Source organism: Heteronotia binoei, chromosome 15 (assembly GCF_032191835.1).
Source record: "Heteronotia binoei isolate CCM8104 ecotype False Entrance Well chromosome 15, APGP_CSIRO_Hbin_v1, whole genome shotgun sequence".
NCBI lineage: Eukaryota > Metazoa > Chordata > Lepidosauria > Squamata > Gekkonidae > Heteronotia > Heteronotia binoei.
The window spans coordinates 35,844,373-35,916,461 of NC_083237.1; the positions used below are offsets into that span (position 1 = coordinate 35,844,373).

Sequence of the window (72,089 nt, forward strand, 5' to 3'; positions counted from 1 at the left end):
TCCTGTCTTTCATTTAAGTCTTTTGCGAAGAGACCTGGGTGGTTCTTCTTGGCACCCTTGACCACCAGCTCCACAACCTATCCAGATTGGGAATCAGAGTCATCATGAAGTGCAAGAGATATTAGATTCAAAGATGAAGCATGGAGTGTTGTATTATTTGATTAAATGGAAACATTTCCCAGCCAGTGAAAATGAGTGGGTAGCTGAAAAAGATGTGTTAGCCCCTGATTTGGTAAATAAGTTTCATAGAGCGTTTTTTCAGAAGCCCCGAAGTTGATTTTTTTTGGGGGGGGGGGCAGTATGTCAAGCATGGTGAAATTCCATTGATAATTGATTGTGTTAAGGTCCTGCCTAAACCTGATCTGTGGAGTGTCATGGAGGATCCAACTTTGTTATCCTGTTATTCTTTCCCTTCCCCCCATCTTGCTTTATGGCTTGTAATTAGAAGTAGTGGGAACCGAAACCAAGTAATTAGCACCTTCACATACATTCTGCTAAGGGAATATGAGACATCTGGAGAAAGCAAGGACGAAGTCCTGATAACACTATGGGAACGTAGACATTTATGATAGTTTATGTGTGAATGCTACCCCGCAACCCCATCCCTTGGAATCCTTTTGAAGTAAGCCTTAAAAGTATTGTATCAATGTATCAGTTTCATTACTCTCAAGAACCTGCTATACCAAAGTATCGGTCTATCAATAAACGTAGTCTTTGTATCAACTTCAACTTGTCATTGAACCCGCATGCTTGACAATCTTTTCGTTGCTAAGTGTTTCAAAAGCATGTGTCACAAGGAATGTCATACCAGCAACAATAGCAGACCCTTCCCACTAAATGCATCATGAACTATACACAGCTGTGGGACAGAAGAAGTGTCTATTGGATAGCACTGGCTGGCCTGTCCTTAATCTATAACAGTTCACACGTTACTGATTCACACGTTACTGATTCACACTGGCTGGCCTGTCCTTAATCTATAACAGTTCACACGTTACTGATTCACACGTTACTGACACGTTAGCTGATTGCGGAAAATGGCGGCGGCGGCAGAGCTTGGGTGCTAGAGCTCCCTTAAAAAATCCCCAGAAACAGCTTAAAACAACTGGTTTGCACGTCCAAACATCAAGTGCAACCAACAAGACATCCCACCTGGAGCAGGAGAGACGGACGTGAGTGCCGGGGGTCCCGCGGAGCTGCCGGAGCTGCTGCCGGCTTGCGGGGCGAGACGAGGCCTGGGAGCGAGTACGGAGGAGGTTGAGACGCCGGGCTGGGCTGTGCTAGCCGCGCCGCCGGCCGGGTGAGGCCGGTCGGCGAGAGGAGCGGCCGACGGGCGGAGAGAGTGTGGAGAGCGGAGCGGAGCGGTGCGACTGGGACGCCCACGCCCAGTGCAGCCGGCGGTGCGCGGTGGACGAGCAGAGAGATCGAGTCGTGAGACCGGGCGAGGGAGTGTGCAGAGGCAGGCGAGCGACCAGAGACCTCGCAATCACGCGACGTGAACGCCGAGTGAGGGCGCGGCCGGGGCGACTGACAGTGGCGACGGGGGCTGCTACCGACGGAGGGAAGCCTGAGGTGGTGGCCCCGAGGCCATCAGCCACTTTAGCGGTTTGTGGGTCCTTGACTGGACTGGTCAATTTCCATAAGAAAACCTGTGGAGCCCTGAAGCGTGACTGGGAGGCACGGGGGGGCGGGGTTTACCTCTCTGGACCTGCCAGGTTGCGCTAGGGGTATTGGCCGAGAACTCATGGACCCTATTACACGCTACATTCCACCCGACTGCTGCCCTAGTGTAGCACATGTTGTGCTATAAACCTGATGCCTGCACTCATTCTCGCACTTTATCCATCTAGCACCTTAGCACTCACTCAAGCACTTTACCTACTTTACCTGCTCAGCACCTACCCAGCACTTAATACAGACCACTAATTGGAAACTTTTAGTATTAGTATTAATTAATTAATTGGATTTTTTAGTCGATTGATTAGTAAATTGAAGTTATTTATATATTTATTCTGGACTGTATAAATTGTTAAATTCTAGCTCATTAACTGGGAAGATTGTTTAGGGTATTATTTTGTTAGCGATGCTGGAATTGAAGTTATTGGGTTTCACTAATCAATTTGAAGGAGTATTGTGGGAGGGTCTTTTATATTAATTAATTAAATTGGGGAATAGGTAGTGGGTCTGTAACTGGGAGACCAGAGTGGCTGGTGGGGTGCGAATCAACTGTAGGTTGGGAGAATCCGGGGGGAGGTGGAGCTGCCCAGTACTAGTAAGATCACCTGGGCATAGGCACGGATGCTTGGCCCAGGGATTCCAGTGCTCTTGGGGAGGGGAAGTTATGACGGTGGGAATAGACAGAGGTGTAAGGGAAGGGGACGGAGACAATATGGTGCTCGGCTCCCTTCCAGTCTACTTCCCATCCCAACGGTGACAGGTAGTGGGGCCAAGAGGAATAGCCTGTCTCCGTCATTGGTGTTATGCAATGCCAGGTCCGTAAATAATGAGACCGCGACCCTTAGGGAGTTCCTGCTCCAGCAGGACGCGGACCTGGCTTGCGTGACCGAGACCTGGGTGCGAGATGGGGAGACAGTGGCTCTTTCCCAGATGACCCCCCCAGGTTACTCGGTCTTCCACCAATCACGGAATAGCGGGTGGGGGGGAGGGGTGGCATTATTCATACGGGAGGGTTACTCCTTCCGGGCTCTCCCGGGCCCAAAGATTGAGGGCACTGAATGTGCCGGTTTGGCGTGGGATGTCGGAGAGGGGTTGGCGATCTGGCTGGTGTACCGTCCGCCTAACGCACCGGCCAGCGCCTTACCATCCCTGATGGAGGCTGTGGCGAGCTGGGCGTTGGAGTACCCAGGGCTTATGGTCCTGGGTGATTTCAATGTCCATGCCGACGACTCGGCCTCCACTCAGGCGATGGACCTAGTGTCTTCCATGGCGACACTGGGACTCTCTCAATTTGTTACGACACCCACGCACCAGGCCGGGCACATGTTAGACCTGATCTTTGCGTCCGGGATTTCGGTGAACGATATCGCGGTAGAAGCGGTACCATGGTCGGATCACCTAGCCCTCAAGGCCCGTGTGGAGATGCCACCCCAACCCTGTATGGGCGGAGAGCCTATTTTGGCTCGCCCCCGGAGCCTGATGGACCCGGAATGGTTCCAAATGGCACTAGGGGATCCCTGGCCCCCTGGCGATTCCCTCGATGACCTGGTGGAGGCCTGGCAAGGCCGGCTAACCAGGGCCATCGACGAGATCGCACCTCGACGTCCTCTGCGCCCTCGCAGGAGGCTGGCTCCATGGTATACCCTGGAGCTACGCCGGCTGAAACAGGGGCTCAGAGGACTAGAGAGGCAGTGGCGGCATACTCGGGACGAAGCGACGAGAACATCTTATAGAACGTTTATGAAGTCTTATGAGATGGCAGTCAAGGCTGCAAAGAAAGATTACTTTGCAGCCAAGATTGCATCTGCAGATTCGCGCCCGGCACAATTATTTAGAATAATTGGAGATCTTACTACATTGCCTCAAGGCAAACCAAATGTTAGGGAATTAGAGATTGGCTGTGAGGCTTTTGCGAAATATTTTGCAGATAAAATCACGTCGCTCCGCCAAGACCTGCCTATCACATTGGATGCAGTACGGGAACTTGAGGCTCCGCGCCTGTCTTCGGGTTTGGAGTTGGGTCGGTTTGACCCGCTCAGCCTGGAGGAAGTCGATGGAATTCTCTCTGTTGCGCGCCCAACAACTTGCGATTTGGACCCTTGCCCCTCCTGGTTGATTAAAGCTTGCCAGAGGGAGCTTAGATGTCCTTTACGGGACATAATAAATAGATCCCTCTCGGAGGGGCGTTTTCCATCACCTCTGAAAGAGGCTTTGGTCCGCCCCCTCTTGAAAAAATGTACAGCAGATCCGGCCGAATTGGCAAATTACCGACCGGTTTCTAATTTACCGTTTTTAGGTAAAATTATTGAGAGGGCAGTAGCGCTGCAACTACAGGGTTTTCTAGATGACGCTTCCGTCCTAGACCCTTGCCAGTCCGGCTTTCGCCCGGGCCACGGGATGGAGACAGTGCTGGTCGCCTTGGCAGATGACCTCCAGCGGCAACTGGATCGAGGAGGCGTGGCGGTGCTGATGCTGTTAGACCTGTCGGCAGCGTTCGACACGGTCGACCACCGGCTACTGACCCGCCGCCTCGCCGACATAGGGGTCAGGGGGCTGGCCTTACAATGGCTTTCCTCCTTCCTCAAAGGTCGGGGACAAAGGGTGGCAATCGGGGGTGAGCTTTCCGAGAGGCGCACACTAGATTGTGGGGTGCCTCAGGGAGCAGTTCTCTCCCCGATGTTATTTAACATCTACATGCGCCCCCTTGCCCAGATTGCCCGGAGTTTTGGACTGGGTTGTCATCAATATGCGGATGACACCCAGCTCTATCTGCTAATGGATGGCCGGCCTGACTGCGTTCCAGTGAATTTAGACCGGGCACTGCAGGCCGTGGCAACTTGGCTTAGGCTGAGTGGGTTGAAGCTGAACCCGACGAAGACAGAGGTCCTTTGCGTGGGGCGCGGTGCTCTGGGAAGGGAAATACCTCTCCCGGTTTTTGACGGTGCGCCGCTGAAAGCGGCGGGCCGGGTCAGGAACCTGGGAGTCCTACTGGAGCCTTCACTATCAATGGAGGCCCAGGTAGCGGCCACTGCCAAGTCGGCATTCTTCCACCTGAGGCGGGCAAGGCAGTTGGCTCCTTTCCTGGAGCGCCGGGACCTGGCAACAGTGATCCATGCGACGGTCACCTCAAGACTAGACTACTGCAATGCCCTCTACATGGGGCTGCCTTTGTGTCGAAACCGGAAGCTGCAGCTAGTGCAGAACGCAGCGGCCAGGCTGTTATTGGGACTCCCGAAATGGGAGCATATACAGCCGGGGCTGCGTGAACTGCACTGGCTGCCAGTTACATACCGGGTCCGATACAAAGTGCTGGTTATCACCTTTAAAGCCCTATATGGCCGAGGACCTGCCTACCTGAGGGACCGTCTCTCCCCATATGAGCCCCAAAGAGCACTGAGGTCGGCAGGGAAGAACACGCTGACTATCCCTGGGCCAAAGGAGGCGAAATTACAGAGTACACGGGCACGGGCCTTCTCTGTTATAGCCCCGTGCCTTTGGAATCAACTTCCGGAGGAGGTACGGGCCCTGCGGAGTTTGGACCAATTCCGCAGGGCCTGTAAGACCATCCTTTTCAAGCAGGCGTTTGTAGAAGTTGATAGGATGGCTGTTTAATTACCAACGATTTATCTAGTGACCCCTGCCATAATACAAGTGTACAGATAACATCAGGAAGATCACCGCCGTTTAAACTATGGAATGATCCAGACATTTGGAACTGGTTTTAGATTGTTGTTTTAAATCAATGTATAACTTAAATGTTGTTTTAAATTACCTTATATTGTATATTTTATATTGTATAATTTTATCGAACTGTTGTCAGCCGCCCTGAGCCTGCCTAGGCGGGGAGGGCGGGATATAAATAAAATTTATTATTATTATTATTATTATTATTATACTGGTACACTCTATTCTTGAGAACAATCTGGAGGGTACAGTTCAGCTAGTTACAGGGTGTTCGTGAGATGCAAGCAGTGCCAGACTGCAAAGCCTTCTGGGGTAGAACCAGAGTCCATTTTACTTGAATATGGGCTTGAGCATTTTTAGAAAGTATATTAAAGAAGATGATATTGGATGAACATCCCACCCTATACTCTGAATCTCAGAGCTGTCACAATCTCCTTTACCTTCCCCCCCCACACACACACACAACAGACACCCTGTGAGGTAGGTGGGGCTGAGAGAGCTCTTACAGCAGCTGCCCTTTCAAGGACAACTCCTACAAAAGCTATGGCTGACCCAAGGCCATTCCAGGAGGTGAAAGTGGAGGAGTGGGGAATCAAGCCCGGTTTCCCCAAATAAGAGTCCACACACTTAACTACCTCACCAAACTGGCTCTCAATTTCTGTTGAGAGGAACAGAAATTCTTATGTCTCCACCTAAGCCAAATTTCTGCCAAAATTCTGCCACAGGAAGGCAGATGGAAAAGAGAAAAACCTAGCCTGAAAGAGACTGAGCAATCAAGGAAGCCATGTCCTTCCAGGGCTTTTTTTGAGCAGGAACACAGTTCCAGCTGGCTTGGTGTCAGGGGATGTTGCCTAATATTCAAATGAGTTCCTTCTGGGCTTTTTTTGTAGAAACAATGGTGACATCAAGGAGTGTGGCCTAATATGCAAATGAGTTCCTGCTGGGCTTTTTCTACAAAAAGGGGCCCCAATGACCTTCAGTATGAAAGACCTGAGCCAGGCTGTTAGTGATCAGATGTCTTGGAGGTCATTAATACATAGAATCACCATAAGTCAAAAATAACTTGATGGCACTTAACACACATACACAGGCAGAGCCCTTTTCCCAGCCCTCTTATCCTTTAATCTGAGATGCCGATCGACCTTAAGACCTTTTGCACCCAAAGTGAGTCCTCTGCCACAAGAGCATTGTGACCCCCACACTAATGAGGCTTGTGCCTCTAGGAACTCACCATAAGCCTGATCTCTTCTCATCAGTATCACTTCAACCATGTCTTTTCTTTTTACTCCTACAACTGTCTGTCTCCATGATACCTGAATGTTCACCTCTCCATAGACTTGCCAATCCCCAGGTCCCAGCGGGGTTTTTCTGCTTTCCCAAGATCCTTCCCACCCCCAGTCAGCTGTGTCTGTGTTACTTTGAAGAAGTTGGCAGCAACTCGTGAGTAGAGATGCCAATCCACGCTTCAGATTCACCAGAAACGGGGTGGGGGGGAGGGAAATGTCTGCTGAGCACTTCATTATTCCCTATGTGGAGATCGATTCTCATAGGGTATAATGGGGAATTGATCTGGAAGTTTCAGGGAATCTGGAAGCTACTTTTTGAGGTAGAGGTACCAAATTTCCAGTATAGTATCTAGTGCCTCTCCCCAAAGTACCCCCCAAGTTTCAAAACAATTGGAACAGGGGGTCCAATTCTATGAGCCCCAAAAGAAGGTGCCCCTGTCCTTCATTATTTCCTATGGAAGGAAGACATTTAAAAAGGTGTGCTGACCCTGTAAATGTGATGGCCAGAACTCCCTTGGAGTTCAATTATGCTTGTCACACCCTTGTTCCTGGCTCCAACTCCAAAGTCTCCTGGCTGCACCCCCAAAGTCCCCAGATATTTCTTGAATTGGACTTGGCAACCCTACCTCTCCATCTGGGGCCAAAATCCCTTCTAGTCTCAGGCAAGGTTGTCCGTCATCTTGCCTTCAGGTGCAAGGTCTGGAGTCAGCAGAGGCATGCTGCATTGTTGCCAGCATCTCACTGCCCTCCCCTGTCTATCTTTGGAAGCCTGCCCAGCTTGTGTCTGAGCCTGTCACACATGTTGCCTTCTCCTCACAGTGGGAGAGATTAGAACTGGCCAAAGCAGCCTCGGCTCCTGCAGGCACAGCCGTCAGGCTGGGTACATGGAAAGTCAGACCATTTCACAACTCTCGGTAGATCCGACGCACACAGTTTGGACTACGGCAGAAACAGACGAGCCAGCACAGAGGACAATGACACCTGGGCAGACGGATGCAATGGCCCTGGAGAGAGAAGGATCAGCAGGAGAGTGGGCAGTGGCTCTCTTTCCAAAGCAGCCTTCCGTTACATCACCGGCCCTGAAGGGCCTTCAAGACCAAGGTAAGGACTAGAGGAACACCTTTGTCTTGCAACAGAAATAAAGGGAACCTCTGCTGTTCCCCTGCCATGGCTTTCTGTGTCTGTCTGTCCAGACAAAGTATTCTGTTTTATATAATCAGTCGCGACTGATGTAGTTGCAAATGTTTCAGTTCCATGGAACTGTTTTGTGCGGCAGGGAGACCTCTGTGCAACTGAACAGATTGCACATTTTTGCTAAGAAAACGTATTCATAAAGTTTCAGCTGCATTGGTCTGCAGCTGAAGAGCAACACTTGCGTCCAGTAGCACTTTAAAGACCAACACGATTTCCAGGGTGCAAGTTCTTAAGAGTCAGAGCTTCCTTTGTCAGATACAGTACCTGATGAAGGGAGTGCTGATTTGTAAAAAAGCTTATAGCCTTGAAATCTTCTTGGTCTTTTAATGTGCTACTGGACTCAATAGCTCTGTAAATTATTCTAGGAATAATAATAGTTATTATTATAATTATTGTTATTATTACTGCCTTTCTCACTGAAGCAGGCTCAGGGTGCTTTACAACGAGGTAAAAGTAATTAGATAACGTTAAAGACAATAAAATAGATTAAAATATCAGACAATACAGGATTTCTGGCTCAATAAATAAGAATATTTTAAAATGTTCATATCTGTTTTCCATCTCTTCTTGAACAAAGGTAGGTTTAGGACATTTTTGCCTTTCCACACCAACATAAGAAGTAAATGTTGTGCAGTCAGCTGCTGATTATGTATACCTGGCTGCATTGCGATATATATATATATACATACACACACACCATAGTTCATGATTGCAACTGCACAAGTGAACAGATAATTAGACATGATCATGAGAATGCTCAAAGGCTGTCTCTGAAGTGATGTTCACGCTCCCATACATCTTACAAGTTGCATGATGTAATGGCCTTCAGGTTGTAATAATTAGACTAGGACTAGAGAGAGACAGGCTCAAATCCTCATCCTGCCATGAAACTAATTAAGTGACCTTGGGCCAGTCACTCTCTTTCAGGTTAACTTAACTCATGAGAGCTCCTCACAAGAAGGATAATAAATGAATAAACAATATAGTTATTTGTTTACTTTTTTGCCATTAAGTCACAGCTGCCTTATGGTGACCCCACAGGGTTTTCGAGGCAAGAGATGTTCAGAGGAGGTTTGCCATTGCCTGCCTCTGTGTCGTGACCCTGGGTTCCCATCCAAATACTAACCAGGGCCAAGCCTATATAGCTTCCAAGATTTGGGAAAAACAGGTTTTCCTGGCTATCTTGATCATTTATTGACTGACAGTCTGCCTTTCTTCCTAGGTCACAAAATTAGAAAACCAATGCAAGAAAGAAAAGCAGTACTGGATACAGTACACCATAAACAATGCAACACATTACAAAAAAATAGAGAACAATTCAGTACACACAAGATAATCATACAATAACAGTACAAAAACCTACAACCCTGTTCCCTTTATGAAGCTTCCTATTCTATTTACTACAGCCCTATCCCTTTATAAAAATACTTTTCTGAACAGTTCTGTTCCATACATAATGCATTTGTTTAAACCACTGGATTCTTAGGTTGCATAAGTAAAATGCAGCAGCTTGATCCTACGCATATCTGCTTGTAAGTTACGCAAAATTCAATAGCACTTACTTCCCCGTAAGTGTGCACAAGATTGCAAGCTTTGATACTCCAGAGTATGTACGTAATGGAAATGCAACATTTGGAGACCAGATAACTGATGACGTCTCTGTCATTGGTCCCTGACTATGATAGTAAAAGCTTGGCACTGCTACTTAAAAATCAGTTTAAGGTTCTGTTTAAAGTTCAAAACTGCTACTGGTCTTCTTCAAAATATCGCTACCTACAAACTGGTGGTTGATGTTGAGAGGAAAAGGGGGTGATTTAAAAACATGTATCCAAACTGAAAGCTGATGAATACCATGATAAATTTAAAGTCTGTTGATATAAAAGTGCTGCTCTCTGGGGTGGTTGACATTTTCAAGGCCATTTCAAACCTGTCTTTCTCACTTACCATTGTCTGTATTTCAGGAACACACACACGTTTCCCATATGTAAGTATCCCACATCCCTGACCTGGATGGCCCAGGCTAGCCTGATGTCAACAGATCTTGCAAGTTAAGCAGAGATGGCCCTAGTTAGTAGTTGAATGGGAGACCATCAAGAAAGTTCAGGGCTGGTACACTTGGGCAGGGAATGGCAAACTACCTCTGCTCATCTCTTGCCTTCCGAACCCTTTGGGTTCACCATAAGTTGGCTGCAACATGATGGCACTTTCCATGACCACAGATATCCCATTTTTAAAGTCAAGACTCAAACTGCAGAAATTTAAGTAATCCTCTGTGCAGTACTTATTTATTTCTCCCCACTACTGTTGTTTCTTCATTTCCAGCTTTTCTTTCTCCCCCCGCCTCCCAGCCCTGATCAAAGTTTAGATTGTAACGTCCTGGTGCAGGCACCTAGGCACTGAAGTCTGAAAACCATGTTATGCTCTGTAGAAGATGTCGTGCATCAACGATGCTATATAATTGGTGATATAAAACCTAATGGGTGAAACCATATCAAAATTCAGAGCAAGGGGATCGGCAGAGAGCCTGTATAAGAAAGTCTATCAACATTATTGAAAATGTACAACTTAACATCACTGATGATTGAGTAATCATCCATAAAGTTTCTGCAGCCCAAATGTTGTGAGTCTGTCACTAGGAAATGCACAATGTGTACTAAATACATACAGGAGCATGCTGTGCAATTTTTTTGGTGTGCTGGCATAAATCTGTGAAATATTCACCTGCAGTTATTTACCTGTAGTTTTTCCCATTCTGTACAGCACCTCTTAAGAAGCTCTTTAGTATTATCAAATATTTTTGCCTGCCATTCCCTTTGCATACTATTCTAGTTACTATTCTAGCACCCCATCCAGCCTTCCAATGTAGTTTAACTCAAAGCTTTGGTTTTCTTGTCAAAACATCCATATTTGATTTCATACTGAGCCACATTTGGCTGTAGAAATGCAGATTGCAGATCCCATTATAAAATAATAAAAACAAACTGATAATTTTAGTAAGGCTTTTCAAAAATATTATTTCAATACAAACATACAGTCAGTATACATACTCATGCATATACATGCACAAAACAAATTCCTGAATACTTTCACAAGAAATCATAATAAGCAAATGGGTATAACATATATTTTTTTCATTCAAAAAAAGGAAATAAAAGAATAATATCCAATATTTAATAAGTAAATCAGGTCCCATAAAGTTACCGCTACTAACCCTAGATAATAGTGCAATAAGTCAAATCTTGTTAAACCACTCACTGAGAGCTGGTGCTTCTGGCTTTTCCCAGTTTACTGCAATAACCATCCTTGCTGCTGTAAATAAACTTAGTACAAATTCCAAATATGAATCACCTATATCAGGGGTGGCCAACGGTAGCTCTCCAGATGTTTTTTGCCTACAACTTCCATCAGCCCCAGCCATTGGCCATGCTGGCTGGGGCTGATGGGAGTTGTAGGTAAAAAACATCTGGAGAGCTACCGTTGGCCACCCCTGACCTATATATATATCCTTTAAAAAAAAAACAGAATAATTCATTTTGGTTCAAAAAGTATTTTCCTACCTAGCGTTTTATTAACATAATTTATGACAGTCTTCTAAAATGTTTGAATCTTAGGACAAGACCAGAAAATATGGAACACATCAGCAGAGGAACCAGAGCTTATCCTCTGTTGTACTATTTATAAGAACTAATTCATGGGGAGTTAAGTTCCATTGAAGAAGTACTTTATATATGTTTTCTTCAGTTGACAGCAGTCTAGAAACAGATTTTTCCCAAAGCCAACTCCATTCACCTTCTGTGATTGTGATTTGCAAATCTTTCCCCAATTTTCTGGGATAATTCAATTGACTATTGTTCACATTAATTAGCCAAGAATACAATAAGGCAACCATGTTTTATTCAACTCTGATGTCATTTTAAATGCTGCTCTTATATTAATAACTGAACATTTTTGTTTATTGTTAGCACTTTCCCCCTCTCAATGGTGTGGTACTGTTTTAATCTCTTGCAGTTTTTGTACTACACACTCCTACTTGGCCCAGAGTAAACAAAAATGATTTAAATTAAAAACATCAGATAACAGAATAATAGTAGTAAGCATCTGCATAGGCAGGCAAAGGGCTAATTTTTCTCCCCTCTTGCAATCCCAGGAAGGACTTGTTTTTATTTTGCATACCTAGCAGAAATAAAAAATCAGAAAACAAATATCTCTAAGATTCTATGGAGAACTAAGCAGTATCTACTTTAAATGGCAGCTACAACAAGATATTTGACAAAGGATTGGATCAAACCAGCTTTCCTGCTGGTGACAGTGAAGGAAAGGGTCTCCTTTGACCACCAAAAAGACTTTACTGGGGATCATGGGACCTTCATTGATAAAATCAATAAGGAACAGAGGATGTGATAATGAAAAGAAAAGCAGGTCAGATTGTTCTCCAATTTTCCAAGGGGCAATCCCCATTTTTTGGTACTTTTCCTTGATGTTTACTGTTCTAGAATGTTTCCGTTTTGCTCCCTCCCTTCAAATAGAAGTGAAATCTTTAAGGAACAAATGATTGCCTCTTATCTTCCTTTCCGTGCACATGGGCACAAACTCTCAAGCTGCATTCACATGGAGGTCTTTTTCTGCCAGCGCTTCCAGATCCAAGCCTCCATAAGGCATCATGCTGTAAACATCCTGTTTCCAAGTTCTCCTCATCCTCAATATGGTTATTCCAAAGCTATTTCTGATATTTTTGGAGCAAATGCAGTCCAGCCATGTTAGGCCTATTATGCATTGGTGTTTTGCCTTGCTTTCACCGTGCATGTCCATTGAGTTTTCTTTTTCATTCTGCATTCTTTCCCCTCCCTTCAGTGCTATATTTGCTTTACTTTTGCTGTTTCCCCAAATTTTCTGATAGTGCTTTTGTACCATTTTCCCTTGCTTTGCTTCCATCAATCAATCAATCAATTTAACCAATTCAGTCAATGACCAGTACATTGCTTTGCTTCTAAACAAAAGGTATTTAAAAAACATACAGATTCCCTCAGATTTCCCCCTGTCCCTGCCCCTCATAGGCCATACTCCTGCACATAAGTTTTTTTTTACAAGTGGCATGAGTCTAGTGATATGAGACTAGTGAAAGTCTCAGATTGCTGTTTTAAAAAAGACTCCAGGCTGGGCTGCCCTTTCCTTTCTCCTGGTCTTAACTGGGTGGCAGGAGCAGCACAGAGCCATGTCTGTGGGGATCCATTGTTCCCCACAGGCACAGCAATCCTGGCAGGGCTGCCCTCTCCCATTGCCTGGTTCCAACTGGGCAGCAGGAGACGGCAACACAGAGCTGTACTTATGGGGATCCATTGGTTCCCTGCGGGCAAAGCAATCCTGGCAAGGCTGCCCTCTCCTGCCATCCACTTTAAACCAGGCAGTAAAAGAAGACAGCACAGAGCTGTGCTTGCAGGGGAACGATTGACTCCCCACAGGCACAGCAATACTAGCTGGACTCCCCTGCAGAATGAATAAACTGGAGGGGAAAAAAGAATGGTCCATACTACAGGCTGGTGGAATAGAGACTCCAGCAACATGTAATCAAGGATGGGTAGGTGGCAGGACTATGGAAGCCATCCAGGTAATGAAAATTAGGTACTACCAGTGTGTCCCTGTTTGGCTCCCCCCTCCCCCCCACCGTGAAAAGTTGGAAGGAATGTTTTGAGTGTGGAGTGATTGATCTAATAAGGCAAAGCTCCCATTGGTGCCCAGCAAAAAGGTTTGCCAGCCTTTACTTACCTTCACCTTACCTACCTATTTTCCCCTCTGTCTCTTTCCTTGTGTCCCCGGTGCCTTCTCTGCAGTAAGAAGCAAGAGAAGGCTTTCCTCCTGTCTCTAAAATGCAGAGTTGTGTAGAAGAAAACATCTGTGTTGTACTCATATCAGAAAGGGAAGGAGAGAATCATTTCTACAGCACAAAATACATTGATTTTATACCACTGTAACTTTCAGGGCTTCTCCAAAGACTCTAGGGAAGTGTAGTCTGGATAGATATTGACAGAGATCTTTTTATTCTCTCATCCAGTTGCTAGGATTTATTTGAAATAGGAAATGATTATTAAATCACTGGTGTCTCCTCCAAAGAGAAACAGACAGGAGAAACGAAGTGGAGTCTCTTCCCTTTTTCATTTTCTTGCTCATTTTCTTGTATATTTGTGTGTTTGTGCATGCATGTGCTATGCACTGGCAGCACCCTGGAAGTCATGCCAACCTACTGGGGGCCTAGAGGATATTCAGAGAGGCAGCTGAATAGAGCCTGCCCTTGTCCTCTTGATTGGGTTTTTCAAGGAAGTCTCCCATCCAAGTACTAACCACAATTGACCCTGCTTATCTTCTGAGATGTGATAACATTGGGCTTGCCTGGGCTACCCATATCAGGGCTTACCCCCAGTTTCTTGAGTCATTTCAAGAACAGAAGGGTAGAGAAATGAAAGTGATGATAGGAAACCTGTTAAGTGAGAGAGGACCACATTTAACCCAATAGCCATCATTCCCTACACTCTGCATTGTAGCATCCAGGAATTAGCTATATTTCCTTAAAGCATCCAGGGATCAATTCAGGATTTTTTTTCCAGGAGCAGCCTAGTTGTGGAAAAGAAACATTTAAATACTTGAGATGAATCATCAGGCAAAAGAAGCAAACAGCTGTTTGCAGTCCCACAAAGCTATTTGTGATGATGGGGATCTAACAGAAAGAAAGCACTGATAGGGCCCTAAACTGGATGAGTGAGTGGGAGATCTGTGATCTGTTGGTTCTAGTATTTGTAATGAACAATGGCTCATACAGGTAGGCCCAATTCTGTGTGAGATGGTGTCAGGGAGAAGATGGTTCAGCACTTCTACCCTTACTCCCCTCTATTAGTAGGTCAGGAATGGGCGGGGAGGCGACGTGAAGCACCTTCTGTCTTTTTCCATTTTTGAGCTAACAGCAATTTTTTGGGAGGTGGGGATGCAAGGGTGAACCCTTCTCTACTGCTCTACAGACCTGATCCAAATCAGGTCCCTCCACATCTGCAGTTTGCCTTTTGAAAAGGTTAAAAAAGTATGATTCTACAACATCCAGCTTCTTGCCTTTTAGGTCCCTAAATTGATAGATGAAAACTCAGAGAATATATGGCTCTGTGCTGCCTGATTTTATCTTCAAGCTATGCTCTGTGTACAAGATGACAACCGGTCATTTCTGAAAAGAGAGGGGCTGGGACTCATGCCTTGTTGTAACCTTCTCCCCGCAATCACTTGGAACATAACCAAAATTACTTTGAAAATGAGCAAAAGCTTGCATGTGGATAGAGGGTGATGGATTTAGAATGTAATCTTTTGCCTTCCTGAAGGTACCACTGAAAGGCAGAGAGGAACCAGGTGAAAAATAACCCAATTTCTCCCTGGGGGTATTTAGTCTTGGCAAGCCAAAAGGAAGAAGAACCAACCTTAGTACAAGAATCCATTAATAAGAGCAGCACGAGGAAGGAGAATCTTGTTGCTGTGGGTTGTTGTCAAAGCTAAATGGCTAATTGGTACCAGAGATGGATTAGACATATTCATAGAGGCTCAATCTATCAACACCTAGTCGCTATCATGGTTCAAAGGAGATTAAGCCCGTGCTTTGGCTTGGACAGCTGGAAGCCATGAGGGAACAAAAGCAGAATGGGATACCAACAGCAATGAGAGGCAATGCGTTTATCTTGGACCGTCTGGTCTGTGAAAAAATAGTGAAAGAGAGCTTTCAAATGACAAGGGTCTCTTATTCAGGCTTAAGTGTTCAGAACAAAAAATAAAATAACATTTGAAAAGTTATCACATGTTTGAGCAGATGGTAGCAGATGAGTTTAGTGTCCTTTGGAACAGAATAACAGAGAGAGAGAGAGACCAATATTCGCTGTGATTACAAGCAAACATTCTATTTCACACTCATTTGAACAAGAGATCAGATATTTCAAAGGATACAGGTTAGAAAAATGTATTCCCACTCAACAGGTTTGTAATATTCTCTTTCAGAATTCTTTCACAGTGTACCTTATGGGTGGCCTGATTTTTTTTTAAATTCTATTTTTATTTTTATTTAATTTTACAACATATTTAAAGTATCTATCACAGATATCAATTGATAATCCCACAGAACCCCAAATTGAAAACCAACTTTCCTAGGATCAATATTGCTTAAATATATTATCAGAGATTATTACAGCCAATATAATATTACCTCCTATTTAAAATCAATTTAACAAGGACTAGCCTTACACTTAATAATGTCAACACATAAATACTTAAACAAGAAATATGCCAAAGGGCTCAATATTTCTTTAAAATAATGCAAACATTTTGTAAAGAATTGTCTTCAACAGTCATAGCTGATCTCTATTCCTATTTATTAAAATTTTATCAGATTATAATAAAATTTATTTTGGGGTAGAATGTCCAGCTCGATTAAATAGTTAACAATTGGAAACCATAACTCTACAAAGGCTTCCCGTGGGAATATAATAATTGTGCATTGTAATTAGTTATTTCTCCAAGGATAAAGTAATCCCAATGTCTGGTTCTCCAGTTGTTTTTGATAGAGTAGACTGTGTTTTCCAGTGAGCTGCAAGGGTTAATGTCAAGCTCGACTGATTCTGACCAAAGACTGTTGGGTTCTTGGCCTGTCAAAACCAGGCCTGAGTAAAATCATGATGAACCAAATGCTGCTAGTTTATTACCCTGTAGTCGCCCGCCCCCTTTCCTTTATGACTGGTAGCTCTTGAGAACAAAGTAATCATCGCCTTCCCAGAGGGTCCCTGAGGGAGGAAGATTCACATAAGAATACAAGGCCAAAATGCTTGATAACTGCCCTGGGAAAGTATCTTTGTAGTTATGTGTGAATGTTCCCCTGCTTCCCCCTCCCCGTAGGAATCTCTTTGAAGTGTATCTTAAAAGTCTTGTATCAATGTATTGGTTTCATTCCTCTCAAGCCAAGGGCTTGAGCCACAGTAATGGTTTATCAATAAATGTAGTCTTAGTATCAATTTTGACTCATCATTGAATCCGTCTACTTGACATTTTGAGAGGAATCCTTTTGAAGATCAACCATCCTGGCCACTTTGTAACCTCATGGCTGAAAAGATTCCAGGAGGTGGTGAACTTCCTGATTTTGAAGAAGGGCTGTCCGTGCCGTGGCACGTCCTGGATGCCCATAGAGCAGCGGACTCTCCTCCACAGATCCAACAGCTCCTAGTTACCCCATGGCAGTGGCAGCCCCGGACTTCCACCAGTATGATGGATGAGGCCCCGGCCAGGAGGAAAGCCATCCTAACCCGTCACATGCGGTGGGTGAAGATGGCCAACGCGGAGGAGGCTAACCTGGGGCCAATGGAGCTAGAGGAAATTGACACCATCGTGGTTGTTCCGGTGCCCAATGAATGCCCTAATTCGGATGAGAAGGACCCGGAGGCACCAGCCCCAAAGGAGGAGGAGGACAAAATAGCCAAAGAGTTCTGAGCGATGGTCCGCAAGGAAGTGGAAGGCATAGTCAAGGGCCTGAAAGACGAGATGCAGGCCATGACCAACAGGTTGGCCGGGGAGATCACCAGAGAGATTTCTCAATCCTTAGGATTGCCAGGGTCCCACAACCTCCACCGGTCCGCCTGCCGCCGGCACCGGTCACCCCGGCTGCACCGCCTCTGGCTGGACCAGCACCCAGGCCAGCCGCCCCACCCCCGGCGCCAAGGGATGGGGGTCGGGGATGAGAGCTGGATGCCACGTTCGATGGGGACCCCAAGGAGGTGGAGTACTTCACGATCCAGGCAAACAGCTATATGCACTACTGGGGGAACACGTTCCTGGATGAATTCAGTTGAGTGGACTATTTGGAGTCGAAGCTGAAGGGGGCCGCCAAAAGATGGTACGTGAGTCTGTATGAGGCCATGAGCCTGGAACTGGACTATCTTGCAACGTTCCTTCAGGCTGTACTGGCTCAGTACGAAGACCCCCTCCAGGAGACCCAGGTGTTGGCGGCCCTGAGAGACATGCAGCAGGGGCCGAAATTCAGGGCCAATGCGGCGAAGATGAGAGGGTGGAGTGAGCTCATGAAAATCGAACACTTCGCCCGGGGCCTAAACATGAGCATATTAGATTGCGCCCTCACCCAGGCCCGACCCACTACATTGGTGGGTTGGATTCAGTTAGCGGGTGGGGTGAAGACCAATATGAAGCATGTGGCCATGCAGTGCCAGCAGCAGAGCGGAAAAGAGGGCCGAGATCTGAAAACCACCCCTAAGACAGAGGCGAAGAAAATGATGGGGGGAAAGACCGGGGGCCCATGTAAGAGCTTTCGGTGTGGAGATCTGGGTCATCTTGCGAGCAGCTGTCCCAACCCCCCGCGGGGCCCCCCGAGTGCACCCAAACAAAGCACCCCCGTCCCAAAGAAAACCCCGGGACACCCTAAGGATGCGGTGAAAGGCAGCGTAGCAACCATCGGGGAGTCGGACGAAGACGTGTTCCTGGCGGACGAACTGAGCGAGTTGGTGTGGATGGACGAGCCGTCAGGAAATGAGAATGACCTGCTCTGAGGGGTGCCAACCAGCAGGTCGCAGAGGAACCGGCACCAGTGAGGGTGAGCATGACTGGGTCGCTATATTTTGTGCCAGTGAAACTGTTGAACCCCAAACTTAAAAGGTTCATGCAAGTGAGGGTCCTGATTGACTCTGGGTGTAATCGGGAGCTAATTACCCCCAAACTAGTAGAGGCCCTGGGCCTGACCACCACAGCCCTCCCCTGCCCGATACAGTTCGAACAAATGGACGGATCAGTAATGCGGGGGGAACCCTGCACCCTAGAGACCCAATTCCTGCCAGTGCGGATCGAGGAACATTGGGACCAGGAGTCATTTGTAATCGCTCCCTCCTGCTCCTACCCGGTGGTGCTGGGAGTAGGGTGGCTGGCCAGGCATGAGCCTAGCATTCGGTGGGGGGACCAAACCATAAAGTTTGTGGACCCGCTATGCAAGATCCACCTATGAAGCTTAGAGTGGGGACCGAGACCCCCACCGTCGAAGGAGAAGGTGTGCCTGATGGTAGAGCAGGTCCCTGCAATCCCACGGCCCTATCGGGACCTCATGGGGGTGTTCAGTGAACAGGGCCCTGACGAGCTGCCACCCCACCGAAGTACTGACTGCACCATAGAATTAATACCCGGGCAATCCTTGCCGAAGGCCAAACTATATCCGATGGGATGGGTGGAAAAAACGGAACTGTGCAAATTCTTAGATCAGAACTTAAAGCGGGGCTTCAATAGGCTGGCGACAGCCCCTCACTCCACGCTGGTCCTGTTCAGGAAGAAGAAGGATGGCTCGCTTTGGCTTTGCATGGACTTTCACGGGATAAACGCGATTTCGACCTCTAACGCCTATCCCTCCCCCTCATCAAAGACTTATTAACACAGTGTCCGAGGGGAAAATATTTACAAAACTGGACTTGAGGGATGCGTACTTCAGGGTGCGCATAAAAGAGGGGGATGAGTAGAAAACGGCTTTTAACACTCCACTGGGACAGTTTGATTACTTGGTGATGCCGTTTGGGCTACAGGGAGACCTGGGGGTGATCATGAACTTTATAAATGATGTACTGGGAAAGTTTTTGTTCAAGGGGGTGGTGGTGTACCTGGATGACATCATTATTTATTTGCAAGATGAGAAATCCCATGTAAAATTGGTGTGAGAGGTATTGAGCACCCTGTTGAGACACAAACTGTATGCCAAATTGTCAAAATGCGAGTTCCATAAGACAGAACTAGACTACTTGGGATTTCGAGTGTCTGCGAAGGGGTTGGCAATGGACCCAGCAAAAGTGCAAGCCGTGTTAGATTGGGCTCCCCTGAGGACATGTAGACAGCTCCAATCATTCCTCGGGTTCGCAAATTTTTACAGAACCTTCATACCGGGGTTCGCCCAAATCATGCTCCCCCTCACTGAGTTGTTAAAGACTAAGGAGAAGGGCCCTGAAGCTAAATGGCCAGGGGCCCGCCTTAATTGGACACCAAAATGCCAGGTGGCATTTGACAAACTGAAGCGGCTGTTCACGAGTGAGCCGGTCCTAAGCCACCCTAATGAGCTCCGGCCCTTCGTTGTGCAATGCGACGCCTCAGATGTGGCCGTAGGAGACATTCTCATGCAGAAAGACAAGGAGGGGAGGTTGAGACCATGTGCCTATATCTCAAAAAAATTCTCTGCAGAGCAGAGGAACTGGTCGGTGTGGGATAAAGAAGCCTTTGCTGTGACTTTCGCTTTAAAAACTTGGAGGTCCTGGCTGGAGGGGGCTAAAGTGCCGTTTGAAATTTGGACCGACCATAAAAACCTCGAAGCACTCACTGGTAAAAGGAACTAAGTGAGAAACAAATCAGATGGGTGGGGTTTTTCTCCAAATTTGACTTCGTGTTAAAACACATCCCCGGCACTAAGAATTTTTTAGCCGATGCCCTATCTCGCCTGCCCCAACACAACAGCCAGAAGGAGGAGGTGGTAGATTCCCTAATTCCCCCCTCCCAGGTGGCCATGGTCGTAACCACCCGGTCCCAAACGAAACGCAAGCTGGAAGGGTGGGGGACGGAGAAAATGGTGTCAGAAACAGAAAAGGAAGGGGATGACAGGCCAGAGGAGGTCCAGAAAAAGGAGGATGGATTATGGTATAAAGGAGAAAAGCTGTACGTCCCCAAGAGCATGAGGGAAGAGGTGTTGCAGTTTTGCCATTCAAACAAACTGGCAGGGCATTTTGGGTACGTGAAAACATTCCACCTGATCAGTCGGCAGTTCTAGTGGCCATCCCTGAAAAAGGACATGTTGGAACTTATCTCCTCCTGCCCCATTTGTATAATGGCAAAACGAAGGGGGTGGGGAAACCTCCAGGGCTGCTCAAACTGATAGAAATGGCTGCTCGGCCTTGGTCAGTAGTCTCCATGGACTTCATTGTGGAACTACTGCCCTCTCATGGCAAAACCATGATATTGGTAGTAGTAGATACATTTTCTAAGCAAGCCCACTTCATTCCCTGCACTCAACTCCCCACTGCAAAGAAACTAGCCTATTTATTTTTCAATCACATGGTCAAACTCCACTCGTTCCCGGACAAGGTAATTAGTGACTGGGGCCCGCAGTTCATTGCCAACTTCTGGTGGGAATTTTGCAAATTAATGGGAATGGAGCAGGGTTTGAGTTCAGCCTACCACCCTCAGATGGACGGACAGACGGAACGCGTGAACGCCTTGTTAGAGCAATACCTAAGGTGCTACATCAATCACCAGCAATCCAATTGGGTGGACCTGCTCCCCTTTGCAGAGTATGGTTATAACAACAGCGTTCACAGCTCCACCAAGGTTTCCCCATTTCAAACTGTGAGTGGGTACGAGGGAAAACCAATCCCCTTGCTACCGGGAGGAGACACTACCAAAGAACCTAGCTCCTTTGAGCACTGGCGGGGCATCCTGAGTAAGAGCTGGAAAGAGCTGGAAAGAGATCCAGGAAAACCTAGAGGCGGCCAAGGAAACATACAAAAAACAATATGATAAATTCCATGTCCCCGCCTGGGACTTCAAGGTGGGGGATTCAGTATTCGTCTCCACCAAAAATCTGCCATTGAATCAACCTTCTAAAAAACTGGCGTACCGGTATCAGGGGCCTTTCAAGACCAAAAGGGTGATAAATAAAGTCACAGTGGAATTAGAACTACCAAAATGTTTAGTAAAGTACACCCTGTCTTTCATTGCAGTCTTCTTCGGAAAGACCCCAGTCCTTCTCCTTGGCACCCTCGGCCAGCAGCACCTCAACCTATCCAGACTGGGAATCAGAGTCATCATGAGGTGTAGTTCCATCTTGAGGGCATTTTAATGGATTAAAATTTAATATTAAATATTTTTTATGAGTAACCCAATGTATCCCAAATTTGTTGCCAGTCATCTTCTTTTATTCCAGGGGTGGCCAATGGTAGCTCTCCAGATGTTTTTGCCTACAACTCCCATCAGCCCCAGCCATCAGAGCTACCATTGACCACTCCATTTTATTCTGTTTTGTAGATCTATTTGCTAGTACTTTTGACTCATGGAGAGTTTCAGGGTATTTTTCCTTAGTAGCATTTTGTAAAGTTTAGATAGCAAACCCATTGTCGTTTAATCACTTTTTTTTGGGGGGGGGGGGTAAAATCTGTGAGAGGACATAGATTCTCACACACAAGAAAGGTGGAAGTTAACATGTCTCAGAACTGGAAATACCTGAATGATGGTATTGTATTCCCCAGCTTTCATTCCAACTGAGCCTTTTCTAACACTGCTTTCTTGTTTAGCAGATCCTTAATACATATGACTTTAGCATGACACCACCTGTCAAAAGCCTTTCGATCTGTCCCAGGGGAAACCAATGTTGATGTTAAAAGGTCAATAATAAAAAAATAGCCAAATTTTTCTCAACAGGCTCTTTATCATGCATTTAGCCCAGCTGTCCCGAAACATTCCTGTACTTCTGTTCTACAGAATAGTTGGGCGTGTCAGGTTAACACATCAACACAAACTTTAAAAAAGAGCTTTTTCTCACTGTTCTCATGGTGGGGGAGGGAAGGAGAATATCCTTATTTTTGTAAAATAATTTACTGACCAATGAGGCAGATGGCCACTGGCATTTTCTCCCAATGGTCCCAACATTTTCCCAAGTCCTTGTGCTCTTGAAGGCTGGAACCATAGCGTGTGAGATTCTGTCTCAGCAGGAGCTCTAATATCGCTGCGCAAGAGCAACCCAGCACCCAGCGCCCTGTCAACAAGGTTATCTCTGGGAAAAAGAGCAAATCCACCCCCCAGGAGCAAAAAAAAAAGAAGGCACCCTTTTCTCTCTCTCTGTTGAGTGATACTGCAGCTAATGCCCTATAGAGATCTGAACTACTTAATAAAATGCCAAGGCATCCATTTCTTGAAGAGAGAAAGTCAAGACAGGTGTGATTTCTAAAACCAGAGGAGCTGGACATTCAAGCTGCCAGAGGTCAGTCATTGCCTTAATCCCACTCTCTGTCTTAGATGTAAAAGGGGCTAGATATGGAAAGGGCTCTTGTCTTGATTGCTGTCCTGTACACCTAGGCTGCGTCTTTGGTGTACCCCAGGATCCCACAGGCTTGCAAACAGCAGTTCACTGGTGAACTTCTACAGAACTACAACACTATATTTCAGACAGATATGCAACTCCTCCTCCCCAAATGAGCTCAGGTGTAGTGTAGTACCACCGTAGGATAATGATTAGGGTGTCAGATGAGGATCTGGGAGACCCAGGTTCAGTTCCTCACTCTGCTAGGAAAACTAACTGAGTAACCTCAGGACAGTCACTTTTAAACGTATCTGCAAGGTATACATTTTCTTTTAAAGGTATCTGCAGTATTTGTTAGTTTTGCTATCCTTTGAGATGGGCATGGAAGATGTTTGTAGCCCCACTACAGAGACTGTCATTACTGAGAACTCATAGGATGCCAGGTGGGTTCTAACACATGCTTTAGCATTCAGCATCAATCTATCTCCTCCTCTAGGCCAGCCCCTCCAGACTATTGCTCCCAGTTTTCCACCCTGCTTCCCTAGGTAGGCTGTTCTTGCCCAGCCCACTCAAGAGTTACAAACTGGACACCAAATCTCCTTTTAACCCTAGTGGTACTCTGTGCCCTCCACTTGTGGTCCCAAAAGCCAGCCATCCTGCTCCAGTATGCTGGTGCTCTGCCTTGCCAGCCCCACAGGATTGACTCTGCCTGTTCCACTAAAAGGGTGACCTTCTCAGGTGCCAGCGTCTCTGCCTCCTGCTCCTCAGACCTCTGGAGGGGGGCCCTCTAAGAGGAAGAGGAGGAGAAGAGCTTTATATATATATACCCCACTTTTCACTACCCAGGGGAGTCTCAGAACAGCTTACAATCACCTTCCTTCCTCTCCACACCCTATGAGGCAGGTGGGGCTGAGAGAGCTTTGAGAGAACTATGACTGACCCAAGGTCACCCAGCTGGCTTCATGTGGAAGAGTAGGGAATCAAACCTGGTTCTCCAGATTAGAGTCTGCCACTCTTAACCAACTGGCACCATAGTGCAAGAAGCAAGCAAGAGGGAATACCTTGTGGTCTCTGTGTTAACAATGCTTGGAATAAGTGTAAGATGTTGAATATGTTAATAGAGTCAATAGGAGCTAAATTAGGTAATAGTGTTCTGAGAACATGACCTTTACCCAGGTCTCCGCTCATTTTGTTGCTAATTTTCTCTCTTTCTTGGCTGAAATTAAGTATTGTTGAAATACAAGAAGTTGTACATCCACTTTGGCCATAGCAAAATGGAGCTGAATAAATAGTACTGTGGTTTATCATGATGATGGGGATGATGATGCAGGAATTTAGAATCTAATGCAGGAATTCAGAATCTAAATGTTGAAGAGACTACAGAAGGGGAGATGACCAGAGGGTGAGACAAGGCAAACAGTGGATGATCAGGGCTTGAATTCAGCAGGAGCTCACAGGAACGCAGCTCCTGAACCGCCAGCCAGGGTCTGCATGCAGTGGGGAGTTCTCTTCCAGCAGCACACAGATCCCAGAGCATATGCAAATGAGATATGCTACTGAGCTCCTGTACCTTTTTTCCTACAGAATGACCCCTGTCAATGACTATTACCAAATGCAGCTGCCTGTGCTTTTGTTTAGTTTCAGTTGAAGACTTAGGAGTGACACCAAAAGCTAGGCAGAAAGGGCAAGTTTTGAAGAGAGAGGGGGTTTCTATAATGAACTCCAAATGGTTCTGCCTTCAGAAAAACTTCAAAAAATTCAGCTAGTATAGAAAGTAGAGGCTAAGCTATTAACAGGGACATGCTGTAGTGACTGCATTTCTTTGTGCTCAAGATCTCCACTGGATTCCAGGTTGTTTTCAGATTGCTGGTGCTGATATTTAAGACCCTAAAAGTGTAATTAAGCATGGGATGACAGACCATGTATGAAAGACCTCATCCATATGAACCTTATTGTCTTGAAATCATCATTCATTCAGCCTCTCTGCCTCTGAATATGGAAGGCCGATGACTACTGGAATTAAGTTCTTTTCTGTGGTGACATCACAATTATGGAACATTTGTGGATGTTCACATGGTTCTATCATTTCCCATCAAAGCAGCAGATGAAGTCTGTCCTCCATCTTCAACCTGTTGATGGCTCTTTCTCCCTTCTGGTGCTCAGTTGTTTTGGTTTTCTACTTTGTATAGTATATGGCAGATGGTGGTATGGTTTTGAATGCTGTTTTTAAATGCTGCTGCCAGTGTTATATGCTGCTAGTGCTTTTATATGGATTATGTTCTCTTTACTTTTTAGTTATCATGAGGGAAGAAAGGCAGCATACCCCTTTTAAAAAGAAACTAAGTAATAAATTTATTTTTTCTTTCTTTTAAAAAGGAAACTAATAAGTAATAATTATTATTGTTGAGTTGTCTTGAAAGCCTGTTGTGGACTGAAGGGTAGGACAGAAATTTAAATAAACAAATACACTACCAAACCTCTCTAGACTGAGAAAGAATAGGCGAAGACTACTCAGCAAGCTTCATGGGGATCTGAAGAGGAGGAGGAAGAGGAGAAGAAGAAGAGATTGGATTTATACCCTGCCCTTCACTACCCAAAGGAGTCTCAGAATGGCTTACAAATCTCCTTTCCCTTCCCCTCCCCACAACAGACACCCTGTGTGGTAGGTGTGCCTGAGAGAACCCTCCCAGAACTGCTCTTGAGCAGTTGACCCGAGGTCACATCAGCGGATGTATGTGGAAGAGTAGGGAATCAAACCCGGTTATCCCAGATAAGAGTCTGCCCATTTAATCACTACACCAAACTGACTCTCAACCCATGGGCTTTCCATAATGAAGCTCAGCTCTATAGTCAGTACATTACAACTGTTAAAAAGTGTCATAATGAGGAAGAATCAGAATTACTGTGAACTGAGGAACACTGAGCAATGTTTGTCCACTCGTCCCCTTAGAGTTAGTATGTATTCAATGCAGTATAGACTTCTATATCAAGCAACCTGCAATGCGAGCAGGGATTGGGCACAGAATGAGCTAAGGACTACAAATCACACTTGGTGTTTTCGGCTATGAATCATTGGTAATATTATCTGTTGCAGACATCCCTCATGCCTCAGAAGTTAACCCAACAATGAGGTTAAGTGGCTTATGCATCTCCTCAAAAGAAATACCCAAAATTTCTGAAGGTGCCTTGAGTTACTTATCCATTTATCTTGCTGAAAGCTTTCTCCCCACTTTTAAAAACTATGGCATCTTAGAAAGGACAATGAAGAAGGGAATGTTGCTGTGGATGGTAAGGCGGTGACTTCAGGGAGTGTTTTCAGTGCTATATACAGTTTCTTGGCTGTTGCTGAGTTAGCAGCAAATCCCTATGTTATGCCTGTCCTTGCCGGTGAGTTTTACAGTGTTGGATTTTGCAAGCTGAGTCACTGCTGCTGGTGGTGGCTTACTCTCTCAAGTGACTAACACACCATTCAGCTAGGGAGATAGCCCTACTCCACAACCGGATGGATCTCGCTCTCTCTTATTGTCAAAGTTGTTCCTAGTCTCAGGGTGACCCTCAACAGGGAGTATCAAGAATCTGTTCCTTAACTGAAGACTGGTCCTGCTGCTCGTGTGCCTTGTGATCACCTGGGAACAAAATGAAGCAACTGGGTTTTCAGATCAGCAATTGTATGGATTGCATTTCAGACCCACAGACCTCATTTTTCAGACATTAGGCATAGTGGCCCTTCCTGGGTCTAGCTAGCATGGGTCCAGGAGATGACGACAGGTTTAGGTTATACCTGTTGGCTCTTCCCATGTTGTCAACACCCAGGAGCAAACAAATCCCCAGCAACACACTAGTGTCTTCCTTATTAAGCTGACCCAAACAGCTGCTGGAATGAATTGGGCAGAGTGTTGAGATTTTGCCTTTAAAGAAAGGCTGTGTGCAAAGACAAGAGTTAGACACCGTGCTTAATTTTATAAGGAAATGTATTTACTAAAAAACAATAGGGGAGGCACTTTGGATAAAAGAAATAAAGAATACATCAGAGCTTGTATTATAAACTTGCATCCTAACTGTTACATGACTAAAACAGAAGTAATGGCTACTCCTCTCTTTCTTCTTGATAAGAAGACAAACAGCGGAAGATCAATCATAAAACTTGTGAATATATGCATACAGGATCAACTAATTTTCTTCAAATGGGATGCTACCTGACCAATAGAAAAGTTAACAAGTCACTTAATTAGGATAAACACCTCCCACAAACTCTCCCAGGCAAACTAATCTCTACTCTCTGTGGTTACAAGTAACAGTGCTGATATTCCATATCAGTACTAAAAACATCTAGCAGTATCAATTAACCCTATAATGACTGAAATGTAAGCAACCTATGAACTCAAACGTAGAGAATATCTGGACTGACTTTGAAAAGAATGAAAAGAGAACTTTGTAGAAGATTTCAAAATAGGCAGATGTGTGCAAAAACAAAAGAGGGGAATGAAAAAAAGCCTGTGGATGACATAAAAGATATATTCTCCATCAATAGAAAACCATTTAAAAAATGGATAATAAATGCTTGAGAGGAGGTTTCAAAAATGTTGAGGAGGTTGAAGAACTGAGATGGAATCTTTTATGAAGTGATTTCTTTCTCCTTAAGGATCCAATAGGGCAGGAGGACCAGTACTTATTCAGCGGAGGACATATTTTTTAATCCCCCTCCAAAAACAGAATTAAAATTGTCCACAAAATTGAAAATGTGGCCCAATGTGGCCAGCGTTCAATTGTGAAATCAGATTCTGAAGCTCTCTTAAGCCTCAGCCTTTGAAATCTTAACACTGGTTGACATGTGCTCCTTGCTATATATGGTCGTTTCATGAGTTTACCAACTTCATTCTAAAAAAAAATGAAAAAAAGAACAGCTTCAAAGAATAGAACATTTTTTTTTTCGCAAGAAATTTCGAGGTAGGAGAACTTAGTAGATTCCTTCCCCACCTCTGTCAAATGGCTTTCAGTTTAAAAATAATCTTGGAAGCAGCACACAAATGGAAACAGGAGGACCATGAGGCTGTTGTGTGCTGAGCAAGGCATTAACACTATAGAACTTGGCTCCGTTTCTCTCCCGCCTGTCCCCTGGTCTACAAATCTGTGCTTTCCAGTGTACCCCAGCATGCTTGTTTAGGGCACTAGTTTTGTTTCTCAGTTCTGAAGGTCTCTCAGAGTTCTGAATCTGCAGAGTCATTTGCTAACCCACAAGCAAGCGGCACGAAGGGAATGTCCCCCTGCAGTGTGCAGGATTGTAAAAGGATGCCACTGTGTTGGCTCAGGTTCAGTTGCTAGCAGCTCAGCCTGCTGTGCACCCGGTGGTTATTTAACAATAGTCTTTCCCCTCCCTTCTCGGTTCTCTAGCCTTCTACAACACAAGAGACAGAAGGCTGGATCCAATGCAAAACTCCACTTGCGCTAAAACTCATGTACAAGTGAAAAGGATAAAGCTATGGTGGTTGTTTGTGATAAGGCATTCAAAGAAGGATTCCCTACTTTTAGGGTTGCCAAAACCCAGGTGGGGTGGGGATCCAGAGCAGTGCTTCCATGTAATGAAAGTCTAGAGTGTACTTTTTTAAAGCTATAAATACGGACAACCACCATGTTAGCAAAAATGATATCTCTTAACAACACAGCATATTTACAAAAACAGAACATAAACAGGAGGAGAACCAAAAACCTATTTTTCTAAAAGTCCAAGATCAGGTGAATCCTGAATTCTTTACTGTAGATGAAAGTTCCACACTCCCACAACTCCAACAGTAGTAGATCCGGACTTCGGCATGCCAAAGGAAGGGGCAGACCTCAGCCCGATGCAAGATGATTCTCTGATCATTCTATCCTCATTTTCTCCCAAAAGGCTTTCTCCAAGCTCCACTTCATGGCAAGGTACTTCAAGAACAATCCACAACTTTTAACTTCTTACAAATCCAACTGGTTACAGACTGTCAAACATGTGGCCTGGGGGCCGAATCAGGCCTCCAGAGGGCTCCTGTCAGGCCCTCGAGCAACTGACTGTCATCTGCTTCCTTCTCCCTCTCTCTTGCTTCCTTCTGTACCACAGCTTGCTTTAGCTCAATTGCACATGAGCTAAAGAGCAAAGACTATTATTTCAATTGGGGAGGCAAGGAGGGAGGGACAACTTACTTTACCAGGCTCTCTCAGTTGCACAGCAGAGCTACTGAGCCAAGCCTCTCTTCCTTCTGTTGGCTGAGGTTTCTCCCCCTCCTGGTGCCCTGAGGAAAGCGGGAAAGGGCCAGAGCTTCCTTTGCCCAGCTCCCTAGATCACACAGGAGAGATACAAACAAAGCACCGTTCAGACCAACAAGTGCTAATGTATTAATAATTTTTTTTAAAAAAATCTTTAATTGTGTTTATCTGTGTCCTTTATAAAGTTTTTTATCTCTGCTACCTGGCATTATATTTTATGACATGGCTTGGCCTGACAAGGTCTCATTTGTGTCAGATCCGGCCCTCATAATGAATGAGTTTGATACCCCTGAATTAGCGAGTTGCATAAAGTATTTTCAGGGTTAATTGATCCAAACTCAATAAGGAGAATCACCAGTCTTCAATATAAATGAGAGACAAATCCTTTGACTTCTTTGTTGTTGGTAAAGATTCACATTGTTCATTGTATAGTCTTTAGAAGCATTCAATATCGCTTTTATTATTAGAAAAGTACAACATTGTATAAGAGCTGTTCTTTGTTACAAAGGAAAAACAAGGGCTGGTTCATTTTCATCCAAACATCAAACAGACAAATATGTAAACTGTCTCCTTGGAAACCAAATTGTGTTCTAGTTAACTCTGGGTGATGTGAAAAATCTGTCTACATTTGCCAGTCTTGGATGGCTCATTCACACATGAAACCATCAGATGATGCTATTGATGTAATGGACATAGTATGTGTAAACTTCAGCCCCAAGTCTGAAGTACACATTAAATCCAGGGCATGATGTCACTTGTAAGTGCCTCATTGTATAACAGCTGTGTGGCTGGTAGCTGCTTGTAAAGCTCATATCCAATAGCTTCCAGCCTGAGGTGAACTGCCACCACACATGGGATTTCTCAACCTGCATTAGGAAGCATCATCAAAATCATGGATTTCTGTACAGTGCCTTCATAATAATAATAATAATAATAATAATAATAATAATAATAATAATAATAATAATAATAATAATAATAATAATAAATTTTATTTATATCCCGCCCTCCCCACCTAGGCAGGCTCAGGGCGGCTAACAACAGTTCAATAAAATTATACAATATAGAATATACAATATAAGGTGATTTAAAACAACATTGAAATTATACATTAATTTAAAACAACAATCTAAAACCAGTTCGAATGTCTGGGTCATTCCATAATTTAAACGGCGGTGATCTTCCTGATGTTATTCTGTACACTTATATTATGGCAGGGGTCAATAGATAAATCATCGGTGGATTAAACAGCCATCCTATCAGCGTCTACAAAAGCCTGCTTGAAAAGAATGGTCTTACAGGCCCTGCGGAATTGGTCCAAATTCCGCAGGGCCCGTACCTCCTCCGGAAGTTGATTCCAAAGGCACGGGGCTATAACAGAGAAGGCCCGTGCCCGTGTACTCTGTAATTTTGCCTCCTTTGGCCCAGGGATAGTCAGCGTATTCTTCCCTGCTGACCTCAGTGCTCTTTGGGGCTCATATGGGGAGAGACGGTCCCTCAGGTAGGCAGGTCCTCGGCCATATAGGGCTTTAAAGGTGATAACCAGCACTTTGTATTGGACCCGGTATGTAACTGGCAGCCAGTGCAGTTCACGCAGCCCCGGCTGTATATGCTCCCATTTTGGGAGTCCTAATAACAACCTGGCCGCTGCGTTCTGCACTAGCTGCAGCTTCCGGGTTCGACACAAAGGCAGCCCCATGTAGAGGGCATTGCAGTAGTCTAGTCTTGAGGTGACCGTCGCGTGGATCACTATTGCCAGGTCCCGGCGCTCCAGGAAAGGAGCCAGCTGCCTTGCCCGCTTCAGGTGGAAAAATGCCGACTTGGCAGTGGCCGCTACCTGGGCCTCCATTGATAGTGAAGGCTCCAGTAGGACTCCCAGGTTCCTGACCCGGCCCGCCGCTTTCAGCGGCGCACCGTCAAAAACCGGGAGAGGTATTTCCCTTCCCAGAGCACCGCGCCCCACGCAAAGGACCTCTGTCTTCGTCGGGTTCAGCTTCAAACCACTCAGCCTAAGCCAAGTTGCCACGGCCTGCAGTGCCCGGTCTAAATTCACTGGGACGCAGTCAGGCCGGCCATCCATTAGCAGATAGAGCTGGGTGTCATCCGCATATTGATGACAACCCAGTCCAAAACTCCGGGCAATCTGGGCAAGGAGGCGCATGTAGATGTTAAATAACATCGGGGAGAGAACTGCTCCCTGAGGCACCCCACAATCTAGTGTGCGCCTCCGGGAGAGCTCTTCCCAATTGCCACCCTTTGTCCCCGACCTTTGAGGAAGGAGGAAAGCCATTGTAAGGCCAGCCCCCTGACCCCTATGTCGGCGAGGCGGCGGGTCAGTAGCTGATGGTCGACCGTGTCGAACGCTGCCGACAGGTCCAACAACATCAGCACCGCCACGCCACCTCGATCCAGTTGCCGCTGGAGGTCATCTGCCAAGGCGACCAGCACTGTCTCCCTCCCGTGGCCCGGGCAAAAGCCGGACTGGCAAGGGTCTAGGATGGAAGCATCATCCAGAAAACCCTGTAGTTGCAGCGCCACTGCCCTCTCAATAATTTTACCTAAAAACGGTAAATTAGAAACCGGTCGGTAATTTGCCAATTCGGCCGGATCTGCTGTACATTTTTTCAGGAGGGGGCGGACCAAGGCCTCTTTCAGAGGTGATGGAAAACGCCCCTCCGAGAGGGATCTATTTATTATGTCCCGTAAAGGACATCTAAGCTCCCTCTGGCAAGCTTTAATCAACCAGGAGGGGCAAGGGTCCAAATCGCAAGTTGTTGGGCGCGCAACAGAGAGAATTCCGTCGACTTCCTCCAGACTGAGCGGGTCAAACCGACCCAACTCCAAACCCGAAGACAGGCGTGGAGCCTCAAGTTCCCGTACTGCATCCAATGTGATAGGCAGGTCTTGGCGGAGCGACGTGATTTTATCTGCAAAATATTTCGCAAAAGCCTCACAGCCAATCTCTAATTCCCTAACATTTGGTTTGCCTTGAGGCGATGTAGTAAGGTCTCCAATTATTCTAAATAATTGTGCCGGGCGCGAATTTGCAGATGCAATCTTGGCTGCAAAGTAATCTCTCTTTGCGGCCTTGACTGCCATCTCATAAGACTTCATAAACGTTCTATAAGATGTTCTCGTCGCTTCATCCCGAGTATGCCGCCACTGCCTCTCTAGTCGTCTGAGCCCCTGTTTCAGCCGGCGTAGCTCCAGGGTATACCATGGAGCCAGCCTCCTGCGAGGGCGCAGAGGACGTCGAGGTGCGATCTCGTAGATGGCCCTGGTTAGCCGGCCTTGCCAGGCCTCCACCAGGTCATCGAGGGAATCGCCAGGGGGCCAGGGGTCCCCCAGTGCCATTTGGAACCGTTCCGGGTCCATCAGGCTCCGGGGGTGAGCCAAAATAGGCTCTCCGCCCATACAGGGTTGGGGTGGCATCCCCACACGGGCCTTGAGGGCTAGGTGATCCGACCATGGTACCGCTTCTACCGCGATATCGTTCACCAAAATCCCGGATGCAAAGATCAGGTCTAACATGTGCCCGGCCTGGTGCACTTGATTCAGTTATTGACACCTCTTTCCTCACCTTCCATTCTCCCTGCAGGTTCTGTTAGTGAAGACACCACAAACCTGGAGGATACTGAGGACAATGAGGAGTTCCTGGAGCAGCTTGTGTCTCTGACGTCCCGGGGCTTACCCCAGCTGGAGATTGAGGAGAAGTACAACATCAACAAGGAGCTGGGCAGTGGTTCCTATGGACATGTCCTGCTGGTCCAGCACCACGAGAAAGGTGAGACAGGTCAAGGACCCAGAGCAATGCACAGGAGGTTCCATAATGGCACAATTTTATGCAGTTATTCCAGTCTAAGACCACTGATTTCAGCAAATTAAGACTGAAGTGACTCCGCAAAAGCTTTTGGCCTTGGAACTCCTGGCAAGGAGGTCTGTCTTCTGTCTTTTGAGCAGTAGATTGGCCAGAGGCAAAGGAGGACAAGGTTTCTATAGCTTACCTACTACCCAGATTAGCAGCCTAAATATAAATACCTAAACTTTGGTATTACTTCACCTTCTTACCTTTTCTTCCAAAGATTATTTAAATCCCCTGTCAAAAATACAGGTAAATGTGGGGGACCTCTATACTGGCATGATCAGTTGTTTCAACTTTGAGGTTACTGGGATATCTCATCCACCCACACATGTCTACACTACAGGTTTAAAGTGGTTTAAACATTAATCCCTGTTTCAAAGAATTTTGGGGGGTGGTAGTTCTGCGGAACATGGTAGGGGGGCAACGGTGGAATTTTTCAATAAATGCTCTCAGTTCCCAGGACTCTCCAAGGGAAGCCATGAACTGGTGTAAAAGCAGTATATATTTATGACATAGGCCTGTTCTGCATACTGGCCTTACTCCTGATCTTCTGTGTGGTTGATCTCCAAGTTTTGGAATCAACTTGGAATCGAGTGCTCCCCACCTTGTCCTTTTTCCATTCTATTTCCTGCTTTAAATTATTCTGTTTGCAGTGGTCACAATCCAGTTTTGAAATCCAAGGGTGGGAGATGTCAGTGATGTTGTCTTTGCTGCCATCAGATTACCTTCCCTTTTTAAAATTCGCACAGGTGCTCTAGTGACACTGTGCACTAGCACTAAATCAATATTTGTCACCCAACGTATCACTTTAAACCAAAAAAGGCCACTACAACATAGCTACTTAACATGTGTTATCCTGCATCAGACTGATTAAGACACCACAAAAGAACATTTTTTTAACCTCACTGCCAGCTACTAAAGATTTCTTATCACCCTGGGCGAAGAGGACAGTAAAAGTAGCCCAGGGTGAATGGGATTACTAAAACCAAAGGTGGGAAATGGCTGGTGGGGGAGAGATAAAAATTCTGTCTGCTGCTGAAGAAAATTAGCAAAGTAGCAGTAAAGTACAAACTTTTTGAACATATTACAATAGAAAACATTAGCAAACATTGATGCATACAAACAACAAATCACTGGGTATAAAACTAAAAAATAATTTTATATTTATTTAATTTCATAGAAGAAATATAGCCTTTCCCATAAATATAAAGTCAACATCCAATACACAAAATATTAACCAACTTAATTTAAACATCAACCATTGTGCAGGACACTTATCATGTAATAATACAAAGATTGTGAAAGTATTGATGCAGAATTAAGAACTCCAAAAGAAATATTTCCGACAGTTGTCGTATGCAGGCAAAAAGCCGAGAAAGCTTGTACATATCCTGCTGTTTGTGATGTGTTCTATATCGAATCTGAAAAGATTCCTAGGTAGTTCTTGTCTCTGTTCTTCCTCAGAATAACATTGTAGCCACACAAGAAGCTTGAATCTGGAGTCAAAATTCACTATTCAAAGAGATTCCAATCTCAACAAGACGAGGAGCCAAGCCACTTCAAACTTGCCTGCTATGGTAGAAGATCGAATCTGGGCATTTCTGGATGCCAAGCAGATGCTCTACCACTGAGCCACATCCTGCCCTAAGAAAGTTGTTACCTTTTTGGTATAACAGTGGGAGACCATCAATTCAAGGGAAGTGGCTAGCAAAAAAGAGAATCCAATGAGATTAATCAGAGATTATCCCCATTTCCAAACTGGAATTGATTCTAGCTTTGTTGAATTGTGGCTCTAGAATTAAAAAACAGATTCCGGGGCTATGCCCTGGCTCCAATTAAGCCTTGGCTAGAGTTCAATTATAGCTCAGCCCAAGCTGTTCCCTGGCTCACAAGTCTTGCAATTAATTAGTTGTGTCATCCCAGGCATGTGGGCAGCTGCCAGCAAGCAGGTGCTGTGTTGGCCATGCCTCGGAGAACCTCCTGGCGAAGCACAGCAGTCTGAGCAGCAGGCTGACTAGCCTGGCAGCATGTGGTCTAGCAGCTGTAGGAATAAGGAGCAAGGGAAGAGCTAGCCCTGTCTCTGCAAACATGCAGCATAAAGCTAAGGAGGGCAACAGGTTCCGCAGAGAGACCAAAGTCTGCAGGGGACAGAGGTGTTCTCCTCTGTTACTGATGAAGAATCCTCAGTGGCCCAAGTCAGGCTAGTTGCTTTTGACCTAAAGGGCCTTATTAATAAGGATGTAGAAATTACATACTTAGACTTCCTTTTGACAAAGGTCTTCGCCAAAAGCATTTGAGTAAACATCAGGAGAAATCCTATGCTTTCTTAAAGACGAACAAGTGTTGCGAATTTTTTTCATCTGAATCTAAGGAATTGGTCCAAAAAGCCTTATGCTAGACTGAATTTGTTAGTCTCTAAAATGCTAGCATTGCCAACCCCCAGCTGAGGGCAGGGGATCCCCCAGTTTGGAGCCCCTCCTCCTGCTTCAGAGCTATCAGAAAGCAGAGGGAAATAGCTGTGGGACGCTCCTCTCCTCAGCAGGAATTACCCCCACAACAGGCAAGAAGCAAGAAATAAACATGATATGCCTATGTAGCTAGAAAGTTTGGAGTTTATAGAATTGTGTATGGGGTGGAGAAAGTGGATAGACATAACTTTTTTCTGTTTCTCCATAACATTAAAACTCATCTTAACCCAGCTGATGACAATGTGTCCAAGAATTACAAAAAGAAAATAATTCAGACGGAACACAAAATTATTTTGGAATTTAATACCAAAGGATATAGTGATGGTCACCAACTTAGATTTCTTTAAAAGATAATTAGACTTATTTACAAAAGATAGGATATAGTAGTGCCCATTAATCATGACAGCCAAATGAAACATTCACCGCTTGATGGAAGAAGTAGGCTGCTGTGGGATTCCAGATGACATTCAATTGGCTACTGTTAGAAACGCACTGGACTAGATGGATCCTGGGTCTGATCCAACAAGGCTTTTCTTATGTTCTTATCAGTAGCCATCTCCTAAGGTCTTGAAGCTGAGATGTTGAGGGTTGAAACTTCTTAGAGACCAGAAATGACTAGCTCCTTCATTTCCTCCACCTGCCCCAATACAACAGCCAAACTCCCTGACTGCTCTTCTTTGTCCAGACACGAGCATTTACTCAGTTGGTAGGCAGGAGCTGGTGACTGAATGGTCTAGTCCCCTCTTTCCTTCTCCATCCTCATGCTGGCCAGATCTCAGAGCTAATCAGTTGTCCTGTCTTCAGATTTACTGATGCTCGATTGCAATCTGATTTTCCACTATTCCATTCCAGCTGCTCATTCCAAATCTCAGATAGTGCCCCCCACCCATTTCTAGTCACTGGTTGGACTTTGCAAGCCATCTTGTGGCTTATATTAATTCTGTGTTCTCTGTGGTACCTGGCACATAATGGCATTATAAGAGAATATTGAATGTAAAGCACTGCTGCTAGCTTCTATGACTGTGGTACCATGGTGCCCCCTATTGTCCAACCACTGAAGCTTTCCCTCTTACTGCTTGCAGGGTCTTCAATGGCACTGAAGCTGATGTCCAAGGAAAGGACAGGAAGACGAGAGTTCCTGCGGGAATATTGCATCGCCCTCTGCCTTTCCTCGCACCATGCCCTTCTGCGAACAACTGGCATTGCTTTTGAAACATCAACACATTATGCATTTGCCCAGGAGTTGGCACCAGCTGGAGATCTCTGTGCCATCCTGAGCTCAGAGGTAGGAGGAAGGTTAACAGGGGTGAGTGGGCTGTGTGGGTCTTTGGAACTATGGGCATCTGACAGTGCTAGAATGTGTTAAGGAGAAGATCAAGGATCAAGACATACATAATATAACAGAAGCTCACAGAGAGGCTTGCAGGTGTAACATAAAGCCAGCTTCTTCTTGATTTTGCAGTTCAAAGGACAGGAGGCATGAAGCTACATTATACTGAATCAGACCATTGGTCCATTGGGTTCATCATTGTCTATTCAGACTGACAGTGGGTCTCCAGGGTTTCAGGCAAGGCTCTTTCACATCATCTCTCACCTGGTCCTTTCAACTGGAGATGCCAGTGACTGAACCTGGGAGCCTTTGCATGCCAAGCAGAGGCTCTGCCACTGAGGCACAAACTCTTCTCTTATATCAGTACATCAGTATATATTCAAGGGACTGCTTCCCTTCTTTGTGCCAGACAGATGCATAGCATTCATACATTTATGTATTGATTTTTTTTTTAATTTTATGTTATCAAATTTATATCCTGCCCTCCCCTGATGGGCTCAGGGTACATATGGATACTACAGAAAGGGTAAAAACAGCTCTACATCTGGGAGGGGGGATATATTGCATCACAGATGCCAGCCAATGAAACAGCTTCCACAGTCAGCTTCCATTGCAAAAGGTGTACTGAATTCAGTGCGAGGGCATTCCAAAGCAGCAGGGCTGTTATGATATAACTTCTCCCTAAGTAAAATGGAATAATTTTGTGCCCTTTTGAGCTTTGTGAGCAGGCTGGAAATGAAGATGGGGGTTTAGGGTGTTTGATGTATTTGTGAAGAAAGAGGGTTGGAGGAGAAAGTCAGGGTGATAACCGTATTTCATAGTAATGGATGCTGAGGCTGATGTCAAGAGCTTTTCAAGGCCCCGTTTCCTAGGTGACCGTGCTCATCTTGAATCTTTTCTACCTTTTCTCCCCACAGCAGGGCATCCCTGAGGTGCAACTGAAGAGGTGTGCATCCCAGTTGGCTGAAGCACTAGATTTCATGCACGGCAAAGCCTTGGTGCATCGGGACATAAAGCTGGACAATGTGATGCTCTTTGACAGTGAGTGTCGGCTGGTGAAGCTAGGCGACTTTGGCCTCACAAGGGTGGAGGGTACTCGAGTAGCTGCCATGTCTGGCACCCTGCCCTACTCTCCACCTGAACTGTGCCTTCTGGAGGGCAATGAGACTCTGGCTCTGGACTCCAGCCTGGATGTCTGGGCCTTTGGAGTGCTGCTGTTCTGCCTCTGCACAGGTTGCTTCCCGTGGGACGTGGCAATGAGTCCCGACCCTCAGTTTGAGGAATTTAGCATCTGGCAGAACCGTACAGTGCCAGGGGAGGCTCCTGGCCTGTGGAAAGGCTTCACCACAAACATCCTGGGCATGTTCCACCGTTTGATGACTATCGACCCTGATCGTCGCAGTCCTGCTATTGAAGTGCACAAATACTTACATCTGCCTTGGCGGGTGGACAGCTCTGGAGCAACACAGAGTCCACCAGGGGATTGTCTCAAGGGGACAGATTCTGGTGCATGCCTCACAGGCCCCACAGGGGACAGTACTGACTTGGTCAGTGGCACCCAGGAGAAATGCCCTGGACTGATGACTACTGAAAAAACCCATGCCATACAAATGGATCCCAATCTTGGAAGCAACCCCAGTCTACAGGAAAGCTCTAGATTAGCAGAGGCTGGACTCCAGCCCTGAAAAGGGTATAAGGAGTGAAGACCAGAATTTTCCCTGACAGACCACAATGAACTAAACATTTTGAGTCAGGAAGAAAGAACTTAGCAATAGTCTGACCAACCAAGAGGGTAGGTTTTAGAAGTATCAAGCAATGTAGTGTCAGTGTCACCCCTCCCTCTAGCTGCTGAAAAGGGCAGAGTAGAACTGAGTAGACCTACTCCCTAAATGAGAGGGTTGGTGCACAGTTGAGCAGTAACCAGTAACACACCATGAAATCCTATAGAACAGGTGAAGCCTTAACACAACATAAAATCCTATAGAACAGGTGAAGCCTTTTGTGCATCTAGCAGAGCTGGCATGAGCTGTAGGCAATAATTCCAGGTGTTCCAGATTCCTTGAGTTGCTCCTTTAGATAGGGTTGTCAACTAAAGGCTGGCAGCTCTGGAAAGCATGGGGATGGGTGAGACTGCCTAGATTTCACTTTCAAGTTTCAGAACAGGAAGTGTGTCACAGTGATCTAGAAATTTTCCAGTCTCTACAGTTTACCTCTCTTTTTTCCATCAAGTCACAGTGGATTTATGGTGATCCCTTACAGTTTTCAAGACAAGAGGCATTCAGAGGTGGTTTGCCATTGCCTGTCTCTGCATAGTAACCCTTGTATTCCTTGGTGTTCTCCCACCCAAATACTAATCTGCTAAGCTTCTGAGGTCTGATGAGATCAGGCTAACCTGAGTGACCCAAGTCAGGGTCATAGTTTACCATAGAGACTTGAAAATTCCTAGATAATTCTGATGTCACTTCCTGTCTGCTAACTGGAAATGATGTCCAGGTGTGGATTGCTGCTGTCTTCTTTCAGCTCCTCTACTGTTCTTCTGGGTGAGGCCAGGGGACTGGGTGTGTTAGTAGGGGTTTGCCCTCCAGAACTAGTAAGGGGCAACCCTATCTCTAGAGGAAAGATCCATCCTACCTACACCATGATCCAATTCCTGAAACACAACATGAGTTATGAGGGCAAGTGGGCCTCCCTCTCTTGGTGGCTTTCCTGCTGATTATGTTACTCAGCTACACAAAAAAGAGGAAGAAGTCTCTTCTCTCCAATAGGGAGAAAAGGGGGTGAAGACAGGAAATTGTTAAGAAGGAAACACAACTAAAAATATGTGATGGAAGAGAGGGAGAAACAAAATGGATTTTTGCCTAAGTCTGCAAAATAGCTTGAGTTGCCTCTGGTATCTAGCACAGAAATATGATACAAGCATGCTGTACTAATGGATGTCAGTGACTAATGCCAATGTGGAGTGCTTGTAGGGTCTTTGATTTAGCATGTGCCTCAGGCAAGTCCTTCTGCACAAATTGTAGCACAGGGAGTTTCAGATTGTTCTCTCCTATATTTGTTTGCTTTTTTTAAAAAAAAGGTTTGATTTTTTTTAAGGTTTTCTTTTTCTTAATCTAATGGTGCATATATCTTCTGCAGTCTTTCCTAACAGAGACATCTTGGCAACTCCACTCACCCTTCTGATTATTTTGAGTCACTAATAAAGACATTTTCCCCCAGTATTCCCCCAGAGTGTTTTTGCAAATTTAGCAGTGTATTAAAAATGTATACTGCTGTTGCAGTCATGAGACTGTCCTAGTATGAGTCATGTATGTTTTAGTATATTTCAGAAAATTTTGGGCATGGTTGCCAGGTGCCCCTCTGGATGAGATGGAGTATAAATTTGCCAGATTCAAACTGGGGAACGCCTGGAGATTTGGGGATGGAGCCTGTGGAAGGACAGGGACTTCAGTGGGATGTAATGCCATAGAGTCCACTCTCCAATGCATCCATCTCTGCAGACTGAAAATGAGTTGTAATTTCAGGGATCCTCGGGTCCCACCTGAAGACAGGCATCCTTATTTGGGGGTGCCATAAAAGTGACAAAGTGGATGGAAAACAGACATAGGTACCGCAGGAGATTCTATACCACAGTGCAAACCCCACAGGCATAGCTGACATAGAAATACAGAAAATGGGCTTGACTCCTGTATGTTTCAACCAGCCTTGGGCAAGACAACTTCCTAGTAGATGTGTTAATGTCTGTGTCATTTAATTTTTTTTTGTTTAGTGAGGCATCAAAATGTATAAATTTAATACATTCAGCAGAATGCTAAATTTCCCCAAACCCGAAGTCCAGAAGAGATGTGTAATTCATTTTATTAGAACCAACTGAAATATCAGAAAATCATCTGCATCACAAATGAGTGAACAAGCTTTTGAGAGTGGGTGTTCAATAAAAAAAAACTATGTGTGTGTGAAAAGTCATGGTAACATGGCCTGAGCCGTGTAATGCTAAAAAAAAAAAAGGAAAATAAGATGTGTTGCAAGCTAAATTGGATTTGTTTAGATTATGCTGGGTGCAAAACCAGTTTTCAAATAGAATAAGTTGCTGAAATAAAGGAGGAAAAAGTGCCCTTCTCTCTTGGTGGTATGAAAGGCAGCTGTGTGACAAAAGTCTTTCTAGCACTTGCAAAACATGCCACACACAGAGCAGTGTGCATCAAGAAACCCTGAGAAATATAACAGATATGTGTTAGACCACAACGGCATAACAAGAGCCCTAGATGGGTGAGAGTAAGAAACCATCTGGTCCAGCATCTTTTTCGTTTGTTGTGTTTTCTGAGGATAGCCAGGTAGCTATCTCTGGCAAACCTACAAATGAGCTCTGACGGAAATATCCATTTTCTACTACCAAGCAGCTGATCTTTAGAGATTCACTGCCTGTGCCCTGAGAATTCCATTTAGCTTCCATAACTAATAGATGTGTTGGAGAGGTTGCAGCCTTTGGAAGCTTCTTCAGAAGGGTGATGGATTTGCTATCTATATAAAAGAGTGAAATGACTATTTACAGAGAGCTAGTATGCATGTCTACTCTGAAGGTGAGTCCCACTGTATTCAATGGCTCTTCTTTGTTGCAAAGTAATACAGTTTACACTTACTGTTTGCTACAAGATTCAAAATCCTGTACTCTAAAAAATGAACACGAAACTGTGATCACAACTCAACATAGAACTCCAGGCAACAGGGTTACACACCCTCAACATGTTGCCATAACAACATATTTCCAAAGGCCAGAACTGTGGGACTGTATAAAACTAAATCTGAATTAACTGCTGACTGAAGTCTAGCTCTGGGACATGGGATGAAAATAATAATAAAGTTCATTTTGAGCTTGTGCAGAGTGTCCCCTCCTCTCTTTCCTTCACTGCTGTACAACTTCATAGTGCTTGCTATTCATGGGGTAGGATTTGACACAATAGGATGAGGCTTTCCAGTAGATTTGGGCCTCAGCACCTCTCTTAGAATTTAAACATGTCATGCCATTAAATATCTGGATGATGATGAATTTAAACACTGATGGTATTTAAAGGAAACTGAGGAAGACGTTACTGCTTTCCATTCCAAAGATTGGCTTGAGTTTTACTGAGGTAAAACGCAACTGTGACGGAAAGCTATGGGTTAACCAGAAATTGAAGACGCACAGGGCCTGCGTCAGGTGACCTGAGGATGGGGGCCAGAGTGCTCGGAACTCTCAGGGAGGGAAAGTGAGTGAGTAACAGCTAACTGCTGAGGCAGTCAGTCAGTTGGTGTCTGACAGAGTTGGTGTCTGACAGAGTTGGTGCCTGTCCGAGTCTGAGGCAGGGAGCCTGACAGAATCTGAGGAGAGTCAGTTCATGCCTGACAGAGGCTGAGAGGGCAGCTGATTCTTCAAAGAAGCTTGAGAAAGTGGCGGGAAAGTCTTTCGGAAAGGACAAGCTAACTGCAAGCTCAACAAAAACAGCCAAGAGGGCTGTGTGTGTGTCAAGTGTGAGTCAGTCAAGACCTGAACGGTCACAGACACCTATATACATCTCTGAAGAACTGGTGAGGTGGTTGAGGGAACAGATGTGGGTCTAAGAAGTCAGAAGGGCTAGGAGTAGAGGCTCCAGTCGATGGGTGAGACTTGGCACATCATTCCCAAGAGGCCAGACTTTGCTAGAGGTGGAGAGTGTGTTATATAGGAACTGTGAAACAGAAAGACTTAAGAAAGAAAAAGTTATTGTAAAGCCTGAAACAACTGAGCAACGTGTTAGCCTGTGTAAATATCTCCCATATCCCCAGTTAAAGACTTTGTTTTATAATAAACATCTGTGGTTTACGTTTAAGTTCTCCAGAGCCTATATTTTTGGGAAAAACTAACAAAGCTGATGTGTCCCCTATGAAGTGAATTCTATTTCCATCAGATAACAAAGTAAAATACTCTGAAGAGACTAAGAAAAAGGGATCCAGTGAGGCCATGAGGCAGGTGCTGCTATAGCAACCATGGTGGGAACCTCCATTACATTAAGCAGGCCTTGAATTCAGCAGGAGCTCACAGGAGCACAGCTCCTGAACCTTTCTGAGGGTTCCCCCTCCTCCTCCCCACCTACCTACCTTGTCCATTGACTAGTAGGTGCAGCTGCATAACAATCCCTGGATGAGCTCCACCACCTATTTTTCTACAAAATGACCCCTGACATTAAGCATGTTTCGCTTGTTAAATATGTTGTCCTAGGACTAAGGGCTTCTCTTCCTGAACCAATATACTCATGTCACTATGAATGCTTTTGATTTTAAAGGCACAAGAACTGGGATAAACTGATGAGTTCTTATTCCTGCATGTTGATAACTGTGAAGAAGAAGAAGACAACAGACAGCTTTTTGTAAGGAAGCAAATGTCCTTTCACACCCTATATATGCCTACATGCATACACAAAGAGCTTTTCTCTCAAATGGGGATCCATACTAACTTACAACATTGTCTTCCTTCCTTAATTTTATCCTTACAATGATCCTGTGAGGTTGGTTGGACTGAGCCAGTGACCTGTCTAAGGTCTCTCAGCAAGCTTCCGTTACCTTGTGGGGATTTCAGTCTGGGACTTTCAGATTCTGGTGCAGTGGTCTATCCACTACATCATACTGGTCCAGGCCTATAGTCTGAAGTGGTACAGTCCAGCTACACAAGATGCACTGTTTGTGATACTAGGATTCTGATTGACAGTCTGGCATCTGAAAACGCGAAATGTACATTTATGTTTACTTGGGTGATTATGTTATTAACATTAAATTCAGTAGAACCATAAGTTATTAGATACAGTGACTGATATTGTTTGTTGTTTAGGTAATTTTATTTCCCCCCTCTATTTTAATGATTGAAATAATACTAACATTAAGAATGTCAAACAAAAGCTAGTAGAGAAGAACTTCTTAATCAGAATCCAAATACCAGTGAGTAAAACCAGCTGATTAATTTTCTAATGTACTATTAATGCATATATCAGCTATCTCATATATTTTTAAACTTTGTAATTATCATTTAATGATTTCCTGGATTTAATTTGCCCCCCCAGTCGGAAAGAAGAGGCAGACACAGTTGTTGGGTTTAAAACCGGGCCGCTTTATTAACATTAACAAAATTAACTGGCAGGGGGAGGGAAACAGACCAGACAAGCCCTGGGGTCAACACCTGGACCCCGCCTTGTCCAAAGGGCGAGCCACCCTGCCCCCAGCACAAACCCGCCGCGATCGGGTTGTAACTGAGCGGCCAGGCCTCCAGCCATCACCAACCGGGCTGGAACGATCCCCATGGAAAGATCCACCCAGGTGAGGCTCCCTGTGTTCTGCATCACCGTACTGAGCCGTTTAGCCCATCTACGGTTCCTGCAGACCACCGCACCAAAGGTGCTAGGCCATAGGTGCTCCCCTGGAAAACCCTGTGGCCAAACCTAATCCAGCCTGCGACCAAAATAAAACACAACAAAACCTAACCTACTAGGCAGTACAAGGTAGGCGAAAAACACCCCAGCATAGGCCAATTGTGCGGGAGTGAAAAAATTCCTACCTGGCCCCAAAAGGCGACCGGTATACACCTGTACTGCCAATGGGAAGGGTGGGCGGGCAGAGAGCCGAAACTAAACTGCGTGCTAGGGCGGGAGCCGGGGCTTATATAGCCCCGCCTCCACGCCCGGCCAAACACCCGTATGTCGGGTGATCCTTCTGCCCCTCCCTCCTTCCGGAGGAGCAAAGACGGCCCCCAGCCTATGGCCTGCAAGCAGGCTTGGCTGGGAAGGGGCCGAACCTTGCCCCCCCAGTCGGAAAGAAGAGGCAGACACAGTTGTTGGGTTTAAAACCGGGCCGCTTTATTAACATTAACAAAATTAACTGGCAGGGGGAGGGAAACAGACCAGACAAGCCCTGGGGTCAACACCTGGACCCCGCCTTGTCCAAAGGGCGAGCCACCCTGCCCCCAGCACAAACCCGCCGCGATCGGGTTGTAACTGAGCGGCCAGGCCTCCAGCCATCACCAACCGGGCTGGAACGATCCCCATGGAAAGATCCACCCAGGTGAGGCTCCCTGTGTTCTGCATCACCGTACTGAGCCGTTTAGCCCATCTACGGTTCCTGCAGACCACCGCACCAAAGGTGCTAGGCCATAGGTGCTCCCCTGGAAAACCCTGTGGCCAAACCTAATCCAGCCACCGCCAATGCCAAGCCTCTGCTTAGGCATTAGCGCCCCACCGGGTGGCCCAGAGCCAACCGCACCCCCTGCCGGATTTCGTCCAAAAAGGCCCGGTTACCCAAGTTAGATAAGTGAACACCATCCGGCCGGTACAGGTCGACTTGCTCGACCCGTATGGCCGGATGAGGGAGGTATATTCCCAATCCCCCCTCCATGGCCTTCTGAATGGCCCTATTGGCCTTACGTCTGGCCCGCTCGATTCCCCCAGGCGAAATGGCGTACCTCCACACCCTGCGCGGCAAAATTGCCGACCATACCAATATGACCCCCGGCCACCTGCGCCGAATCTCGCGGAGGTCAGCCAACGCCTGCTGGGAAAGCGCCTTCCCCCGCAGCAGCCCCAAGTCGTTTCCACCCAGGTGAACGACAAGAATGTGTGGGGGTAATGCCTTCCGCTCAAGGAACAAGAGCGGCATGATGCCGGGCCAGCGCAGCCCACGACGACCCAGCCATTCGACAGTGGCCCATTCACTGAGACCCAGCTGGGTGCCCACAGAAGACCGCCTGGAGAAATGGGCAGCCCAAAAAACCATGCTGTGCCCGCAGATGAGAACCCGCCGTCTCTCACCCCGAGCCACAGCACCTGAAAAAACAAACAACAGTCAGCAACGTGTCCAACAAGTAACCAACCCCCCCACCTACCTACTAGGCGACCAGGGGGCGAACATAAGACTTATAGGCCGCCGAGCGCCATCGACCAATATGCTGAATGGCCGAGGGCGTATAGCCCATAGCCGCAGCTGTGGAGGCCGCCCCAATCCGGAATGAATGCGTCCCGAATTTGACGCCAATAAGACCCAATCGGACCAGGGCCTTACTTGTGACCGACCAAAACTGATATTTGGTAAGAGGAGAACCGTCGTCGTGCCTAAGAAAAGGACCTTGGGCCTCGCCCCTGAGTTGGGCGTAACGGCGAACGGCCCTGACCGGACATAATTCCTGCAAATTGCACATGCCGATCGTGATGACGGTTCCCCTCTGCCTCTGATCAGTCTTGGACCTGCGAATAGTCAAAACCAGCTGACTATTGGTGATTTTTACATCTCCGGATTGGAGCGCACTCCCAGAAGTGTCAGCCTTTGACTGCACTACGAGCTCGCTTACCCGCAGGGCCCCAAAGAAGGCCAACAACGAGGCAGCGTGGAATAAGGCCGACTCAAATGGGGAAGAGCACACCCTGGACCAACCCCCAAACAATCCGCGGAGGACAGACGGGGATATGGGCTGTCTGTCATCCACCTGACGCCCCCGCTCGCGGGCCCAACCCTCCAGCATCTTCCTGACCCTGAAGTCGCCGGTGGGCTCCGTGAGGCCACGGGCCTTGCTTTCAAAGGCCAACGCTGCCAATTGTCCCCGTATAGTTTTTAGCCCCAGACCTCTTTCCCGTTGATGCACGCAAAATTGCATGATGTGCTCCACGGGGATAGGCCAGGAATCCGGGAGTGCTACAGCCCCCCTAAACTCACCAAACTGGGCGGTCGCTCTGGAATATGCCCTCCTTGTACTAGGTGCTAGCGCCAACTGAATGGCCCTACCGGCTTCCTGTTCCCAAGCCTCCAGAGTTCCGCGGGCATTTCCGCCGGACATGAATCTGCCTCTGGGGCCAACTGCCGGAAACGCTCCATCTGTCGGCGAGACAGAGCATCCGCCACACCATTACAAACCCCCGGTACGTGCCTGGCCAGGAATAAAACATTCAACCGGAGGCAACGTAGGGTAAAAAACCTAACCAAATTCATGACCGCCGCCGATTTTGAAGTCAAGGAATTGATAACATGTACTACGGCCATGTTATCACACCAAAACAGAACTGAGTGGTTGGCAAGCTGCTCCCCCCACAGGCAAACGGCCACCAGGATGGGGAAAAATTCCAGAAACGTAAGATCTCTACAGAGCCCGCTATCCAACCACTCAGCAGGCCACTGCTCGGCACACCAATGGCCCCTAAAGTATACCCCAAAACCACTAGCACCGGAGGCATCAGAAGAAATCTGAAGCTCTGCCTCAATCTTAAGGTCCTCCCTCCAGAAGGAAACCCCATTGAAGGAGTCAAGGAACTCCTCCCAGACCTCCAAGTCCGCTCTCATTCCAGCATTAACCCGGACCCTATGATGGGGGAGGCGCAACCGGCCCATGGCGTCGCAAAAGCGTCGCAAAAAGGCCCTGCCTGGGGCCACCACTTTGCAAGCAAAGTTAAGGTGGCCCACCACCTGTTGTAATTCCAAAAGGGAAACCTTACGCTGCCCCTTCAAGGCGGCCAACCGACTTCTAAGTTCGGAGACCTTATTCTCCGGTAAACGGGATGTCTGCTGGAGAGTATCCAGCTCAATACCTAGAAAAGTAAGGACCGTGCTGGGGCCCTCGGTTTTTTCATGTGCCAGTGGCACACCGAGCTCGAGGGCCAACCCCTGAAAGGAGTGTAACAACCTGCCGCATTGACCCGATCCTGCTGGACCTACAAAAAGGTAGTCATCAAGGTAATGCGCCGTGTCGTTAACCCCCGTCCTAACCCTGAGCGCCCATTCCAAAAAGGAACTGAAGCGCTCGAACGCCGCACAGGAGATGGAACATCCCATCGGCAAAGCCCGGTCCATGTAGAATTTCCCTTCAAAGGAAAAACCCAATAACTCAAAATCATCGGGGTGGACAGGCAAGAGGCGAAATGCAGACTTAATATCGCATTTCGCCAATTCCGCCCCCACCCCGCATCCGCGAACTACTTTGACCGCTTGGTCAAAGGAAGTATAACGGACTGAGCAAAGTTCCTCGGGAATAGCATCGTTAACCGAAGCTCCCCTAGGATAAGACAAGTGGTGTATAATCCTATACTCCCCGGGTGCCTTCTTGGGTACCACCCCCAACGGGGATACCCTCAATGCGGGCACAGGCGGTACATCAAAGGGTCCGAGGACCCTGCCTTCCTGGCATTCTTTAGCTATTTTTTCCCGAACCACATGTTCGAGACCAACCACCGATTTAAGGTTAGAAGCTACAAAGGGGGCCCTACGCCCCCTGTACGGAATCCGAAACCCCAACGTAAAACCATCCAGTAAATAACTAGCGTCGGCCTCGCAGGGGTATCCGGCCAGCAACCTACTGAGAACCGGCAGGCGGATGGGGCTGGGCCCCTTTTCCAGGTGGCGGGGCGCCGCCGCCGCCGCCTCCGGGACGCTTACCGCCCGGTCCAGGCTTGGACCTGCTGCAGGCCGACAATGCATGGGGGCCACTGCACAGGGGACATTCGTGACGGAATTTACAGGGCTTCCTGGGACAAGCCCCCTTGGAAGCGAATTCCCAGCACAACAACCGGGTTTGAACCGGCTGGCCCGCGGAAACGCGGGCCGCTGGAGTGGTCTGTTGTTGCTGTGCTCTCTGCACCAAGTGGCCGCTGTCGGACCTATCCCCGGCATTTGGTTTTGCTGGAGCCATAAGCTGCAACCACAGCTGCTGGTTTATCTGGTCCCACGGCATTGCCGGATTGACGGCAGCCCGCATCCAGAAGGCTTCATCATACTGCAGCCAAGCTGCACCGGCGAAGTCCGTATAAGCCCTGTAGATTATGTCCACATATTGGAAGAGGGCGGCCGCCCTAGCCGGCTGCGCTCTTGCAATGACCCCGGCGTAAATCAAAAAGCCGGGCAACCAATTTGCCCAGGACCTGTCAATCTTCCTACGCTTTAGCTTTTCCTTGTCCCTGTCGTCCAGCTCGTCCTTACTTTTTCTCTCGAGCTCTCTAAACAGGAGACCAAAAACATCCACGTACTCCCCGCGGAGAATTTTCTCACGCGTGGCCGACGTCAGATGATCCCCCAACGGCAAAGAAGTGTCGCCGTAGGGAAAAGCGTGAAAGGGGATGCTGGCATAGGGATCCAGGGGGTAGAACCACCCGCCCACTTGAGCTGCGGGCCATGGCCCCCGCAACTGTGCCCCCTGCTGGCCACCCCAAGGCAAAAAGCCAGGTGTGGGCAGTGAGGGGGGGGCTGCCTGCGATACCCCAGCGCCCACCTGTTGGCCAATAGGGGCAGGAACTACATTCGACGGCAAACTGGAGGTATTCGGCCCCCAAACCCATGGCTGAGCGGAACCCACCTGCTCGTTGGCGCCTAACCACCCGGGTCCCCATCCCAACCCACTCGGCCCCGGCAAATGAGGGGTTGGCTGGGCGAGGCCCCAAGGCCAACCTGGAACTGGCAGAGGAATAGGCTTACCACCATCGCCAGGAAAGGCGCCCGGACCTCCAGAAGGCTGCGGTCCACCACTTCCAGACGCCCCTGCACCCGATGGCGCACCTGATGGGCCTTCGCCTGGGTCCTCCTCTTGATCAGGCTCCAGCGGCGCTTCAGGCTCCGACTGCCCATCCTGTAAAGCAGACAGCCTAGCCAGTAATTCGGTTTCAAAAGTTAGCCGAGCCGACCTGCCCGTGGCACGGCGACGGCCCTCCCAGATGGGTGCACCTCTGGCAACGCGCTCCTGTTCCAGAGCTTCCAATTGACTGATAATGGCAAGGCGAACTCGCTCATTCTGGTCCTGATCCTCAACTGGGGCGCCTTGCTGGCCCCGCCCCCGAGGTGGGCGGGCGGGCTGCTTGCCCTTAGACTTGCCCTGTCCCTTTTTAGGAGCCATCCCTAACAGGTGACAAGCAATGAAGCAAAGCTGGTGCTAACTGGCCAGTTAGGGGGGCCCTTTCCACACCACCCCCCTCCCACAGTAGGAGGAGATGAATGCCCCCACCCAAGAGGTAGTCCAACCACCCCTCCCCAGCACCACAGTGCACCAAACTTATCCAATGGCAATGGCAGGAAAAAACCAGGTGTCTCCTGTAGGCACAACAGAGACCGTTCACTGCCCCTGGAACCACCCAACCCACACAGGAAAGGGAGGAATGATAAGAGAGGAAGCTTCCCAAGGCACAAACTCCAGCCCCCGGTCCAGTTAAAAGGAGCCAGAGGGGGGGAGGGGGTATTTAAACAACGGGAAACCCAGCCGACCCCCCTAGGAAGAGAACCCCAGGAGAAGGACACACTAATATGCAGCCAGCAGCCCCTGCTCCTTTTACTGGGGCTGTATCACGCCGCCTTCTAGCCTCCCCCCAGACCCTCCGATATACAGCCGTTCGCCGCGCTACTCAGCCGCCGCAAGCGCGTCCACGCAGCAACGCCTCCCAGCCGCCCAACAGCTGATTCTGAAGTGCCGCCTTAAAATCGCCGCCGCAAGCGCGCCTCGCCGCGCCAAGAGCCCGCCGACCGGCTGGTCCCAAGAAGCTCGCTGCGCCAACCGCCGCAAGCGCTCGAGCTCAACCCAAGCTGCCCAGGCCTAGCCCTGCAGCAGCAGACCAACGTGGCTCTCGCACAGAGAGCCGAAACTAAACTGCGTGCTAGGGCGGGAGCCGGGGCTTATATAGCCCCGCCTCCACGCCCGGCCAAACACCCGTATGTCGGGTGATCCTTCTGCCCCTCCCTCCTTCCGGAGGAGCAAAGACGGCCCCCAGCCTATGGCCTGCAAGCAGGCTTGGCTGGGAAGGGGCCGAACCTACTAGGCATTATGGAAATTTTAGAATTTTAGAACAGCAAACTAAGGAAGGGAACAGAAAAAAGTAGGGAAAATGCAGTCCTTGAACTATATTATCTGCAACATAAGACCATTTTATTATTCCTGGATACTTCTGTAAAAATGCCACCAAAACTTTTGTTTCTATGCCACGTTTCAATTGCTGATTATAAAAATGCCCCTTCCCCAATAGTGGTGGTGGAGAACTGTGACCAGGGAATGGGGGGTGGGCTGAGGCAAAGAAAGTGTTGGGGGACTGCTGGATAAATACTCAATTTCTGCCACAAATCCAAATTCATAACAGCAGTGAAAGCTACATGAAGCTCTGGTCTGAAATTATGTTTTTATATTTGTTCCACATGCTATTTGTACCAGACTTGCCCTTCCAAATGACCCCCAATCACTTTTTGTTATGATGTTTGTAGACTCCACATTTGTACATGGTCAGACATGAGTCCTGGGGAAGGAGAGACACAAAAGTTACATGCTGGGGGAAAAAACTGGGTGGGGAAAAGATTCTCATTTAGATAGATAAGTAAAAATCTATTCATTACAATCCAATTTTTGAAACTCACTATTTGGACCTCAAAATTGGCTATGTTAATTGTATTTGTGAATAAAATTTCAAGTTTGGGAATGGATTACGACAAGATTCATGATAACTCTCCCCAACTCACTCTTAGATACTAGAGTAGACAGAAAATATCTATACTTAGTCAATACTAAACATTTTATGGCATACATCTTTATGATGTACATATGAACAAGGCTTACTAAAGCTTAACTTTTAATGTGTGACTGGATTCACTTTTGTCAATTACAGAAGCCCCACCAAAGCCCTGATTCCACTTCCTTACATCTTCTCCTGCCCATTTGCCTTGTCCTGACCCAAAATGCTCCTCAACTTATCCCAAAAGGCAGCCTGAGCAGCTGGCTCCTTGGGCCAATCTAGGTAGGTCTTCCTCTTTACCAGCTTGGCCAGATGGTGATATGCTGAGAGTTGGCTTCTGGGAACAGGCTCATTGAACAACAGGATCAGAGTGTCTTCTTGCTCAGCTACAAGCCGGTAGGTGGCCAGGCTTATCTCCAGAGTGCATCAGTGGCTCTCCAGAGCATTATGGCTGATCACACAGATGGTCTTGTGGCTGCTGTAGAGGCTGTCCATGATATTGTCCACAATGGCCTTACCCACCACAAAGTCTCGGTTGTGCAGACAAAGCTTCGGGGTGGTCCATTCTGTTCCAGGTTGGGTACCAGGTGCTGTAATACCCACTCCTGGTCTTGGCTGCTATAGGACACAAAGGCATCATATTCAAATCTCCAGACTTTATTGGCATCCCACATAGCCTTCCACCAGGCCCTCAGCATGTAGACCAAAAAAAGAAAGTCTGAGCCACATGTGGCATTCAGAAGAGGGAGTGTGATGAGGAAGGACAGTAATGAGAAAGTAGCTATAAAAAAAGAGAAAACTGGCATTATTGCTACAGTTCTGTTCTATGAAGGGCACAAACTTTTGTTTGTTATGTCTCCATCTGACATCCTGCTTGTTCCAGGTCAGATACATAAATTCCTTTCTTCCTGGTTGCCCAGTCAATGAGAGGCAGTAGAGCAGTCACACCTGAAGGTGACTCTGGAAAAGTGTAAGTAGCGAGGATAAGCTTCCTCTGCAATCTGGTGTTGTATGTCACTGTCAAGTGCAAGGAAGTCCTCTGTCTCCAGTACCAGGTTCCTGAGGTTGCTCTTCCTGTGGAAGAACGCAGCTGAGATGTACCTCATGTTGGAATTCACCACCTTCAGGACTTCCAAGGAGGGCAAGTCCATGAAGTAGTACTGAACCTCCTTTCGGGAATAATTATCTTCAGGCAGATTGTGCACCTCAAGTATTCACAACCTGGACAAGTGTGACAGGTTGAACCTCTTTGATGAAAAAAGACCACCATCGATACTATGCTTATAAATGAACTGCTCAAGCAGTGGTAAATGTTGGTGGAAAGGTTGAGAGGACAGACATTCGTGAAGAGCTGGTTCCCAGTGGATCATCTGCACACTGGGAAAGAATGAATGCTTCCCAACATTTTGGAAGTTATAACATCCACTTAAAGACATGTTCTGCACTAAAGCAAAGGCAGTGGTGACCGTGCTATGGAAGATAGTTAAGCAGTTTTATTCCAATCCAAAGGTTGTCACATTAGGCACTGAAAAATAGATCTCAGTCAATACCTGATATGAGCCTATCTGAAGGACCCTTAACAAAGTTAAGTTCTGAAAGACACTTCTGCAAAAATATTCAATATCGTTGTCACGCAAATCCAATGAGGTCAAAAAGGGCAAATCAGAGAACGTATCAATATGCAATTGTTTAATATTGTTCTTCATATTTAAAACCTTGAGATTGTTGAATCCTGAGAAGGCCAATGGATCAATCTTTTCAAGGCCACACCTATTGAATGACAGCTCCTGTAAATATGGCAGGCAGGAGAAGGCAGAGGCTGGGAAGGTGGTGCCATTGTTACCAGAGAAATCCAGAACCTGCAGTCTGGAAGTGAAGTTCATCATCTTGTACTCTGCTGGACAAAGATCCCAATGCAGATGGTTTTCAGAAAGGTCCAAGAACAACAGATGTCGTAGCTTATATAGAAGTAAAGAATCTACATGCTCCGGTCCATTCCCCTCAAGCACCAAATTCTTCAAAGAATGGCTGGAACCTCTTCGCCAACAAAGCTTTTGTAATAATTCCAGGAAAATGACAGTGAATGGAGGGAGAAACGAGTGGCAAGAACACAGATGGGGAAAGTCTGGTCCTCAGGCAGTGGACTGATCTCTTCTAGTGAGAGGGAGTAGAGTTCTTCTATTTCCAAGGCCAAGAGCTCACTAAAAGCCAGTGGGAATTGGCTCAGTCTGAGGGACTGAAGCAGACTTCCATTTTTAGGTTCAGGATTGATTCTGTCCTTCTGAGGCAAAGAGGGTGAGACATTAAGAGTCAGGCAATTACGATGTTCCTTTGAAGACAAAGAGTAGGGAATCCTCTCCATTTCACAATTATTCACAGTCACACGAGGCACAGACTTTAATGGGAAGATACTGAATAGCTCAGAAAAAGGCTGCCAACAGCAGTGAGAAACTGAGAGTGATTCCAGATGACTTGGAAACGTCACTCCTCTCTGTTGTGTCAGAGGGATACCCTTCATCTCCAGTGTTTGCAGCTGATGTAATTGTTGGAAGACCTCAGTGGGGATGGAGCTTCCAGAGCAGCCCACTCCTGAGTGGTGGATTGATAGGTGCTGTAGCTTACCCAGGCCTAGGAAAGCCCTGGGTAAGATGACTGATATGTTTATGGTGATGCTCAAGTAACGAAGTTCTGGAAAGGTTGAGAATGCCCTTTCATATAAGACATTGATGCTTCCTGATAGGCAGAGGGCATTCACCTGTTCAGGAACAGGTGCTAGATCATTAGGAAGGGAGGTAACATTACTACAAAGCACAACCAGACCTGTATCTGAGGGACACAGAGAGAGGGGTTCTGCTGTGTGTGGCTTGAGCCAGCCCCCTGTAATCTGACACCTGCCGGTGAGTACTGCTGCGGAGAAAGGCAGTTCCAGAAATGAAAGGAAGAGGAAAAGGCTTATCATTGTTCAGTCCCAGGTGTGGCTTTTATGAGAAGGATTCATTCCCACCTTACTGAAGAATAGCAGTAATACCCATGTTGAAGTGGATAGCCCAGGCAAGCCAAATCATTTCAGATATCTGAAGTTAAGCAGGGTTGACTCTTGCGAGTACTTTTATGGGAGACCGTTTTTGAATACCAGAGCTGGGAGAGCAATGGCAGGCTTTATTCAGCTACCTCTCTGAATATCCTCCAGGCCCCTGGTAGAGGTCAGTCACCAGAGGTCATCAAGTTACACATGCACACACATACTCATGCACATTAAAAATACAAAAATACCTCCCAAAAGAATAGCAATAAATACCCTAATTGCTGCAATATTACCAATTTGTTTTTCTGTCTATTGCAGTTTAATTTTAAATTTATTAATATTACTTATTAGACTTTTAAAACTTTATCAGACTTTTAAAAAAAATCTGATCTGAGACTTTTGTAAACAATACCAGTCTTAATTTGACTATGGAATCACAGGATATTGGAAATTCTTTTTCCATAGTTAACCTCCTGTAAAAGGATAATGATAAGGTAGAATCAAGTAGACTGCTGAGGTGGTAAAGACATCTCCAGGTGATTTGTAGAGAGGATGGGTGATTGTGGCAGATCCCCTAGCAAGCAGAAGTTTTAACCATTTTACCATGTGGGCTGGGCAGCTTTCATAAAATATTTTAAACCTATCAAATCCCATCCCACTAGTTTTGCCCCCACCCCAGCTTTTCTTGAAGATGGTAGGATTCTCTTATCAACAGGCAAGTAAACCAAATACTTGTCCACGTGTAGAGTAGTGTACCACAGATCGGGTCTGTATAGATGAGCTCTGATAGAATGCAATCCCTCAGAAACATTATTTAAATAAAAAGAAAACTGAACCACATTGCTTTCAAGGTTAAAAGAAAATGACATATTTCAAAATATGGATAACAGCTAAGTTTGTTTGCTTTTAGACTAGAGAGCAGAAAAGACAAGGCATATTCAGGCTTGAAGCTGCCACATACTGATTCTGATTGGCAGTGGTTCTCTGGGTCTTCAAGCAGACCTCCTGCAAGGAAAGCTGGTCCTCTTCCATTGTTTAGTTGCCTAAGCAACTGCACATTATTTTTAATACTATGAGATGTAGAGAAATCTGCAATCCTTTGATAAAGCCCAGATTAGGGGGACCTAGGATCAAATGTGTGCTCAGTTATGGAGCCTGCTGGTAGGCTTGCCAGTCTCCAGGTGGTGGCTGACTGAGGGCAGGAAGGAGCCTGGAAAAGTGGGAGAGCCCCCACTGGAACCTGGGGATTGGCAAGCCTAATTACAACCGATCTCCAGGTAACAGAGATTGGTTCATATGGAGAATATCTCCATTTTGGAATTTTTGGAAGCTGGTCCTTCCCCTCCCTAAACTCTGCCCTCCTCAAGATCCATCCCCAAAATCTCCAGGTATTTTCCAACCTGGAATTTACAAGCCTACCCACTGGGAACTTCGGGCAAGATGCTCTTTCAGCCTTAATTTCTTTCCATGGGCCACGACTGTTGTGAAGTCTGTTATTCTGTTTTACTGCATTTTCTACTAGTCTACCATTTTTAATGGCAACTTTGCAGTACTTGTAAGTACAAGCTGCTTTTTAATCACTGGTCAGCTGCTGATTCATCTGAAGGCCTCAAAAGAACAAACTGAAAATGGACAAACTTTTTGTTTTGTTTTAAATTATCCTCTCACAGAAGTGTCTTTTCATTGTTGTTGTTGCAGTTCTTACACCATGGTAAGGATCATCTTGTACACCTTGCCCTAAAGTCCTTGCATGACAAATGGGACACAAATATTCATGCTCTTGTCTACCTTGCAGTCTTATATATTCTGTACCCACTTAACTGTCACAGATTCCCCCAAAGAATCATGGTAATTATAGCTTCGTCAGTTAGTCATCCTTAACTTCTTTCACAGAACTAAGGCTATAGTCCTAAGAATAATTTCTTGGGGGCAAGCCCTACTAATAAAATAGGATTTACTGCCAAATAGATCTGCTTAAGATTGCTCTCCAGAGTAGGGTTGCCAATCCCCAGTTGGGACAGGGGATTCCCTGGTTTGGAGGCCCTCACCCCACTTTAGGGTTATCAGAAAGTGTGGAGGGGTGTGTGTGAATGTTCACTTGACACTCCATTATACCCTATGGAGATTGGTCCCCATAGAGTATAATAGAGAATCCATGGGTATCTGGGGATCGGGTGGGGGGGGCTGTTTTTTGAGGTATAGGCACCAAATTTTCACCATAGCTGCTGGGGTGCCTCTCCTCAACTCCCCGCTTCAAGTTTCAAAAAGATTGGACCAGGGGTTCCAATTCTATGAGTCCCAAAAGTAGGTGCCCTCATCCTCCATTATTTCCAGTAGAGGGAAGACATTGAAAAGGAGTGTGGTCCCTTCAAATGTGATGGACAGAACTCCCTTCAGAGTTCAGTTGTGCTTGTCACAACTTTGCTCCAAGCTCCACCTTAAAGACTTCTGGCTCCACCCTCAAAGTTCCCAGATACTTCCTGAATCAGACATAGCAACCTTACTTCAGAATTCTCAGCATTCCATGAGGAAAAGAGGGTGCCTGTTAAATTAGGTTTTTTGTGGGATTTTTTAGTGCATAGGACAGATATACCCACTTATGTCCTGAAGGTTGATCTGATTATTAACAAAACCAAAATTTGAGTTCAGTGAAACCTTTAAGACCAACAAAGTGGTGTAACTGTTTGTATGCATGCACACTTCATCAGATACATTTATCTGATACATGTCCATACAAAATGTTTTTGCAACAGGCCACAGATATGTCATTGAGAAATAACTGAGACAAGGTCATCAACAGATCTAGAAAAAAAGCTGGCTACCAGAGTTCCCTCAAAGCTGAGTTAGTGTGAGCTAGCTCACAGCTTTTTAGCCTCTGGCTCACACATTTTTGTCTCAGCTCAGGAAAGATGGCCCCAGAGCAAACTAATTTATGCAGTAGTCAAATAGCTCGCTCACGACTTTAATACCAGTAACTCATGAAGTAGAACTTTTGCTCCCAAGACTCCACAGCTTAGAGGGAGCATTGCTAGCCACCTGTTATGTTCTAAAAAGCAGTGTGAACTGCAGACAGCAGGTAGTGAAGTCTGTCATAGTAGGGCAGTAAGCATCATCACCTGCTGATGACTGCAGATCCAGGTGAGGTACAACACAGCAAGGTCTGATCAAAGAGGGAAGACATTAGTAGAATGGGTGGGAGATAAATCTAATGTAATAAATAAATAGAATAAATAAATAAATTTAACGATACCTCTTACTGGGGGAATGGAATACCTAGAGGATATTCTCTTATGCCGACCAACTCTTCTCTTACCAACTCATCTTCCAAAGTTTCTAAAAACAGCAGCTTGTGCAGAACAGCAATAAATATATATTTTTGAAGGAATATATTTTGAAGGAAGATCCTGCTGTGTTTCCTTTTCACCCAACAGATCCTCTTTTATGCTTGCTAATACACATGAGGATAGACAACTTCCCTATCAATCTATCCCCACTTGAATAATGGTAATTTGCTCAGCCTATTCAACAAATCACAGTTGAGTTCAGAGCTGTTAACTGCCTAAACAGCTTTGCTCTAGCTTGCTCAAGACTTGCTTGTCCCTGCTGTTTTCTTGCTTCATTTATTCCTATATGGAAAGCATAAGAAAAGAACTGAAGTTCCCTGCCCTGAAGGATACTTATTTCCACATAATCTGATTTGTTAACGTGAAATCAGGATTTGGCCAGGACCTATATTCCAACCCCCCTCCCACCCCAAGTTCTACAGCTCAACATTTACTTTGAAAGCTGAGGTCCAAGTCTTCTTAAGGAGTTTTCTTCAACTCTTTTTCAAGATGTTGGTTTTGGTGACAAGAAGTGTGAAGGAACCTGTAAATTGAATGCAAGAAGCATCTGGTTGGACAACATTGGTTTGTTGGGGGAAAACATCTATCCATGCAGACTTCTCTTCCTAGCTTACAGGTAAGGAAGGGACAATGGACTTGTATCTTCCTGTGCTTTTGCTGGGAACAAGCATAGCAGAGCACGAAGTGTGGAAAATTAGATCATGGCATTTAAGTAAAAGTGGCAAGATTTAATTAAATAAGCACAAAAAATTGAGGGGAAAGGGATAAGGCGCCTGCCTGACAGCCACCTTGGGTGTCCTCCAAAGAGAAGGATCCAGTGAACTTTCTCACTTAATCTTGCTTAAATTTCTTCTGTGCTCTGGCCCCCATCCCACATAATTTTTGTTCATGTAGATCCCATAATCCATGACATAGTCTTTTTGGGTGATCAAAAAGACCTTTCCTTTTTTCACTAGCAGAAAAATAAGTTGGATGAGAAATAATCTCTCCAGAAATAATCTCTCAGTGACATCTTGTACAGTTCACTGGGCCCTAGAATGTTATAGCTATAGAAATTTGCCGGCATTGCCCATGGTTGCTCAGCTAGGCAGTGGGGGGCAATTCAAGGGGAAATGGGACGGCGGTGATTGAGAGACTTACTTCGTGGTGGTGGGAGCCCTTGTCACACTGTACCTGATTGCATAACTTTTGGGTTGTGCCGGAACTGATGTCACCACGCAGAGCTCTTTTTGTAGCTGGAGCTCCTTTGCATATTAGGCCACACCTCCTTGATGTAGCCAATCCTCCAAGGGCTTACAGTAGGCCCTGAAAGAAGAGGTGTGGCCTAATATGCAAAAGAGCTTCTGCTACAAAAAGAGCCCTGTCGCCATGTCACCAGAGGTTCAAGGCTCTAATTTGCAGTAAGCTACTGAAGCTAGCAGCCCCACTTGCTCTCCCCTCTCAGCAGTGGTAGAGAGAGGAATGAGTGTAGAGTTGTGTAGAATGATATGTGAGGGGCTGCAGTTGTCAAAGTTTAGATGCAGGGAGCACAGCCAGAAATGAGCGAGCACCATTATAAAGGCATTTCAAATGCATTCATATCTAGGTTACCAGTAGGCTTCCCAATCCCCCGGTTCCAGTAGGGGAACCTCTAGTTTCCCAAGCTCACCCCCCAGCCAGCAGGGGAAGCCCTGTCCACTCAGCCACCATTCACCATTAAATCTCTGCAGGTTTAGAAGCCTGCATACACCTTTAAAAATGTGTGTATGTGTGCCTTTAAATATCAGCAGGAAATGAAAGCTGCACCAGGAGGGGCCAACAGCAGAGCCCCCTGTGCATGAGCAAGTGAAGCCCAGTCCTGGCTTGCTTTCGCTTTGGATAGGATGAACCACCAGAGCCTGAGTGTGAGTGAGTGAGTGAGCGAGCGAGCGAGCCAGAGAGCCCGAGCATAGTCACTGTGCTTGTTTTTTGGATTTGTTTCAGACATCTTTTAGAGTAACCTGCTTATGGGATGAAGGGAAACTCCATCTCTCTCTGTCTTTTCATTTGCCTGTGTTAAAGTTGGTTGGAAATACAGCAACTCCTCTGCGTAGAGCCCCAGGGAGATTTAAAAAAAGTGTGTGCTTGGAAACAAACTCTGTTTATTTTGGCTGCTTTGTCAGTATAGGTTCACTTCATTTACTGGAATTGCTGCGGGTAGAGGAGAGAAGGACATGAAGACTATTCAGGGGAATTGTACTGCTGTATTTTTATCTATTTTCAGGAATGGGAAAGTTTCCATACTCCACCCCCAAAGTCCACAGGTATTTTCTGAGTTGGACTTGGCAACCCTAGTTACCTATCTCAAGGTGAGGCCTGGAATTCTTCTGGAATCACAACTGATATCCAAACTACAAAGAGGAAGTGTCAGCTTCAGGGGGTGGAATGTCAGCTTCAGGGGACCGTAGAGATTACATTCCTGTTGAGCTCCCTCAGATATCAACCACAGATCTCCCGAAATGCCCAAAGCTGGAGCTGGCAACCCTGCCTTCTTAAGAAAAGAAATCTTCCACCCTTTCACTTCTGCCTGATTCTCCCCCCCACCCCCGCCTCCTCCCCCCCCCCCCCGGACATTCAGACCTATTTTTCAAGAATCGGGATGAACAATTGGGTTGTTTATGTAAAACTATTTGTTAATTTTCTTAAAATGTTAAACTCCACCTTTTCTTTCATAAAGACTCCCAAAGGTAAACCCAATAAAAACAACCAAATAACAGTTTTTTAAAAAACAAGTTACTAATAATTCTATTACCAACCAGAAACAAATAAAACCATGCATGAGATATGAATACAACCAGGGCTTTTTTTTGAGCAGGAACACACAGGAAATCAGTTTTGGCTAACTTGGTGTCAGAGGTGTGGCCTGATATGCAAATGAGCTCCTGGTGGGCTTTTTCTACAAAAAAGAGCCATGAATACAAGGAGCAGCTGGAAAAATTAGAATAAACAATTGCCACCTGACACATTATCACAATAGTGTCCAGCATTTGGATGGGCGTAGAGTGGAAACAAACTGGAGTTTTGGGGGCAGACAGAGTTAGTGTGAGAGAAGGGCTGGGGAGACTTTGGCTGAAATCCCCCTCTCACCCATGAAACTTGCTGAGTGACCATGGGCCAGTTGATCTTGCAGCCTAAACTACTTTACATGATTGTTCTGCAAATGCAATGGGAAACAACTAATGTCAGCTTCTGCCTCAAGGCAGCCACCCACTATCTTTCAAACAGGGACAGATAATAAAGCTAGGTAGTGTGATTCTTATGAGTGAAAGTAGTTTTAAAACATATTCAGTTCCTGAACTATTTATGGTTTCAAAGATAAAACCACAGTATAGAATAGGGCTTGGAAATGGATTAGAAAAATGCCCATCCTAGTTGTGAATTGTGTATGGAAAGGAATTTGCAAAATTACTATGTCCCCTGGGCGGTGTTCCCTCTAAACTGAGTTAATGTAGGCTAGCTCATAGATTTTTAGCCTCCAGCTCACACATTTTTGTCTTAGTTCAGGAAAAATAGACCCAGAGCACAATAATTTATGCAGTAGCTCACAACTTTAATACCAATAACAAAGAATTTTTGCTCACAAGACTCTGCAGCTTAGAGGAAACATTGCCTCTGAGGCATATAAACCATGTTTCTTGGCAAAACCAGTTGTGATGCTGCAATTTCCCTGAACAGAGCTTCCAGTGATTTTTTTTTCAAATAGAATGCACTCACAGGCCCCCATTTGGATGGTGCAAAGGAAAAGGCTTAACTTCCCTCTTTGTCACACCATGATTTTGATCCAAAATGGACTCCCGCTACCTGCTATTTAAAGAAAAAAAATGCAGAGAACTCTATTCATGTATCATCTGGTTTGACCCTTAAAAAGCTAAAACTGAGAGGCTCCAGAAGACTCTCAAAGCAGCTCTTGCTACTTGCAGTTGCTTCACTGTGGAGACAGTTCTCTGTGTGGCTCTCAGTGCTGCAAATGGCAAAGGAGAATCCCCACAGCAGTTTTCCTTTCATTTCTCTTGTATTAGCCCCCTATGTCTACCATCCTTCTACACACATCAGAGGACTTTAAAAAAAAATTAGAATTGCTAGATCACTGTAGAGTTATGATATAACAATCTATCACCATGTTCTACTAGTTCCTAAGGTAAGGTAAAGGTAGTCCCCTGTGCAAGCACCAGTTGTTTTCGACTCTGGGGTGATGTTGCTTCACAACGTTTTCACAACAGACTTTTAACGAGGTGGTTTGCCATTGCCTTCCCCAGTCATCTACACTTTCCCCCCCAGCAAGCTGGGTACTCATTTTATCAACCTCGGAAGGATGGAAGGCTGAGTCAACCTGGAGCTGGCTACCTGAACCAGCTTCCGCTGGGATCGAACTCAGGTTGTGAGCAGAGGGCTCCGACTGCAGTACTGCAGCTTTATCACTCTGCGCCACAGGGCTCTTAGTTCCTACCTCCCTTAAATAAAAGAAACAATATTACAGGAGTGGCCAAATTTGCTTAAATGTAAGAGCCACATAGAATGTCAGATATTTGAGAGCCACAGGACATAAATATTACACACATATCTTTCCTAAAACTCTCAATACTTTCTTTGCACAGAAAGATAATGTATGCACTTGACAACATGACCATGCTAGAAGGAGACTTTTTTTTAAAAAAAAAAATAAACTCTGGGAATAAAAAGCCCCATAATAACAGCATAGGGAAAGGTTAAGGAATTATTTTTTGGCATCTGTGGGAGAAGGAAACGCACATGCACAACATAAATAACTGACCACCATTTGCATCATTCTGCATCTCTCTTTGCCTTAATGCCAAGGTTAGTAAATACAGCTCCTACAAGAGCCATGAAACTAAGGGGAACCCTGCCTCGTCCTCTTTAATTCCATCCCTCCTTCCAGTGGCTCCCTTGGCTCTTGCACTCTTTCCCCCCACTCTAGGTGACCTCTGTGATAGGGGAGAAGCGCTTGCAAACCTGCCTATTTTCCCCTCCTTCCCTGCTTCACACATGACAGAAATATTTGTTTACATATGGATTGACGTAGGAGGCTGGCTGAGGTCCCAATGCTAGGCATGCTTTCTTGAGAGTTAGCCTGCAATAATTTCCTCCTTGACCTCTGGGAGCCACACAATATGTGTGAAAGAGCTACACGTGGCTCCCAAGCCACAGTTTGGCCAGCCCTACAATGAATGATATAATAATGTCCATTGTTTGCATCACTGAACTGTGTGGCCCTATCACATTGGCTTCTGGCAGAGCAAGGAATGCTCAGCATGATATCCAGTTTGCTAGCTGATGCAGTGGGTGATCTAATAATGCCCACTGTTATCATCAATGAACTCTGCTGCCCTATCATGTGGGTTTCTAGCACAGGGAGGGCTTCTCACCTTGACATCCAGTTTGCCGGATGATGCAGTGGGTGATTTAATAATTCCCATTGTTTGCATCACTGACTGTGTGGCCCTATCATGCTGGTTTGTAGCACAGCGAGCGCTGCTCATCTTGACTTTCAGTTTCATGGATGATGCAGTGGCTGACATAATAACGTCCATTGTCTGCATCACTGAACAGAGTGGTCCTATCATGCTGGCTTGTAGCACAGCAAGGGCTGCTCAGCTTGACATTCAGTTTACTGCATGTTGCAGTGAGACTAGTCCAACCCCCTGCTCAATGCAGGATCAGCCTACAGCAGGGGTGACCTATTTCTCTCTCCTTCCCCAATTCACACATGGTGGACATATTTATCTATGTATGGGTCAGTGCTCAGTAGCTGAGGTCCCAATGCTAAGCAAGTTTACTTGAGTGTAAGCCTACATTAAGTTCCTCCTTCACATCCAGGAGCTCCACATTATGTGTGAAAGAGCCACATGTGGCTCCCAAGCAACAGTTTGGCCACCCCTTGCTATATATTGTAATACTGTTGCATTTTTAAAACAAACCCTTTGATGTATGCCTGTGTGGTGGGGGGTGAGGTGCTAAGATGGCAGTCACGCCCTGGTAAAGCCAAAGGAAACTGCACCAGCATGTGCAGGACCTGAAAAACTCTGCACCTTCTCATCATATAAAGAGGCAAAGCCAGAACAAAACATCTATGTGGAAACAGACACTGCCAACTCTTAGACACCCATCGAGGTGATATATTTTCTGAGGTACGCAGAATCCTGAACAAACAGGAAGCTCCCTTATACTGAAGTACTGTCTACTCAGACTGGCAATGGGTCTTTTACATCACCTCCTACATATGAAGCTGCCTTATACTGAATCAGACCCTTGGTCCATCAAAGTCAGTATTGTCTACTCAGACTGGCAGCAGCTCTCCAGGATCTCAAGCTGAGGTTTTTCACACCTACCTGCCTGGACCCTTTTTAGTTGGAGATGCCAAGGACTGAACCTGGGGCCTTCTGCTTACCAAGCAGATGCTCTACCACTGAGCCACTGGCCCTCCCCTGGTCCTTTTAACTGGAAATGCTGGGGATTTAACCTCGGACCTTTTCTATGCTAATACTCTGCCACTGAACCATGGCCCCTCCCTTATTTTTACTCTCCCTTACTCTCTCACTTTTATGAATGCCTTTCTCCCCTGACCTAGGCCATCCTACAAATCTTAACAGCAATCCATCAGAATCTGTCCTGTGTGTTCCCTTTTTGCATTGCAATCCCCACACTTCTGCATTAGACTTCACTGTGCTTGTTTCTCTTTGGCAGGTGATCCAGTGAGAAGACCCAAACTTCTGAGTGATGGAGCAGAGGTTGAGCCACAGGGGACAAGCCATACCTGTCATCACACTGCTTTGGCTGGGACTACCCATTTGTCTTGCCTTCATGAGTCTAAATTGCCGGCAAATTGAAGGGCCTCTGAATAGATACCTTAAATATTTTTCTTTCTGCATGCCTCCTGTGAACATCGGCCTGGTGGTTGAATGCCGTAATATGACTGCCCTGCCAGAAGATATCATTCACATCCCCAAATGGGCCCAAGCTTTGTGTGTGTCAGGGAAGATTAAACTCTTGAAAGAAGAGTTATTTCAAGCATTTCCAGACCTGCGCTATCTGAGACTTGGTTTTGCACAGCCCTTGCTATCTCACCAAGGGCTTTCCTGGGTTTAAGGACACTGCAACACCTTTTGATAATACATGGAAATCCATTCTCTCCATGTATCAACATCACCATCCCGCATGATATGTTGCTGCCCATTCATTCACTGCAGACACTGCACCTTGAGAATATCTGCCTTACAGAACAAAGAGGGATAGGGCTTCCCAGCAACTTGCAGTCACTTTTAATTTTGATTTGCTACCAAATTCAGCTTTCTGAATGGCTCAAAATCTTTCCATATTTGAGGTCAGTATCTCAGGTGACTATTGCCATCTGCAGGAAAAGATTGCATTCCTATCCTGTGAGGCATCGTTATAATAGCACAGCACAGCCTGTCATTGCCCCTCAGTGTCGGAAAGAGGAAACGAGCCACAAGGGCCAAAGCAGAAGTCCTCTCCAGTCCCTGAAACTCAGATATTTCCTCCTGACTTTCAGTGACCTTCTCACCTTAGAAATAGAGGAACTTGACTCCCTCTCTCTGGAGAGCACAGATCCAGTAAAAGAGAACCAGACGTCCTTGCTGTGTGCTCTAGCCTCCCGTTTCTCCCTCCACTCTTTGAAATTCTCCCAGAATGACTACAAAAGTTTTGATGCCTGTTGCTCTTTGAAGAGCTTGGTGCTTCAAGAGAACAAAATGGAGAGTGTTGATCCTTTGCTTCTGTATAAACTGCCTCAACTCCAGCTGTTGGATTTTTCTTCAAATAAGCTCCATTGGGCTCTGTGCCCAGCAATTTATAAGAGGATAAATTTCACTTCCAGGCTGCAAGTACTGGATTTTTCTAAAAACAGTGTCACCAGTGTGTCAAATGATGCCTTCTATATTTACAGGAGCTCTCACTCAACAGTTGTGGCATTCAAAGGATTGAGCCCTTGGCCTTCTCTGAACTCAATAGCCTTAGGGTTCTAAATCTGAATAGAAACAGTATTAAGTATCTAGTAAAAGATTTTTTTTTCTAACCTATCCAGACTGGTGTTCTTAGATATGAGTGGCAATCCCATTGAGGTACTGAGAAAAGACTTCTTTCATGATCGGAACATGTTGAGAGATCTCAGTTTTGGTTCTCCAGGGGCAAACTTGGATGTAGAATTTTCAGCTCTGGATCTTGAAGAGTTACAAATGGAATCCAAATCTAGAATTAGATTCCAGGAAGAAAACATCAACATTCTCTTTGGTCTGGGACTTCCTGTTTGGCTGGAAGACAGGCTGCAGCTCCCTAACAGAGGGGGATTTTATTGTCACTGTTCAGAGTATAAAAGACCCCTGATAAGGTCTATGCTCATTAACCCTAGGCAAGGGTTAATCCAAGACGACTTATTTTCCCTTAAAGCTGTTGATATCGATCTGGGGGGGTCAGGGAACTGACTCCTTCAGTTCTTGATGTCCGGCGATGGGATTTGTCAACCATCGTCTGCAGTGACTCTAAAGTTATAATTTGACTCAAGGCTGTCGGAATCCAAACACTCTAGACGGACTGACTTTAATTGCAAGAAAACGTGAGCCGGGGGAGTTGAGAACATTTAAAAGGTACATTCATCATTCTTATCTTCACTCTGAGAGACTTTGAATATAGTTCAAACGCTGAGTGGATTATAAACAGATGAAGGCAAAGCATAATTGAATGAAAAAAAAAACCTTTTACCTTGTTAAGCTGAGCTCTGTGGCTTTGGAAGTGAACAACAGCAAAAGAACTTTAAGATAAGAGTGAAGGTTGGCAGTCTGAGGCTGGTGACGCAGAAGAAAGAAAAGAGATTTGCCGTGTATATATGCCATAAACTGTGAAACTTTGAATGAACTGAGCTGAGTGGGGGCATAGTAAGAAAAGAATTCAGCCTGTGAAAATTGAATGTTGCAAAAATAATTGCCTTCAAAGATATTTGGAGAAAGACATATTGTTTTGGGTTTTTGTGGTTATGGCTTCTTCATGTAGCTCAAAAAACTGCGAGACTTAGACACGAGATTAGACCAAGCTGTAACAGGAAGTGAAACTAAAAGGGGCTGGACAATAATTCAGAGCCTATAAGGATTACAAAAGCTGTGACATCCGACCTTTGAACCAGGAAGGAATTGAGTCCAAGACCAAGAAAGACTAAGAGAGACCTTTCTGGACTGGAACTGTACCATAGAGAAATAACGATTGCCATTTTAAAAGGGAGAAAAACTGTCAAAATTGTTAAAATTCAATATCTTTGCTCAGGAAGAAGGGAGAAAAACGAAATTAGTCTCATCTGAAAGAACTGGCTCTAAGCTAGTGGACTGGATGCTAAACTTTATGTGGGGATTTTTTTAAGGTTTGGTGATTTTTTTATATGTCAGTAGAAAGAATAACACGTGCAAGAGCCCAATCATTTGATAAGATGCAGTCCCAATTTGATGCTCTGGAGGCAAAAATGTTAAAAGCAATGGACAAATTGCATTTGGCAATGAAAAAAGATTTTAAAAAAGAAGTTGGAGATCTTAGGAAAGAGATAGAGGGTTTTAAGGAAGAGACTCAAAATAAAGTGAAGGAGGTAGAGATGAAAGTGGATACACAGGCCTCTGCCTTGCTAAAACTTCAAGAAAAGGTCATAATACACGATTGTAAGTTGATGGAATCACAAGTTCGTCTGAGAGGGGTACCTGAAAAGGAAGAGGCAGATTTAAAAGGCTATATGGTGAATATCATCACTGAGTACATAGAAGAAGACCCTGACAAATTTAAGAATATGTTGGAGGGTGCCTATAGAGTCAACTCAGTTTATGTGAAAAATAAAGGCCTGCCAAGAGACATTGTCATAAGACTAAGATCAAAAGAGGTGGCAGAGAAGATTTTGAGCAAAGGGTACCAAAAAGCCTGGGCAATAGAAGGGAGCAGAGTTAAAATAATGAAAGAGCTACCAAGACAAGTGATCAGTGATAGGAAAAAATACAAGAGGCTAACTGATCAGCTACGTGCAGAGGGCACAAGATATAGATGGATAATACCGGAGGGTCTTGGATTTGAACAAAATGGCAAGAGGATCACAATAAGAAGCGAACAAGAGATGCATAGCTTTTTTGAAGAAAATAAAGAACCAACATCATAATGGAGTACAAATTACTATCTTGGAATATAAACGGACTAAATTCACCACAGAAAAGAAGGAGAACATTTCATTGGATTAAAAAGCAAAAATGTAATATAATTTGTTTACAGGAAGTTCATATACAACGCAAAGACAGTAAATTTTTGTGGAATAGAAATTTGGGGTTGGAATTTTTTTCACTAGCAGAGCAAAAGAAAAGAGGGGTGGTCTTTTACATCAAAGAACAACTTGAGCCAAAATTAATCTTTAAAGATAAAGAAGGAAGATATATTGCTGTTGAGGTGACGATAGAGGCGAAAAAAAACGTTACTACTAGGACTTTATGCACCCAATGGAGTGAAAGACAAATTTTTTAAAGACATAAATCGACAAATGGATGAAGAGACGTATGATCAGGTATTGATGATGGGCGATTTCAATGGGACAATACAAAATAATCTTGACAGATCAAGTTCAAAGAAGAATGATAAAGAAGGGAAGCTGCCCAATTGTTTCTTTGAGTTGATTAAACAGGAAAATCTAGAAGACATTTGAAGAAAGTTCAACCCTGATGTAAGAGATTATACATTTTTCTCAGCAAGGCATAATTCTTTTTCCAGAATTGACATGTTATGGGGTTCCCAAGGCTTGGGCCTCATAACAAAAAAAATTGAGATTCTTCCAAAGGTTTGGGCGGACCATAATCCAATATGCTGGTCTACAAAACTGCAAAGGAAATCAAGAAGATGGAGAATTAATGAGGATTTACTACAAAATAAAGACATTGTGTCATTCTTAGAAAAGGAGACTGCAGCATTCTTCCAAATAAATGAAACGGAGGATATGGAATTTCAAACAGTATGGGACACTTATAAAGCAGTAATGAGGGGTATATTAATTACGTTGAATAATAAAGACAAAAGAGCAAGAGAAGAAAGGCTGTCAGCACTGCAAAATGAAATAAATAAAAAAGAAAAGGACTTGAAAAAAAGACCAGGGAAGAAAAAATTAATAAAAGAAATTACGATATTACAATCCCAAGTTAAACATTTGCTGAATAAAGAATTAGAATGGAATTTAAAAAGTTTGAAACAGAAATCGTTTGAAAGTGCGAACAAACCTGGTAAATATTTGGCCTGGCAACTAAAAAAAAGAAAGAAAATAAGACTATAAATAAAATCATGGCAAATGGGAAAACAATAGTGGATCAAGAAGGAATTAAAAGAGAATTCTTTAAATACTATGCAAATTTATTCAAAGGTGTGAACATAAGTAAAGAAAAAGTGGAAGAGTATCTACGAAACATTCAGGTGGCACCTTTGACGGAATATATGAAAAAGACATTAAATGATCCAATAGAGAAAATTGAAGTAGAAGCAGCAATAAAAGCAATGCAAGAGGGTAAAGCTCCAGGGCCAGATGGATTTACATCAAAATTTTACAAATCTCTTAAGGATGAATTAACACCCAAACTGTTGAAGTTGTTAAATACGATAAGAGAAGAAGGGAAAATCCCAAAGACCTGGAGGGAAGCTGTAATTTCTTTGATTCCTAAGGAAGATAAAGATAGCACAAATGTAAAAAATTATAGACCAATCTCATTGTTGAATAATGACTATAAGATCTATACAAGAATTTTAGCAGAGCGATTGAAACAATACTTGATCAACTTTATAAACAAAGACCAAGCGGGATTTCTTCCTAAAAGACAAATAAGGGACAATGTAAGAGCTGTTGTTAACGTCGTGGAATATTATGAGAAGCACCCAGAAAAAGAAGCGGCCTTATTTTTTGTCGACGCAGAGAAAGCCTTTGACAACTTAAATTGGGACTTTATGTTTGCGGTAATGGAAAAAATTAATTTAGGGGAACAATTTATAAAAATGACAAGAGCAATATATACAGATCAGCATGCAAAACTGTGTATAAATGCAGACCTTACCAAAGAATTGAAAGTGAGTAAAGGAATAAGGCAAGGATGCCCGCTATCACCATTGTTGTTTATAATGACCCTTGAAATTCTGTTACAACAAATTCAAAAAGATGAAGAAATAGAAGGTCTAAAAATCAGAAGATTCTCTTATAAATACAAAGCTTTTGCAGATGATATAGTGTTCATAATGGAGAATCCAATTCAAGTGTCACCATTGCTGTTAGCTAAGATAAAAGAGTACGGAGAACTAGCAGGATTATACATAAATAAGGAGAAATCGAAATTCCTTTGTAAAAACATGCAACCAAATAAAATAAAAGAACTACAAAAGGTGACAGGTTGTGAAGTCACAACCAAAGTTAGGTACCTTGGAATAGAGATAATAATGAAGAACATTGATTTATTCAAAAACAATTATGAAAAACTGTGGTGTAAGATGGACAAAGATTTGATGAAATGGAATAAGCTCAACTTGTCTTTACTGGGCAGGATAGCTGCAATTAAAATGAATATTTTGCCAAGGATAATGTATTTGTTTCAAACCATCCCGATTGTAAAAGATGCAAAACAATTTAACAAATGGCAAAGGAAAATTTCTGATTTCATTTGGGCCGGAAAGAAACCAAGGATAAAGATGAAGATCTTAACGGATGCCAAAGAGAGAGGAGGTTTCCAACTTCCCGATCTAAGATTGTATCACGATGCAGTTTGTTTGACATGGATAAAAGATTGGATAATGCTGTTAGACAAAAAACCTTTATGGTTAGAAGCTCACGGAAATAGATTCGGCTGGCATGCGTACATGTACTATGGGAAGAATAAAATGGATGGTTTTTTCTCTCACCATTATGTCAGAAATACTTTACTAAGTACTTGGATAAAATACAAGAAATACAGGGACGAGAGAAAACCGCTATGGATAGTGCCAGCAGAAGTAATAAAAATAACAGCTGAATCTGAAGAAAAAAGAGAAATGTCATATAATCAACTGCTTAAGATTCAAGGAGACAAAATTGAATTAAAAACCTCAGAAGAATTAAATAACAATTATGATTGGTTTCAAATGCAACAAATTAAAAGTTTGATGGAAAATGACATAAAATCAGAGGGAATTAGACGAGAACAAACAGAACTGGAAAGGGTCTTGCTAGGTGACAATGAAAAATTGATATCAAAAGTATATAAGTTATTATTGAAATGGTCTACAGAAGAAGAAGTAGTAAAGTCTCAAATGGTCAAATGGGCAATCAATGTGAACAGAGAAATACAAATGGATGCATGGGAGCACCTTTGGAAGAACTCAATGAAGATATCAACTTGTCAAAGTATCAAAGAGAACTGTTTTAAGATGATGTATAGGTGGTATATGACTCCGAAAAAACTGGCTAAGATAAGTAAGAAAATGTCGGATAGATGTTGGAAATGTAAAAAACATGAAGGTTCTTTCTTCCATATGTGGTGGACATGTGAAAAAGCGAAAGAATTCTGGAAGATGATACAACAAGAAATCTCCAAAATTTTGGGCTACGATTTCAAGAAAATTGCAGAGACGTTTTTACTTGGATTACAATTAGAAAAATTTCCAAAAGAAGATAGGACTCTAATTTGGTACCTGTTATCAGCTGCTAGGACTTTATACACGCAGCTTTGGAAGCAAGAAAAAATACCAGAGAAATGGGATTGGACCATGAAAGTTTTATCGTGGTATGAAATGGACAAATTAACTAGAACACTAAGAGACTACGATTTAGAGATATTCAAAAGGGAGTGGAGAAAATTTAAAGGATATATGGAGAAAACTTGGAAAGTAAAGAAACATTGGACAATTTTTTAGTTGTAAGAATATATATATTGAACTTTGAGCAGTTAGAAGTGCCTTTAGTATTGGTTTGAATTTATAACCTCGGGGAAGTCAACATTGGAGGGAGGGGGGATGGAAATGTCATATGGGTTAATGCAAAAAAAAAAATTAAGAAATAGTTAAGTTTTGTAACCATATGCTACCAATAAATTGTTTAAACACAACATTCTCTTTGGTCTGGAGAAACTAACCCTTGACTGCCTCCAGCTTGAGGTGGATTCATGCAAATACCCCCTTTTCCCTCAAATGAAGAGACTATCTCTGAGCAGACTTTACAAAGTCACATTTCCTTGTAACCACTCTAGGCCTTTTTTGCATCATTTTCCTTTGCTAGAACATTTTGACTATAGAGGTCCACCAAGGGGTTCCTCCTGGAAAGGAGTAAACTTCTCCCATTTATCAAACCTAAGAACCCTGGTGGTTTTCCACCTTGGTATTACACTGAGGGAGATTTCTCAGGATGATGCCCAATACCTGTTCCAAAACCTCACTAAGCTGGAAGTGATGCACTTGATGTCTTCAGGACTACA

The 72,089-nt window shown here is 45.2% G+C and overlaps 2 protein-coding genes across 2 annotated transcripts; one reads left to right on the forward strand and one right to left on the reverse strand.

Annotated features, from left to right (window-relative positions):
- Positions 1-7,498: 7,498 nt before the first annotated feature.
- On the forward strand, positions 7,499-38,703 carry LOC132584610 (uncharacterized serine/threonine-protein kinase SBK3-like). The gene is made up of 4 exons (XM_060256515.1): positions 7,499-7,748; positions 32,729-32,914; positions 36,543-36,745; positions 37,708-38,703. The coding sequence occupies exons 1-4, from the start codon at positions 7,532-7,534 to the stop codon at positions 38,473-38,475; spliced, it is 1,374 nt and encodes a 457-aa protein (XP_060112498.1). The 5' UTR covers positions 7,499-7,531; the 3' UTR covers positions 38,476-38,703.
- A 12,680-nt stretch (positions 38,704-51,383) lies between these two features.
- On the reverse strand, positions 51,384-54,084 carry LOC132583381 (toll-like receptor 12). The gene is given in 4 exon segments (XM_060255034.1): positions 51,384-51,797; positions 51,800-52,062; positions 52,192-52,412; positions 52,794-54,084. Coding segments are annotated over 4 exon segments (948 nt in total). The 5' UTR covers positions 53,130-54,084; the 3' UTR covers positions 51,384-51,669.
- Between the last annotated feature and the right edge of the window lie 18,005 nt (positions 54,085-72,089).

Excerpts from the sequence above, each read along its gene's own strand:
- LOC132584610 (XM_060256515.1), top strand. The coding sequence starts at position 7,532 with ATGGAAAGTCAGACCATTTCACAACTCTCGGTAGATCCGACGCACACA. Across the intron at positions 7,749-32,728 it reads GAAGGGCCTTCAAGACCAAG|GTTCTGTTAGTGAAGACACC; the intron begins GTAAGGACTAGA and ends TTCTCCCTGCAG. Across the intron at positions 36,746-37,707 it reads GTGCCATCCTGAGCTCAGAG|CAGGGCATCCCTGAGGTGCA; the intron begins GTAGGAGGAAGG and ends TTCTCCCCACAG.